General features: G+C 29.7%; 3 protein-coding genes and 1 long non-coding RNA gene across 4 annotated transcripts; 1 reads left to right on the forward strand and 3 right to left on the reverse strand.

The window, feature by feature from the left end:
• The first annotated feature begins 30,873 nt into the window (after window positions 1–30,873).
• LOC147813877 (uncharacterized) lies at window positions 30,874–34,670 on the forward strand. The gene is made up of 2 exons (XM_087160133.1): window positions 30,874–31,936; window positions 32,622–34,670. Exons 1-2 carry the CDS (start codon window positions 31,202–31,204, stop codon window positions 34,668–34,670), a joined length of 2,784 nt encoding a protein of 927 aa, XP_087016259.1. The 5' UTR covers window positions 30,874–31,201.
• A 3,090-nt stretch (window positions 34,671–37,760) lies between these two features.
• LOC147813878 (uncharacterized protein F54H12.2-like) lies at window positions 37,761–39,204 on the reverse strand. The gene is made up of 2 exons (XM_087160134.1): window positions 38,020–39,204; window positions 37,761–37,805 (listed from the first exon to the last, which is right to left on the reverse strand). The coding sequence occupies exons 1-2, from the start codon at window positions 39,202–39,204 to the stop codon at window positions 37,761–37,763; spliced, it is 1,230 nt and encodes a 409-aa protein (XP_087016260.1).
• Window positions 39,205–40,446: 1,242 nt separating this feature from the next.
• Window positions 40,447–40,965, reverse strand: LOC147813879 (uncharacterized). The gene has a single exon (XM_087160135.1). It carries the CDS (start codon window positions 40,963–40,965, stop codon window positions 40,447–40,449), a length of 519 nt encoding a protein of 172 aa, XP_087016261.1.
• A 12,404-nt stretch (window positions 40,966–53,369) lies between these two features.
• Window positions 53,370–53,757, reverse strand: LOC147813880 (uncharacterized). The gene is made up of 2 exons (XR_015432276.1): window positions 53,680–53,757; window positions 53,370–53,580 (listed from the first exon to the last, which is right to left on the reverse strand). It is a non-coding gene; the product is annotated as an uncharacterized LOC147813880 (long non-coding RNA).
• Between the last annotated feature and the right edge of the window lie 13,506 nt (window positions 53,758–67,263).

Raw genomic sequence — 67,263 nt, forward strand, 5'->3', positions numbered from 1 at the left:
ACCTCCGGCAATCTTTTGCTCATCAGGGACTCAGATATGCAGTCTAATTTGAAGCGTAAGGACGCGTCATTCTGTTGGTCCATCCATCATTTTCTCAACGTGGCAGAACTAAAATACAATGAACGAAACGAGGAATACAGTTTATTCTACTAAAGAGAAAACTGTTTCTAGGCCTGATCAGGGATGGAATCATCCATCTTTCATCAGGTGCAATCGAACAGAGAATGTTCATCAAATGAAGGTAGAGAGCCAATCGGATAACGTCTACTTTACCCCATTCGGAGGAAAAAGACTACTTAGCTGATGGTTTTATAGCAGAAATATTTGAAAACAGCCTACAAGGTTGATGTAGAAGATATTTGGGATAAAATTCTAGATGGAATTTTTTTTCTTTCATCATCACGATAGAGCAGTAATGTTTTATTTACTATGTTATGAATGTTTTTTTAAACAGTCTGTTCAATATTTTTGGTCATATAGAACTACGTTGTGAGGATATTATGTGATTAAAATTTAAAATAAGAAAAACATTTGGAACATTTAGAAAATGGAACATTTAAATGCAATGCAATCTTAAAAATAAGGTGTTCTATTATATTTTACAATAAAAAGCAAAAAAATTTTTATTCTCGCTGTAGCGTTTTAATTAGATATAGTTGGCGATTTTAGAAAAATTTGAGATTGATTATTTTACATTATATGAAATATATTATGCAAAATTTTTGCAGCCTTAGCAAGGAGTTAAACTGAAGTTTAATTTAAGCTGAACCATAGTATCAAGAAATTGAGTTAAAATAGTCCGGTAAAATTATTTGGTTAAGCAATGTATTAAGGATCTTCGACGTGTTCTGAAGAATTTAAGGGTTTAAAAATGTTTAAATCAAACAATGATGTGTTGAATTCTAAATTAAATCTACTCCAAACAATTTTAATACTTATCAAAACAGCTAGAATATTTCTTTAATTTTGGGTAAAAAATGCCTTTCTCAAAGCATTAAAAATCTTCACTCAACTTTTGACCCTAATATAGATATTTGGAAGCAAAATATTTTGTATATGCAACCTTATCTGCAACCTTATCTGCAACCTTATTACTGAGTAAGGTTTCTTCTGAAGTTGAACCATAATATCTTATAATTAAGTTTAAAATGGTTTAATGTGCATGATATTATAATTCAAAATTGCAACTTGTTAAGATTTCAGCAAAACTGTATGATTTTGATGTTGAAGCAGTTTCTGATGAACTTGCACGCTTCATCTAGAGTTGTTAATGAAATGGGTAAAATGGGTTTGAAATAAAAATATGCAATAAAAAAATCAGTAAGATGTGGTTATTTGCTGTAATGAACATTATTTTATTCTAATATTTCATAGATTCTTTTTTTCTATTTAACTCTTTATATTTACAATTTTTTACTTCATATTTTCATAGACAAAGCTATAAACTACTCGCAAATATAAATTACTTTGCGAACCTTTTAATTTACACGTATATTATATGTAAATTTCTAAATCAGTAAATGTCTATGATGTATAAATCAGTAAAAATAATAATGCATTTCTTTCCTGCAGTATTACGTTTTTATTGCTTATTTATCATTAACATTACTACTTAATATTTACATTACTATTTATTACTTACATTACTATTTACGTTACTATTTATTATTTATATCACTATTATTTTCTATTATTTTTATTTCTACTTAAAATTTGTCATTTATATTACTATGTACGAGTAGTTAAAAAAAAAACGCTATATAATTCACATTTATTGCAACTTTAATATGGCGTCAAGTTGAATCATATTACCCTGCAAAATGACCTTTACTGAAAAAGATTAGATGATATCATGGTTCAACTAGCAAGGAAGCATGGCTCAATTTACTTCTTTTGAGAAATGTTACATATTCGAAAAATTATATAGTTCATTGTATTATTATGATTTAACGTTAGAATTTGTTATTTATCATTTATATTATTATGTAGTTAAAAAATCTCAGTATAGTCCAAATTTGTTGAAACTTTAATATGGCGTCAAGTTTAACCATATTACTATGCAAAATGATATTTACTGAAAAGGATTACAGGATGTCATGGTTCAACTTGAAAGGACACATGACTCAATTTAACTTCTTTTGAGGAACGTAAGATATTCGAATAATGATATACACCGAAAAGCCATTACATTTTGGCCATCCTCCACCTATAACAATGGGCTCGCCCAGGTTTTCATGGTTTCTCGCCCAGGAACAATGTTTTCATGGGGCACATTAGGACCCATAATCCTCATAGATCAATCCCTGACGTCTGCAATCTACACCCATTCAGGGCAACAGTTTTTCCTGCTGGGGATGGTGTTTAATACCAGGATAATGCACCATGTCATAAAGGTCGAATCGTCATGGATTGGTTCGAGGAACATTCCAGTGACTTTCAAGTCATGTCTTGGCCCCCAAATTCACCTGAAATAATCCAATATAGCATTTGTGGTCCTACTTGGAAAACCAAATCCGTGCTGCCACGTTACCCCCTTGCAATGTGAGAGAATTTCAGGACCAATTGGTGAGCTCTTGGTACCAGATACCGCAGACTACCTATCAGCACCTAGTGGAATCAATGCCACGCCGGTTGCTAGCAGTTTCGAGGGTTAAAGGTGGTCCTACATGTTATTAGCAGGGTGGTCATAATGTAATGGCTCTTCAGTGTAGTTCATTCTAATATTCTGGTAATATTGTAATATTATTGAATCGATATTTTTGATTGTAGTAATCAGCAACTTTTAGATAACTTTAAATTTTAAGAATTTAATTTTTCTCCTATTTCCTATCAGGTTTTAAATATATAGAAGCATAATATATAGAATGCAACATTTGATTTTTAGTATTTTTTTTCTACTTTTGAATACAATAAAATTTTTAATTTTAAAAAGAAAAACAAATATGTGGAAATATTAAAATATATATGTAGTCATTCTTACTGATTACTCAAATCAATGCTTTTAAAATATATATTGATCAATAAATAAATCAGATAAACTAAGTAATAATAATAATAATCGAATTTTTAAAATATTTAATTAATTTTTTGCCATAATTCATGAAAGAAAGGATTCTTCTAAGCAAATTCAGAAGCTTCATTTTCAAGATGCTCAGTCGAAAAAACAATAAAAATAGAAGAAAGAATAGAAGTTCATTAAATGGGTGATATTATTTTTTCAATCAGAAGTTCTTTATAAGCTTTATAAGATCACAATTGAGTTTTTTTTTTGTTGTTTATTTCAGAAAGTGAAGGGATTAAAGAGAAAAGGAAATCTCTAATTATCGAAAAGCTCTTAATACACTCTGAAAACTCTAATAGCTTACAACATCGGAGATATTAAAGAACGAAATTAAGTTCTGGTATTGCAGGGAAGGGGAATCTATTAGATAAACAGTGTCTTGTTTCTCTTTTTCCAAAATAATTAAAATAGCAAGTTCGATTTGAGCTTCCGAAAACTGTTTTCATTAAAGAATACACTTGGGAAAAAGGGACGAGTTGCAAACGGTGTGTTCGGAAAGTTCGAAATGAGTTGAAAAAAATATAAAAAAATAAGTTAATTTGACGATAGTATAAACCGTTTATGAGCTTAACCTTTTTTCAGCATAATACGATATGTTCAGAAAAATGATGGGAATGTTAGAATAAAATAAATAAATGCTTTAATTCATTTTTCAGAGAAAAATGACTTATATATAATTGCTTATTTCATTTTCTTGAAATAAAGACAAATGTACTATTTCATAGGAAAAATCAATTGTAAACATGTTTTCTTGTCAATACGTAGAAAATGTTTTTTTTAGAAGTCATTTAATTTATTAGAAGTTATTATTACGGTTTTTTAAAAACAAATACCAAAAAAATTATTGAATTGAAAAGTTATGGTAATTTTTCCTTCTGAGGTTTGCAATATGAGCATTACACGTCGTACTATAATAATAATAATAATAAATATAAGACGTGAATGCATTTTTGTGCATTTTTTCCTACAAAATGAGGGGATTTTGGTTTTCATTTTAAAATTGTGTATATTCTAGTACAATACTTAATGAATAATATAACGGTGACAAGGTGCTTATTTTGGACAGTAGAATATATCTATATATTCTAAAATAAAACAATAAGCAATAAGCCAATAAAACAATAGCTAATAAATAAGCTAATAAAATAAGCTAATAAAATAAAACAATAAGCAAAAACAATAAGCCAATTAGGTAAAAAGTCTTATAAATGTAATTCTCTTACTTATGAAATAATAATATTGGGTTCCTATTTGAAGGATAAGATTAATTGTTAAGTTTACAATAGCATAAATTCATTTAATCTAGTAAGAAACTAAATTCAATGAAATTCACAATATTGTTTTCTATAAAAATTCTTTTCGAAAATAAAGCTCGTTATTTCTTTTTATTTTTTAAGAATCACAGAAGGCTTTAATAAAGAAGAAATTATTTATGAAAATGTATGCAATTGATTATTATTTTAAAATATGTCCAGATTTGGACTTTTCAGTTATTGAAAAAAATAATTGTATGGGCGAAATTATCAAAATATGGTAAAATTTACAGCGTTATTGAACCTTTGGAAACACTTGAAGGCTCTGTAATTTACCAGAATTTTTTTCTCTCTGTGTGTGTTTTGTATTCTATTATACAACATACAGTAAAAATTATACAGATTTTGATTCTTAGTATTATTATGAAATTATTTCAAACTATTTGTTCAATATTTCATTGTATTAAATTTTTACCGTATTATCGCTCGCTATAAATTAATTGTTTATTAAATGTATAGCTGGGTAAATTAATTGGTAGAAATTAAGAAAAATCACACTTGTACTTAAATTTGTGTCATGTATTATAGTTTACACGTTCCACATCCTTCTCTAGATTAAGATTTAAGATCCTGAAGATATTTTGGAATGGATACCATTAAATTAGAACCAAAATATTTTATTTTGTTTTCAGGAAGCCAAGATTTTACAACATTCTAAATTTTTTTTCTCATAGTTGAATAGTCCACGTTAACTCTTCATAATGCTGCACAAAATTTTATGTTGCAATTGGATCTTGAAAATTCTCCGTCGAAATTATCATCTTATAATTATAGCATTTCACTGTCTGGTTGAGATAGATAAACACCACGATGAATGTTTGCATTAAAATTTCAATTCTGCCTTCTCGTATAGAAATGTATTGCATCTGGAGTTTATTATCTGCCTCAACTAGTATTAAGCTGATAGTTACGTCACACGCATACTAAGCTCAAAACTTTTCATTTTGAAATTGCTTAATTTGAATTTTACAATTCTCTATTCATACTCAGTATTCTTTTAAAATTAAACTATAAAACATCATAATTGTTTCCGATTATTATAAAATCTATTTTATTAGGAGTTCAGGTCAGAAAAAAGTTTGCAGTTATTATTTTGGGGCGAATTTTAGTTCTATGCTTTCTTTGCGTAAAACATTTAATTTTTGCTGTTGAAAGTTTAGCTTCTAACCACAAATTTTAATTTAAACCAAGCATTCAACTTCAGTATAATAATCCGTCGATTTGAAATAATGTTTCCTTAAATTAAAATAATTTTTAATAATAACAAAAATTAATTGAAATAATTATTGAAAAAGGTAACTCAAAATAGACTTATGTTTTATTATAATTTTTTAATTTTGTTTTCGATTATATCATAGATAAACCACAATTATTCCAACGTCTCAAATACATTAATAATAATTTAAAAAAATTACAAACTAATGACATGGTTCAGTGAATAAACATTATCTCACACTGCTAATTATTACAAATATGTAATCTTTAACGTATGTCTTTAATACATATTTTGCTGCGAAATACGGATGTTTATTGTGCTAATTATACACTTAACATTTCTAATTACAGAATAGAATAATGTGATTCTAATGCAATGTTGCCTTAAGAATCTGATGCCGTGGGCATAGTTTTAGCTCTCGAGTCATCGTTTTATCTTTTTGCCCAAAGTAATCGAACATTTTATGAAGTAGCAAACCTCCCAGCGATTAGATGAGAGAACAAATTTACTCTGATCAAACAGGAGAGAAAAACAATTCCAGCTTATTCTTCCACATTGGAAAGACAATGGCAAATATAGATTATACTAATGACAGGTCATTTTTTCCCTTTTGGCGGCGAGTCAAAAGTTTCTGGTTTTTCTTCTTCTTTACCCGTTTCTTCACCTCTTTCATTTGTTGAGCTCTGGAAATCGATCTTCATTAACGCCAGCTTTCAGACAGCCAAGGGAAGAAAGAGACAAGGATTTGGGTGGGGGAAAATGCTCCCTTGCTAATTGTTCAAATCCTGAATGTCCACGCTGCTCTGGTAATTGATTTCGCCATGGGAACATCACTGCGGATGGAGATTTACGCTCACACTCGGCCAATATGTACGGATTTTCGCCCTAAAGCCACAACTTTACGTTGAACGAAAGCTTTTCGCTGCAGTACTTTCATGAATTGGAAGAAACTTCTTTCCATCAAGTATTACTTCTTTCAAGTGCTACTTCCACATTATTGGTTTTATTGACTGTTTGTTATAAAGAATTAAGTCTGTATGTTAGAGTAGCTTATTAGTTATTATTTCAAGTAGAATTTCGAATAATTACGAAGTTTTAAATGTATATTTCTACTTTAAATAATCCATTTATTTATTTCCTTTATAACTGTCGGTGAACAGTCGACTCGATTTCAAGTTTACGACTACCAATGCTCAATTCTTAGTAATTTTGAACCAAAACCAGAAGTCAAGGAAACTCCTGGATTAAGATTTGGGATAAATTGGCTTTTGTGAAGTACATTTTGATGGTACTAACCCATATGGGTGTTACACGGAGAGGAAAACTACAAGAACAATTCATGGTTAGCCAGACAGTAAGGGGACTCTAACCCATAATCCGTCTACCAATAGCAATATTCTACGTCAGCACTGGGGTTGAATAATTCATTTAAACACATACAGGATTTCAAATTCATTGGGATTTCGTTTAATTAAATCATCTATTTTATCTGAGATAGATAAAAACGCATCAACGCTGGTTTTCAATATAGCTTTAATTTGCCCGATACTAATTAAACCTTTTCGTTACTATTTTTCAATATTTTTTTAGAAAAAAAAACAAGGAAAGAACTAAAGGAAAATCAGAAACGGATTTTAAATAAAAGAAGAATAAAAAATATGAACAAGTTGAAATAATTTAAAGTGATGATGAAAAATTAGAAAAATTAATAACAAACATATATAATCTCGTCATAAATTCAGACTATGAAATCCGTAAAAAATAGTGCTTTCTAATTTGTATCATTAAAGCCAAAACAAAATGTATCAATTTAATAGTGAGAGGAGCACCAAAAAATGAGATCATATGATTCACAGCTAAATATATGTTTAATTTTATTTTAAAATACTTTTTGCGCTTGGGCAGTATGTATGTCAAATCTCATATCATGAGTATTTTTTAACGAATTTTTTTGCTTTTAACTAAAAATTGCTTTACGATTTTTAATTATTTGTTTTAATACTTCCACAGTTACAGCAAAAAAAATTAAAAAAAAGATTTTTTTCTTGAATGTGTGAATATTTTCATACATTTTTAAGCTAGGCTTACGAAATTTTATGCATTTATTGCTTATACTAATCGAAGTATTCGATACAAGTTTCTTAGATATATTCCAACATAGTGTATTTTAAATCACTTTTTAAACACCTCAAAGTTATAAAATTACTCACTCAGTATTTTGTCCGACATGAAACAAAAAATGCCAAAAACTGAAGGTGTCTCTTCAATTATTGTATGGTAGTGAATATATACTACATGTTAGTTTCAACACGTAAGCATCATGGTGGAAAAGTTATACATTCGAAGAGTAATGAGTGTAATGCTTTGATTCAAAACCATGACATTATGGTTACGAAATTGGCTGAATCTTTTTTTAAATATATTGCTTGTAAAATTACTATTGTGTCGCTAGTTATTTGTTTTAATTACTCTTTGCTCCTCGTAAAACGGAATATAGAAAACATCTGATGAATTTCTGATAATGTTCTTTTCTCTCTCTAATAGCACAGAGCAAATTTCTTTTAGCGTCATAACTTCCCTAAGAGTCAGTCGCAACATTTGCCCCACCCCATGTTATATATGATGTTTTTAAATTTGTATAACTCCGAAAAATGAACTTGAAATGTGATTTTTAAAAAAAAAAATTGTAGCTTTTTTAGCAAAACTTATTTTATATTTGAAATCTCCACACTTGAATTATGCAAGATTAAGTACTTGTATAAATGCAGTAAAAATGTTTTTACGAATATAATCTAATATTTAGATTTTAAAGTCTCTAGCCTATCCACAATTTATAAAATCATTTTGATCTAAGTTTCTTAATTACTTTACACAGCAAGTTTATGAATTTTTATATCTCCTCAACTAATTTATTTTGAAATATAAATTCTACTTTGTATTACTCATTGAATATGCAAATTTGTAGTAAAAGGATACAACTATTCAAGTAGGGCAAAAGTGTCATATTTGTTTTAGAAATATTGCTTTTAAACTTTTGTCGCTTGATATAAGTTTTTTGTTAAATTGTCACAAACGTTTCTGTTTACTTCCTCAATTGTCTTTTTTTTAAACAATTATAAAGCATTTCCCTATAGCTTTTGAAACACAATTTCGCAACAACTGTAAACATTACAACCATTTAAGACCATCTAGCATAAGGTGAAAAAATTTTCTGTTGTGATCTATTCACTTGGGAGAAACTGATCTGTTAATGAGAAATTTTAAAGCAAAACTTTACAACGAACAATATAATTTGCAATATTCCATTTCTTCGTTTCTATAGAAATACAATTACCTCTAATTTTCCTAGAATATTGCAATAAAAAATGTTCAGTCAGTCCCCGTGGAGATAATGACTTAAAATATTTAAAAAATAGATTTGAAAAATATACGAGTGTCAATTCAAAGCAAAACTAAACTAATGAAAGCAAAACTAAACGTTTATTATGGTAATAATACACTCTGTTTCAAACTTTTGATCGTGTTGAACCATAATATACTTTCAATTTTGGTCAAACTATAAAACGTATTAAGTTGGATTAAATTACATTTTAATTTATAAATATTATGCAGCATATTAATATGCAGTTAAACTTGCAAAACAACACGTTTCATTGAAACTATTTGTTTGCAACAAAATTTGCTTTTGATTATTGTTTAAGCACCATTATTATTTTTTTTAAATTCAACTGATTTTTCTGAGAACATTCACCGGTGAATGTCAACATTCACGTAGTCGCTTGGTGTATGTCCGAAATATTTGCTAAATACCCTTATTTCTGACTCTCACCGGTGAATGTCAACAATCACATAGTCGCTTTGGTGAATGTCTGAAATATTTGTTATATCCAATTTTATAATAATTTATTCGTTAATATTATTATATTTCTTTGATATATTTATATTTATTCTATATTTCAATACTTACTGACGATAGATTAGAAGAAACATCAGTGCTTGGAGTATCGGACAAATATATACCGGGCAATGGCACTTGACCTTAAAAAAACATCAGTGTAGGGTATACCCGGCAAATGTATACCGGGCAGTGGCACTTAACCTTAAAAAAACATCAGTGTAGGGTTAAAATATCGAATACCACAAATAAATTCATATAAAATCGAATGTAATAAATATTTTGGACATTCACCAAAGCATATCTGTGATTGTCGACATACACCGGTGAGTGTGCGAATGTTCACCGATCTTTCACCGACGTATTTGGTGTTTGTCGACATTCACCGGTGAAAGTCAACAACCACCGATTTCGGTCTTTCACCGTGTGATATACATTCCGATTCTCTGGAAGCTGCATTTTGATAGGTTTTCAAGATAAGTGAGGAGTGTATTTTTGAGTAGCCTGAGAGCCTAAGATACTATTACTCTCCGTATCCAAACTATCTATTTTAAGATGCATAAAAATGTACAGATGCGTTTCTAAAAAGTCCCTGCAATGAGCCTAAAAAAGCTCATAATAAAATTTTCAAACTTAAGAAGTAAAGCAACCCTTAATGTCTTATACTTAATCGCTCTACTACTGCACTGACTTATATAGTTATTGAAACCAATCATTCCACGTTCCAGGCAACTGGCCCATTCTCCAAATATTTGAAAACTAGCCGTAACAACAACAGCCGTTTCAACACTAGAGGACCAAACAATTCATGGACTCATCGACAGAAGGTTCCGAGTCACGCCCGAGTTGAGACGCCAAATTTATTCAGATGGTCTGTGAGTTAGCATAAGTTCTGGATCCAAGTCCACATGGTGGTGGTGGGAGTCATCATCAAATGGACTGACCAAAACCATCCAAATCACGTAAGAAGGAACTGACCACACAGCAAACGCACACCTCGATACATTGGACTAGTATACAGCTGGAAAGCAAACAATAACTAAAAAAATTACGAAGAAAAAGAAAAAAAAAGCTCAATCTACTAGGTTTGTATTTATTAACAATGGTTAGTATAAACATTTAGATTTAATTTCAATACATTGAATTGGAAAAATATCGTAGAATTGGTTTAAATGTATATTTACAGATAATTTGGTTGAAATATAGAAAAAATTTGGATAACTGGTTCACTATCAGCTCCGTTGAAATGTTAAATTAAAAGCCTAATTTCCGTAATAAAGTTTTCTTAACATCTTGACCCGAAGTTTGAGTCTCTTCTTGGACAGGTGTAACTTAGTGCACTGAGAGCAATTCGACGCCTCGCTCTGAAGTTTTCGCACCCAAGTTAAAAATCGGGTAGATGCATTTATTCTTGCATTCTTGTAGCCTTCTCAACGATGCCCTGACTTTGCGCAATTCACACAGACCTCTTAGTTTCTGCAGATTTTAGTCAGTGCCCTTACCAGGCCTAGGCCTAATACATATATATATATATATATATATATATATATATATATATATATATATATATATATATATATATATATATATATATATATATATATATATATATATATATATATATATATATATATATACAGTACCGGTCAAAAGTTTAGACATATTCTTGGTCTCCCTGATCGTTGGCGGCTCTTATTTTGGTCAGTTTCTTTGTTCCTTCTGCAAAGTTCTGACAACAGTGGTGAAGGAAATATTAGTTTCTGAGTCACTTTGTCTACTTCAATAGCCTTATCCTTGAAGTGCAATACGAGGGTTGCTATTTATATTTCTGGCCTAATAATGAAAAAACAAATATGTAGGATCGAAATTGGTTTTATTATTTTTCAAAATATTCTCCATGATGATCAATACACTTTTGCATGCGTTTGAACCAATTTTCAAAGCACTTTTTCCAGTCCGATTGAGGTAACTCCAAAACATGCGTTTTGAATGCATCAACTGCTTCTTCGGGGGTCGAAAATCGTTGTCCACGTGATTTATTTTTGATGTGTGGGAATAAGAAGAAGTCATTGGGTACCAAATCAGGAATGTACGGCGGATGACCCAACAGTTCGATCTTTCGCTCCAGCTTTTTTCGAATTTCTCCGATGACTTCTGGCAAACAAATGGTCGTGTACCATTCAGAATTGACCGTTCTGCGTTGCTCTAATGCCACTGCTGCTACATGACCGTTAATGTCGAAGAAACAGGCAATCATTTGTTTCGATGTGCTTCTTCCTCGAACAACTTTTGTTGGTTTTGCCTCGTCTTGGAAGACCCATACAGTTGATTGCTGTTTTGTTTCCGCCTCATATGCATAGATGCATGATTCTTCACCTGTGTAGATGTTATACACAACCTTTGATGTACCTTGAACGTATTTTTCCAACATTTCTTTGCACCAATCGACACGAGCCTTTTTTTGAGCGTTTGTCAGATTATGCGGGATCCAACGCGAACAAATTTTTTTTACGCTCAAATGTTCATGCAATATTTTATTGATGCTAGTCATACTAATATCCGAAGACGCCTCTATCTCACGGTATGTCACATGATGATCTAGCTTTATCAGTTCACGCACAGCATCGATATTTTCTGGCCCAACAACGGATTTTGGACGTCCTGCACGAGATTCGTCCTGGATCGAACATCGACCACGATTAAATTCGTTATACCAATTTTTTACAGTGCTGTGGGATAGCAGTAGTTGGATAAAGAGAGTACGGCGACCGGGATCCGGGGGATCCGAGGGGATCCCGCGGGTGTACTCTTGAAGGGGGTTGGGGTGATCCATCAAATGTGACAGCTACTATAGTTGAGGGTGTTTTTTTTTCATAAATTATTTTTTTTAATCTTCATTTTGTAATTAAATCTTTTTAATTGATTTTTATTAACTATGAATATTAATTTAATTATAAATTTATTTTTAACCGAATTATGGAAAAAAAGAAAATGATTCATGGGAAAAAAGCGCAATGACATACACATGCAAGATCATGTTTAAACACGATAACGCAAAAACTGATCATGTTAATGACTCATAAAATGATGAAATGCGAAGCGCTTCAAGCTTACTCATTTCACCACTAGGGGCTCTGATGCAGATCTGTGATCAACCAATCAGAAAAGCCGGTATATAGTCTCAGCTACTATAGTTGAGGGTGTTTTTTTTTTTAATCTTTATTTTTTTATTAATTTTTTTTTAATTATTGCTTTTAATCTTTATTTTTTAATTACTGTTTTCTGAGTTAATATTTTTTTTTTCTAATACGAGTGATATTTGAAAAATGACATAAAATGAAACCCGATGTCATACTATCAGGATTGAACATGAATCATTTAATAATCAGTCTGTAAGATAAAACTTGAAAGCAAGATAAGACATGTTTCCGTAGGGTGATGTCATTTCTTCGATTCAATCAAAACAGGAATGCGTGACGTCATACAACCAGGATTCAACATGAATATGAAGTACGCGTCTTCAAGATAAGGCATGCATCACTTCTGTGTGGTCTAGAAAGATGATGCATATTGAAATGTTTCGCTCACTTCTTGTTCGGTCTTGTTTCATTAGATCATTCTAGAATGTTCCATGGGGGTGGAGTCAGAAAATCATGCCGTCATTTTCTGCCTATCAGAATAAATTTTACAGAACTAAAATGATGATATCATTTTTAACCAATCAGAACAAGCATTACATAGCCGTTCGCAATGCATTCTGGGTAGTCGACTACAGTTTAAAATCAGATGCGTTTGCCCAGAGATCTTATTCTGATTGTAGGATTACCTCTCTCAGGGCGCTTTTCTAAACTTAGTTTGTTCTCTCTTTGTTATTACGTTAGATTTTTTTTTTGTTGAATTTTTATTTGTCATCGTTGTTAAAGTTTTTGTTAGTTGTTTAACTTTTTATTTAAAAGTTTTGCTAGTTGTTACGGAGAAGTTTATAGTTGTTTGACTTTTTATTTAAAAGTTTCGTTAGTAGTTTATTTTATTATTACTTGTAAATTTATCAAGTTTTAAAATGAGTCAAGAATTTAGTGCTTCTTTGTCTGTGAACGATGAAGTGCTTGCCATGTGTGATTTTGGAGACATAACTGGTAAAGATTTGGATAACATGTTGAGACAAGATCAAGCGGATGAAGGTAAAGTTCCATGCCCTGAATGTACGAAAAGCTTTACCACCCGGCGAAATATGCTGCGACATCAACGTTCCATGCACGGCGATAAACACCTCCAATGCCCGGACTGCTCAAAGACCTTCGCCAGGACGGATAAACTGAAATGCCACCTCAATGCTCACAAACGCAAAGCTGCTACCACCCCATTGCCTACTTCCAAGCAACCTCGGCTTGACATCCTTGCTGCTGCATCTACTTCTCGCTTGGATACCAGTCCTATTCAACAGACTGCTGGTCCAACTACCTCTTACGCTGTTGCCACTTCGGTCTCCGATCCTCTCTCAGCTTTCGAAGGGAGAGTGAAAAATATTCACCTTCCCAATGACGACCACATCAAGGACTTGCGGACATTTCTCGAGCTAAAACGAGAAGACTTTGTCCGCATCGTATCCTTCCACCTCGTTGACTATGAACTGAAAGTGAACTGCCGACTCCTGTGTCGTTACCGGAAAGTAACTCCTAACGGTATAGTCAGCGAAGTCAAGAACTTTAAGACCAAAAATGTGGTCATCTTGACTGCCACCGATCTAAATGAAGTCTATGGAGCAAAGGTGGACAAAATACTAGCGGAAGCAGATGATTTTGAAGGCAAGGATTCCGGATGGGTCCTCGAGGAAATCGTCAACTTGGAGATATGGATAAACAAGTACAGCCCACTACGTGGCTCTTCTTACATCGAGCTCCCACCTTCTATCAAGAGGAAGCAAGCCATCATTAACGTGGAGAACAAAGACAATCGCTGTTTCATGTGGGCTGTACTCTATGCTCTCCATCCCATTCAGGATCACCAACAACGTGCTTCTCGATGTCATCATTATGAAGCTTACATCCCCACTCTCGATTTCACTGGAATTGAGTTTCCTGTGAAACTTCAGGATATCTACAAATTCGAGAAGCTAAATAAGTAGTATATGGGGGGGGGGGCTAGAGGACACTTTTGCCCTTCCCTATATACTACTATTGATTTCCTATTTTTTATATTAAAAAAAATTAAAATATGCCTATATTTTACATTTTTTATGAAATATTTAACAAAATCAGCATATTTAAAAATTCTTATTTTTATATTAATAATTTTTATTTTATTAATAATCCTGTACCTTATTGAAAATATCGTTTTTTATTTTACATGTAATTCATAATCGTAATATTTATTTTTACCTTTAAAATCAAAAATATATTTTCCACTATTAATTTTTCTTATAGCTTTATCAGATAATTCACCATGACATTTCGAGAGATAAAAATCTTTCTCATCATTGTCTACTTCTAATCTAGCTATAATAGAGTCACCGTATTTTGTATTTATTTTTCTCAGTGATATTAAATTATATTTACCTATCTCGAGTTCATTTAATTTGTATGTTTCAGGAAATCGTTTGAGGTCATTAAATTCTTCCATTTATTTAGAAACATTTTTTGTAATATAATTTCTGTAATACATACACTTGTATAACGAACATTTTACTACCTATAAATGGAAAGTATTGAAAAAGAGAAAAATAAAAAGTTGTTAGAGCAATTAAAAAATGATCTAAGATTAGTTAAACTACAATCAGAAATTAGGAAAAATAATGAAATAAAATTAGAAGAAGATATAGGAATACAAAAATCATTGGCCGATTTCCACGAACCTGTACTTCATCAAATGGAAAAACTAGAAACTTCTAGACAACAAAACTTGATAGGTATAAAAGATGCTGTTGATAATTTATCTTTCACTATGAATGAGACCTATAGATCTTTACCTCAGATAGAGAATCAGTCAGAGGAAGATTATACTGAAGATGTAGGAAGTATGTTTTTAAAAATAGATATAGACAAAAATTTAGATAAAGAATTACTAGAAGAATTAGAATTTGAATTACCTTCAATAATGTGGAATAAAACTGATGAAGATATTGAAGAAGTTATTAAAAGGGCAAAAGCAAAAAGAGATCAATTTAAAAGAGAGAAAGGAAATGAAACCAAAAATAGAAATTTAACAAACAACAAAGATGAGTATCAGAAAAGGATTGATAATGCTGATTATAAAATGAATATGATGAAAAGATATTTAGAAGCTTTATCAGCCATTAAACAAGGTAGACATTACACAGGAAAAGGTTTAGAAGATAAACTGAATATCTTAGTTGATTTGACAGATAAAATTTGTAAAGGTTCTAAAAGTAAAAAATTATATAATAAAACTGTAGATTTGTTGGATTTACTTTTAAGAGAGGGAACTATGACAAACGATCAGGTAAAGGAATACTATGGAAAATTTCTTAGTATATAAATGAGTAATTATATTGTAAAAAAAGTATACTTGAGCGACAGTCAGATTTCTAAATTGAAATCAGCTTATAAAAATGGTGAAGAACTTAGTTTACAAATAGATAAAAGTAAAACACCCAATTTTGATTTACATTTAACAGCTACACAAATTAACCAAATTGATAAAGGTAAAAGAATTAAAATATCAAAGACTCAACTGAAAAAGAATGGAGGGTTTTTACCATTTTTAGTACCTTTACTTTCTACTTTAGCATTAGGAGCAGCTAGTGGAGCAGCTGGTTGGGGTACTAAAAAAGTATTGGACAAAATTTCTGGATCAGGTAAAAAAAAAAAACCTTGTGGAAAGGGAGTCTATCAGCCATGGGAATATCCAACAAAATGATTGAAAACAATATGAAAAATGAAAAAGGATTTAGAGGTATATTTACTATAGATATGTTACCTAAAAAGATAAGAAAATTTGAAAACGGAATTATAAATTTAGATGTATCTACAGGTCCTGGAACTCATTGGGTTTGTTATTATAATGATCCAAAATATAATTTTGTTGAATATTTTGATCCTTTTGGAGAATATAAATATAACAATAGAATAATAAAAAATGATTTTCTTCCTCAAAACATACTAAGTTATTTAAATACTTCTGGAAAAGAAATTAGATATAACGATAGTTTTTTACAAAGTCCGAGTTCTGTAAGATGTGGTTTCTATTGTATGAAATATATAACTGAAAGAAATAAAAATAAATCTCCTATTGAAGTTTTATATTCATTTACTCAAGAACCTAGTAAATTAAATGAAAAAATTGTTCTTTATAAATGAAGTATATTATATTAGATTCGAAAAACGTAGATAAATCTGAAGATTTCACCATTGAGTATTCGAGACCTTTTCATTTTACAGAGATAGCTCTTCAATCTTTTTCAATGTATATTTCATGGAATAATATTACGGAGAAAAACAATAAATTTTCATATTTTGATGGAGTCAAATGGACAGATTTCATTATTCCTCATGGTCATTACAATATAAGAGGTTTGAATCGTTATATGGTAAAATATTTTGGAAATGATTCACCTATATTATTTGGAATAATAGAAGAAAGACAAAGGTTTAGTATTAAACTCGAGAAGAATTATAAAATTGATTTATCTAAAAGTGAATTGTACAAAATTTTAGGCTTTGAACCTAAAATATATGAAGAGGAAGAGCAAGAAGGTAAATTTATTGCGGATATAGCTAATGGTAATGATAATATTTATATTCACTGTGATATAGTGGATGGTGCTTATATAAATCAGTTTCAATCTCAAGTTATTTATTCTTTTACATCATCAAATCCTCCTGGAAGTTTATATGCTAAAGAATTTGATAAACTAATATTTTTTCCGGTTAAATCTGATTCTATTAATCGAATTAGAATGAGAATTACAAATCATAGAGGTGAACTAATTGATTTAAATAAACAAGAAGTACAGTACAAATTTATTGCTAAATAAATGAATAAACAAAGATTGTACAGAAAGAGTAAAAAAATACAAGGAAGAGGCTTCTTTTCAGACCTTATAAGTCCTATTGTAGAAGATAAATCTAAGGAATTTGTGAGAGAAAAATTGAATGAAATATTTTCTAAAAATAAAAAACATGGTACTGGATTGAAATTTTTTATTCCTAAATAAATGGATAAAATTTACGATTTGAAAGACACTAGTTATTATTATAATAACGACGTTGAAAGTTTTGAATATAGAGAATTAAAAAGTGAAAATAGAAATAATATTCATGAAAATGCTACATATAATTTCTTTATCAATGATACAAATGCTAATATTTTATATTCTGCGGGATATCTACAACAAGAATTAAAAATTGTAAAAGGAGATGGAGGTGTAATAAGTAATGAAAATGTTACTCTAGTGAATGGAGGAGGTCTCATTAATTCAAACAGGTTGATTATAGGAAATACTGAAGTTGAATCCACTATAAATTATAAAGCCATTATGAATCAAGTATTAGGGATGATACACTTCACCCCTGATTATTCAACATCGGAAGCTACTAACATGTTCTTTTATGTAGATACAACTGATTCGGTAGATAGAAACAATTTCAAATATAATGGAAATCTGATAGATACTACCAAAATAACTGATTTTTTTAAAAACCTTAAACTAAATGAAAGTTTTAATGAAGGATTTTCAAAAAGATGTAAATTTACTAAAAATAGTCAAACAGTAAAAATATGGATTCCTTTAAAGTATATATTTGATTTCTTTAACGAATATAAAAAAGTAATGACAGGTTTCCAAGTTAAAATAGAAATTCAGAGAAATGATAGTAAAAATATGTTATATACAGATATTCAAAATCCAGATTTTAAGGTTCTTGTTGAAGATTTATCACTTTGGTTACCTTATGTTAGATTTAAAAATTCCGCATCTGTAAAATTCAATGAATTAAAATTATCAAATACTCCTATAGAAATAAATTGGGATCATTATAACATTATCAAATCAAATGTATTTTATAAAAATTCCAGTGGGTCTTATTCTATTCCTGCTACATCTGATGAAGTTTTGAGTTTATATGTCATTCCTCAATATGATGAAAGAAATGAAAACATGAATCAAAATAATATGATGTTTGATCACTTGGATATGATAGAATGTTGGTTAATGATTAATAACATTAAAGTTCCTACAGTAAGTTATATGATGGACTTTAATAAAAATGATTATAATCGATTATATTATGCTCTTTTAGAATCAGGAATGAATAATATAAATTCTGAAACAGGTTGTATGATAAACTATTCAAATTTCAGTAAGTATCCTATAATTTGTTTCAACATGGCAAACCATGAAAATTATACAAACTTCAGTAATTTAATGATTGAATTCAATTGGAGGTTGAGAAATAATACTACTAAAAATTATGTTTTTTACTTTATTTTGAAAGAAAGAAACAAATGCTCCTTGAATATGTCAACTCAGGATGTAAAAATGATTAAAACTCTGAAAACATAAAGGATTTTTTCTATTTTAATAAATGGCTGCTTATTATCCACTTTACGACAATGAAATAAAAGAAGGACCTTTAGGACCACCAGGTGTAGGATTTAAATTAACGAATGATGGTAATTATGATATGGAAAGTAAACTATTAAAAAATGTTTTACATCCTCAGGAAGATAATGATTCTTCAACTAAAAAATATGTAGATGATTTAAAAAATAAGTGTTTGATTCGTAATAACGGTTATTTTAATGCTAAAAATAAATGTATTAGAAATATAGCTACTCCTCTAGAGGACAATGATGCTTCAACTAAAAAATATGTCGATGAATTAAAAGACAAAAGTTTAATACATGATGAAAATAATTTTGATGCTAAAAATAAAATCATATCAAATGTAAAAGAACCTGAAAAAGAAGGCGATGTGGTTACCAAAAAACATCTTGATTATTATTGTATACTGTGGGATAAAATTAATAGAAGTTATTATGCTCACAACGAAAGAATATCGAGTGTAAAATGGCCCATAAATGATACTGACGTTGCTAATAAATATTACGTTGATAATAAAACTTTTTGCGCTACCACAGATAGACTTGTTCAGTTTACAGGTGTGGGTTACAAGACTTTTGAATTCAACGAAACTACTTCAAAACTTTTAGATTCAAACTTAAAATTATCACAAAACATGTATATGAAAATTACAATTTTTTTAGCCTGTGACAAAATGAATGAAAAGCCTAAAATACGTTTAGAAAAAGTGAAAGAAGTACTTCTTGATAAAGAGATAAATGTTAATGAAGATTCAATAACTATGTTTGCGTATGGAAAGTTAAATGAAGTTTTAACATTATCAGTGCTAACAGGAGGAGGCTGTAAATTAAAGCCTTATTTACATATTGAAAAGATAAATTTTTCTTCTTAATAAATGGCCAATGAAATTAATTGGAACGACTTTTCTAGAAAGAAACTTACAGAAGATGTAATTATAAGTTTAGCCGATTATTTAAATTGGGAATATGTGTTTCAATTTTCTGAATTATCTGAAGTTTTAATCGAACGATATGTACAGCCAAATGATTGGTATATTATTTCTCAATATCAAAAACTCAATGAACCTTTTATTGAAAAACATGCCTCTGATGTAGATTGGGAAAAAATATGTAGATACCAAACCTTATCTATCCGTTTTATTGAGAGACATTTAGATAAAGTGACTTGGTATGAAATATCAAGATTCCAAAAATTGGATTTAAGATTTATAGAAAATTATTCTGACCGTTTAAATATGAATGTTGTATCTAGATATCAAAAATTATCAATGAACCTTATAAGAAAATTTCAAGATTATGTAAATTGGGATTATATTATACAGTATCAAGATATTGATAAAGACTTTGTAATAGAATTTGTTTCTAAAATAGATTTCTGTCTTTTAATAAAAAATAAAAGTAATATATTACCAGAAGAATTTTATAATTCAAACAAAGAAAAGATAGTTTGTATACTTCTTGCTGAAATTTGTCATAATACACGAGTACCGCTATATGAACCATTAAAAGAATAAATTATTTAAAAAAAAATATTTTTATTTTAATAATAGTTTTTACTCGTAGTAGATTATTTTTTACTCGTAGTAGATTATTTTTTAATTAATAAATGTATTCTAAAATTGTAATTAAAGACTATAATGAACCAGATGAATTTAAAGATCCAAATCAACATCCTCTATTGCCTATACATCCCTTTAGATTAATCATAAATGGTTCTTCCAACAGTGGAAAATCGAACTTATTAATCAATTTAATTTATGACTATTTACACTTTGATAGACTTTACATGTGTACAAAAGACATATTTGAATCTAAGTATGAAAAATTACAAGAAAAATACATTCAATTTACAGATGTAGAATTAGAAGATATTCAAAATTGTAAAGGCTTAAAGAATAAAAAAGAAGTTTTGAAAGAATATAAAAAATTTAAAAAAGATCAAGTTTTGTTTTCTTCCAAACTAGATGATTTTATTACCGTAGATGACTTGGATCCTTCCTATATGAATTTAGTTGTATTTGATGATTGTATATGTGAAAAAGATCAACAATCTATAGAAGAATTTTTTATACGAGGAAGAAAGAAAAATACATCCCTTATCTATATAAGTCAGTACTATTATAAAATACCTATAACCATCAGAAGTAACAGCAATTATTTTATATTTTTCGATATGAAACAAAAAGAAATTAAACAAATAATACGAGAAATAGATGGTCAATTAACAAAAGAAGAATTTAATAAAATGTATAAGAACTGTATCAAAAAACCATATGATTTTTTAGTTTTAGACTTAGTCAATCCTAATATGAGGTACCGAAATAAAGAATTTGTGTATATATAAATGGAAGAATATTTAGAGAAAAGAATTTTTATTCACAGAAAAAGTTATAATTACTATCAAAAGATTAGTATCGCACTATCTATGAGTAAGTTTTTATTTAGCGCATCTGGCTTATCTGGTTTTATTTTAATCCCTTTATCAGCTTTGAGTTTAGGAGCTGGTGTTATTGAAGTGGTTGACAGATCTTTAAATATATCCGAAAGAAAAGAAGAGTATAAATATACTTACAAATTTTATAAACAACTACTGAATTTGTTTAAAGCTAATACATTAACTGAAGAAGAAATTCATAAAAAAGAGGCTGATTTTATTCAAAGTTTGAAATATTTTCCTTTAGAGAAATACGTTAAAAAAACTCAATTGAATGGCTACAAATATATATAATTTTTTATTGCCTATAAATGACGTGTAAAAGTAATATATTCAAAGTTGGAAAATTAAGTAAAGACGGAAAGTTCAAATTTTGTTGTAAAGAATGTGGTCAAAAAGGATCTGGCTTTATCAATTCAACAATTAATAATTTACCCTTTGAAATGCATTTACCAGGACATCAATTTACAGGACCTGGAACACAATTGTTACATGGAAAGAAAAGATTAAACGATGATTTAACATATAAAGAATGGAGTAAGCCCATTAACAGAGTAGATGAAATTGCATATAAACATGATGTGTGTTACCTTAAAAATAAAGATACTAAAACTAGAAATGATGTATGTGATAAAAATATGATAGAAGAGTTAAATACAATTCCAAATCCTACAATCAGGGAAAGGCTAGATAGAGCAGTTGTTAAACCTATTATCAAAGCCAAAAGAACATTCGGTATGGGTATGATTTATTGTTTAAAATGTAAAAATTTTACTAATACTAAAGATGTTTATGAAGAAACTTCTAAAAATGGAAGATTGACGAGGAAAGGTATATGTGAAGTTTGTGGATCTAAAAAAAGTACTTTTTTAAAGAAAACGGGGTCATAAAAACAGTTTATTATGATCCCGAAAAAGGTTATTGTGGTATCAATGAATTAAAAAGAAAAACAGGTTTATCTCAAAAACAAATTACAGATTTTTTACATGAACAAGATGTTTATACTAGACATAAACCAATTATTCGTAAATTTAGAAGAAGGAGATGTTACGTTTCACATATTGATGATCAATGGCAAGCCGATTTATTATTTATAAAACCATTTAGTAAATATAATAGTGGAGTTAATTATATTTTAACAGTTATTGATATGTTTAGTAAATATGCTTGGGTTATTCCAATAAAAAGAAAAACAGGCGAAGAAGTATCAAATGCTTTCAAGTTAATATTTAAAGAACGAATTCCAGAGAAACTACAAACGGATAAAGGTACGGAATTTATTAATAAAGATACTCAAAAATTATTCAAAGATAATAATATTCAATGGTTTACTACTGAAAATGTTGAAATAAAATGTTCTATTGTTGAAAGATTTAATCAAACAATTAATGGAAAAATAAGAAAATATATGGCAGCAAATAATACAAATAAATACTTAGAAGTACTAGATAAATTAGTTTATAATTATAATAATTCTTATCATCGATCTATTAAAATGACACCCTCACAAGCCAGTCGAACAGAAAATGAAAGTATCGTATACAATAATTTATTTTCTAATAAAGAAATAAAGAAACCAAAGTTTAAAATAGGCGATAAAGTTAGAATTTCAAAATATAAAGAAACATTTACCAGAGGTTATCATCCTACATTTACAGAAGAAATTTTTATAATATCTGAAATATTGAAAACAGATCCTATAACTTATAGAGTGAAAGATTTAAATGGTGAAGAAATTAAAGGAACTTATTATGAAAAAGAATTAGTAAAATATAATAAGAAAAATGAAACATATAAGATTGAAAAAGTAATAAGAAGGAAAGGAAATAAATTATTAGTGAAATGGGTTGGTTACCCTGAAGAATTTAATAGTTGGATAGATGAAAAAAATATTATTCTAATTTAGGAATCAATTGAATTATATCATTTTTAAATCTTTCCATATCATAATCTTTTAATTTTAAATGATTAAATTTAGTTTCTATATAAGAAATATTTTCTTTTATTCTGTTAAATAAATTAATAGCATTCGGATTATATTGAATTTCATGAGCTATTTTTAAATTAGGATATCTAAGTTTTAAATCTCGTATAGTTTTATTATATAAACCTCTTTGACATCTAATAACATAATAATGATAATCAGAATCATTTTTATTCTTTTCTATTATTGTAAACATGTTTAATTTTCTAGGTTGAGATGTTTTAGGTGTTACGTCTTCTTTATATTTTTCATTTTTTATTTTTAAGTCATTCATTTTAATTTTTATTATATCTAATTTCTTTTGACGTTTATCATTATCATTTTTATATTTTTCATAAAATTTATTAGCATAATAATTAATTACAACATCGTTTACTTTTTTAGAAAATTCAGGTGAAATCCAACAAGCTATATTTGTAATTAAATCCTTAGAAACATAAGTCCCATTATATTTTAATTCAGTTGCATTTCTACCTTTAATTTCATAAAATAATGAATTTTCTAGAGGGCCCGAATTCGGGCCTTCTAGGAATTTAGTTAAATATAAAATTAACTCTTTAGATTCTTTATTTTCTAACCACTTTTTAAATCTTTTACCTCCTGATTTACATAACTTAGAAGCATTGAAATATCCAGTATTTTTATCTATTATTAATTTAAAATCTCCAAACAATCCATAATAATAACTATCTTTAATTTGCTCATAACAAACATCTTTTAAAGAAGCCATTTTATTACGAAACATTTTTATAAATGCTTTTATTTCAAATCAGTCGAGCAACAAATGATTCATCGAAATGACGTCGTTTCCTTCTAGAAGTTTCTACACGTTTCGATATCATTTTACTTCCGTGTTCGTTCATTTGAGTTCAAATCGTCGAGGGAGTAGGTTATTATATTTAAGATTTAAGTTAAGTAGATTATTCTTTTCTTTTTTTTTGTATTTTCAAAGTATTTTTTCCTGCACGTTTTTTTAATTCTTATTGTATTTTATTATTCTGAAAATGAATTACTTATAGTTTTATTAAACGAATTACTTAAATATTTCTTATTTTAAATTTTCTTATACTAATTATTCTTATTTTAAATTTTCTTATACTAATTATTCTTATTTTAAATTTTCTTATACTAATTATTCTTATTTTAAATTTTCTTATACTAATTATTCTTATTTTAAATTTTCTTATACTAATTATTCTTATTTTAAATTTTCTTATTTAACGTAAAGTTTCTGACTTATTTAAAGTAAAAAATTATATTATTATTTATTTATTATTATTATTTTATTTATTATTATTATTTATTTTTTATTATTATTTTAGACTTTACTTTATTTATTATTATTATTTTAGATAACTAAAAATAATAAGACTTTATTTTCTAAGTTTATTAATTTAAAGATTCGATCTGTTGAATTAACTTTGTAAAATTCCTTTAGTCTTAATTGTTTTAAAAAAGATTCGGAAAAGCTGATGTCTTGCGAAATGTTTCCTCATAAAAAGAAAGATTGGATGGAATGAGATAAATAAAGATGTGTTAGCCATTTAGTGAAGGTATTTTTTATACATTGTATATATCCATTCTTTATTATTTCACATAAAATATATTCTATATTTTTAAAATCATAATTATTATATTCTATAATTTTGAAATCAATATTATTATCAATTAAAAATTTCTTATAATTTTTCTTTAGTTGTGTAAAATTTTAATGAGTAATACTTCTACACCTAAAATTTCATAATTATATATATAATTTAATATATTATTGTACTTTTTAAATTATTAAAATTCATACTAATTAAGAATGGATATATAAATATATGTATACCCTTATTTCCTGTTTGAAAGCCACTTCGGCGGCTTTTGAAAAGGAAATGATGTCATAAGATAACTTCCTGTTCAGAAGCCACCGCAGTGGCTTTTCAAAGGGAAGTAATGATTGCGTAATAAAGTCCTCTTGGTGGTTATGACGTAAGAGAGCTATCTATATGGCTCTCATAGGAATTGTGCAATAAAAGCCATCTCAGTGGCTGTGATTGCTCAATAGAAAGAAAGAACACATATTTAAATATTTTTTTAAATAAATGGAAAATGTTTATACAGAGATATTTAAACAAATTAAGAATAAAAAAATAAGTTACGATTCAGAAGAAGACGTATATTTTTATGACACGAAAGATTTTGATATTTTTTTAAAACAGAGATATAATTCGAGAATTACTTTTTTTAAAAAGTTAAAAAGAAAATTGAACTTGGTTTTTACAGTTGAAGCAGATGAAATGTTTTTAAAATTTTTAGATTATATGTATTTTAAAAAGAGTTTAAATTATAAATATTTTATGAAAAAGATATGTGATTATTATAATATTCCTAATAATATTAAGTTAGGTAGTCCGAAAAAACAAAACATTTATGATGAAATTTGGAATTCGTTTCTTAAAGAGACAGAAAAGTATTTATAAAAACTCCATTTAATAAATGGAAGATAAATTTTGTTGCGATTGTAAGACTTTGAAATCAGCTGACGAATTTTACAAATATAAAAAATATTTATTTAAAAGATGTATAGATTGTGATCTTAAAAGAAAATATATATATTATGAATGCGATTGTGGTAAAAATTATACTTATTCGCATAAACAAAGACATTTTAGAAGTAATTTTCATATAAAACGTATGAACTCCTTTTTATAAAAGTATTTATAAATTTTCTTCCTTATAAATGAGTAACATGACAAAGGAGTTCAAACACTTGAGTAATGTACTCTCAACTTTCAGTATTAAAAAACTAAGAGAATTGATAACTAAACTTAAAATTCCTGTCCTGACTGATAAGAGATTAAAATCAAATATTATTGAATCAGTAGTTTCTTATATCAAAAGTACAGGAAATTATAAATCTGTTTTATCAGATTATTTAGGATTGGATGTTTCTTATTATATGGAAAACAAAACTAAACTATTTAATAAATATCCTAAGTATAGAAATGAATTAAAAAAAGTTTTTGATTCTTATAATTTAAAATATAAAGATGGTAAATTTATACCTAAAGAAGAAAAAAATATAATAACTGAAACTAATTTAAATGCTTTGTATAGGCCTCAAAAAATAAAAGATAAGGTAAAAGTAGAGGTAAATCTTAAAAATTTCTTTAAACCAGATTATAAAATTATTGAATTCAGAGGTCAATATATTGAAAAATATAAAGTTTATAGAAAACAATATAGAGTGGCAGGATCTAAAATTTTACCTGAACAATATTATAATATTTTAAGAAATATATTTAAAAGGGCTATTGGAAATATTACAGGAAAAGTAGATGTAATTATACATAATCCTAAATTAAATGTACCTTTTCATGATAAAATGATGTCAACTAAAACTGCTTTTAATGAATACATTGATAAATTATCCAACCAAATTGAATATAAAGAACTCGATATAACAGAGTGTATATTTGATTTTAATGTCATCGAATTACCTCATGGTGGTAGACACAAGGCTTTAAAAATGTATTCTGAAACAGATCCAGCAAAAAAGAAAAGTATTTGTCAAATAAAAAATGATGATAATATATGTTTGGCTAGATCAATTGTAACAGCTTTAGCTATCCAAAATCCTGAACTGTTAAGTGATAAATTATGTACTGAAAAATTATCAAGTAATGAAATAATTTATATTAAAAAAGGTCGTGTTTTACAAAAAACATTAGCTATAAAATTACATGATGTATGTAAAATTCCTTTAGAAGTGTGTAGTTTAGAAGAAGTTAAAATATTTGAAAAATGTTTAGACATTCAGATCAATATAGTTTGTAGAGAAAATGGTAATGAAATTATATATAATGGTGATTATAAATCAACATGTATTTTTATATATAAGAATAGAAATCATTTCGATGTCATTACATCAATGACAGGATTTTTAGGTAAGAATAATTATTGTAATTATTGTAAAGTGGGTTATAAACGTTCAAATCAACATAAATGCCCTTTAAAATGTGATAGGTGTTTTGTTGAAGAATCTAATTGTGAAGGAGAGGAAATATTTTGTAAAAAATGTAATCGGAAATTCTTAGGAGAAAATTGTTTTGATAATCATAACAAGAAAAATTCAGAAGGTTTTACTGTTTGCAAATTACTATGGAAATGTCTAAAATGTAAAAGAAATATTAATAGAAATGAAAGGAAAACAGAAGAACATATATGTGGTGAATATCGTTGTAATAATTGTTGGGAGTGGGTCACTAAAGGTCATGAGTGTTTCATGAAAAATGAAAACAGTAAAGGAGGTGTATGTAAAGATAATTGTGTAAAAAATAAAAGTATTAAATTAGATTGGTGTAAGAAATGTAAAACAGGAAAATACTTATTTTTTGATGTTGAAACCAAGCAAGATACAGGAATTCATGAAGTGAATCTAGTTATATGTCATGATTTTCATGGAAACGAAACAGAATTTAAAAATGAAAACGATTTTTGTGAATGGTTATTTTGCGAGGAACACGAAGGATATACAGTTATAGCTCATTATGGAAAAGGATTTGATTTTCAATTTTTAGCTAAATATTGTTTCAAAAAGCATATTAAAGTATTTACAATTTACCAAGGAAATAAACTAACATATATGAATGCTGATGGTTACTATACAAGATTTATTGATTCTATTAATTTTACAATGTGTGCACTCAAGAAATTTCCAAAAACATTCAATTTAAATGAACTGGCCAAGGGTTATTTTCCTCATTTATTCAACAAACAAAAGAATCAAAATTATATTGGTAAATATCCAGATAAATATTACTATGGATATAATTATATGGTTGATGAAGACAGGAAAAAATTTGATAAATGGTATGATTCCATTAAACATGAAACTTTTGATTTCCAAAAGGAATTTATAAAATACTGTAGATCTGATGTAGATATTTTAAGAAAAGGTTGTTTAGAATTAAGAAGATTATTCTTAGTAACTGTGAATATAGATCCGTTTAAATATGTAACTTTAGCTGGTCTATGTATGGCCATTTACAGAGATAAATTCTTGAAAGAAAACACAATAGCTATTGATGAAATTGTCATTCAAAAAGATCAGTACAGTAAAAAATCAATAGCTTGGTTAGATTACATATCAAAAAAGGAAAATATTAATATACGCCATGCTTTGAATGGAGGAGAGAAAAAATTACAATTAGGTGAAAAATGTTATAAGGTAGATGGATTTTATAAAAATACAGTATTTCAATTTAATGGATGTTTCTGGCATGGATGTACCAAATGTTTCACTAGAACAAAAGTAAACACTGTTAATCAATTGCTCATGGAAGATTTATATAAAAAAACTAAGAAGATCAATAAAAATATAATTGAAGCAGGTTATGAATTGGTAAATATCTGGGAGTGTGATTTTGATAATAATAAGGATATGAAAAATTACATGAAAAAAGAATGGAAGAGAGATTTTATAGAACCTTTGAATCCTAGAGATGCTTTTTATGGTGGAAGATGTGAACCTACCAAATTAAAATATGAAATTAAAAGTAATGAAAAAGGCAGATATATTGACGTATGTTCTTTATATCCTACTGTAAATTATTTTGATAACTATCCAGAAGGTCATCCAATCAAAATATTTAATCCTAAAAAATACGATGAAAATTGGTATGGATTAATAAAATGTAAAGTACTTCCACCTAGAAAATTATATCATCCAGTATTACCTTATAAAGAAGAAAAATTAATATTTTCATTATGTAGAACTTGTTCTGAAACAATAAAATGTAATCATTTCAAAACCACTTTAGAAAAGAAAAAATGTAAGCAGTGTTATGAGATAAGAAATTCTGAGTGTAAACACACTGATAACGAAAGATGTCTAATAGGAACGTGGACTACCGATGAGATCAGATTAGCTGTTAAAAAAGGATATAAAATATTGAATATATATGAGGTTTGGCATTTTGAAAATAAAACAAATGAATTGTTTAAAGAATATGTTAAAACGTTTTTAAAGATTAAACTAGAAACATGCGATAAATGGAAAAACAATTTCAAAAATGAAGAAGAATACAGACAAATAGTTAAAGAAAAATTAGATATAGAATTAGATAAAATTGAAGAAAATCCAGGTTTGAGATTCATAGCTAAAATATGTTTAAATTCTTTATGGGGTAAGTTTGGTCAAAGAAATAACATGAAACAAACTGAATATGTGATGGAAATTGAAGATTTTTATAGAATTATTCTAAATGATACTATTAAAGATTTGAATATGAATTTTTTGAATGACGATTGTGTGGAAATGAGTTATAAAATGAAAGATATATTTGAAAAAAATAACTTCAATACTAATATATATATAGCTGCTTTTACAACTAGTTCTGCCAGAATTAGATTATATGAAATGTTAGATAAATTAGGAGATAAAGTACTTTATTATGATACAGATAGTATAGTATATATAGACGACGGAACCAATAAAATTGAAACAGGATGTATGTTAGGAGAATGGACTGATGAATTGGGAAATGATAAATATATTACATCTTGGATAGCTGGAGCCTCTAAAGATTATGGGTATAAATTAAATGATAAATCTGTACATGGAAAAGTAAAAGGATTTAAAATGTCTTATCAGAGTGAAACCATATTAGACTTTGATAATAGGACTAAAATAATAACAGGTGAAACAGATTGTTTGGATGTAGAAATCAATCAGTTTAAAATCGAAAAAGATAGGAATATTTCAAGTATTAAAACAAATAAACGTTATACCTTTGGATACGATAAACGTAGACTTTTAGATAATTATGATACTGTACCTTTTGGCTTTTAAAAAAATGTTTCTTAATAAATGGATAAGATTACAGTCATCCTAAACATTCAGGGATTTATTTTTCCCAGTCGTAAGATTGTAAGAGAGATAGGATGGGTTCATTTAAATTTACCAATCGGTGAATATATTGGCGTATTTACACCTAATTGTGAATTGAATGATCAAGAATTGAAGATTGTACGTAAATGTACTTCAGAAGTACACGGATTAAGATTTAATAGAAATAAGAATAGTTTATGGATAAATCATCAAGACGTAAAAGATTATATAAATAACCTATATCAACTATATGGTGGTACATTTGCTTATAAAGGAGGTATTTTAGAAAAAGAGATATTAGATGAATTGAATATACCATCTATTGACATTGATGTACCTAAATGTACTAAAATTTTAGGACCTGGATGTTCGTTATACAAGTGTATGTATTATAGAAATTATATTACAAAAAATGTTTCTAAATAAATGGAAGAATTTAATGACCTTAAACGATTTCCTGAAACATACAAATTAAATGAACTCGAGATAGGTAAATATAATTTAATATCATTGAGAAAAATAAATACAAAATACGGTGACTCTATTATAGCTAGATTAGAAGTAGACAATGATGAGAAAGATTTTTATCTCTCGAAATGTCATGGTGAATTATCTGATAAAGCTATAAGAAAAATTAATAGTGGAAAATATATTTTTGATTTTAAAGGTAAAAATAAATATTACGATTATGAATTGCATGTAAAATAAAAAACGATATTTTCAATAAGGTTTTAATAAAATAAAAATTATTAATATAAAAATAAGAATTTTTAAATATACTGATATTTCATATAAAAATGTAAAATATTGGTCTATTTTAAATTTTTTTAATATTAAAAATAGGAAATCAATAGTAGTATATGGAAAGGGCAAAAGTGTCCTCTAGCCCCCCCCCCATATACTACTTAAATAACATTTCCATCAATGTGTACGGGATAACTGAGGAGAATAAAATATATCCTCGATTGATTACGGAGGCAGAGCAAACTCGTCATGTCGACCTGATCTACCTCACCAATACTTCATTCTCTCACTATGCTTGGATTAAAGATCTGTCTCGGCTTCTCTCCAAGCAGTATTCGAAACACAATGGAAAGCAACTCATCTGCCGCCGCTGTTTACAATTTTTTCAAACAGAACCAGTGCTCCAGCGTCATAAACTCAGCTGCAGCCAGCACGAAGCTGTCCGCGTACAGATGCCCGAGGATAAATGGTTATCATTTAAAAATATCAAGCATACACATCCAGTCCCATTCGTCATCTATGCCGACTTCGAGTGTCTCACCAGGCCTTTAGACACCTGCCAACCCAACTCCAAAGGTTCTTACAGTGAGGCATATCAAAAACACGAGCCCATCAGCTTCTGCTACTACATAGCCTCGACGACGGGTCCATACAAGGAACCTTTTATCTATCGGGGTCCTAATGCCGAGAAAGTTTTTATGGAAAGAATGAAATTGGAGGCTGAAGATATTCACCGCATCTACAAGCATCCTCTACCTATGGACCCATTGACCGAAGAGCAACAGCGAGTTTTCGATACTGCTACAAATTGCTATATGTGTAAAGAAAAGTTCTCCACGAATAATTACAAGGTAAGTGTTTTTTTTTTTTATTTTTTACTCGCATTAATTCTTAAAATATTATATTAAATATTATCATAAATATATCATTATTTTTTAATATTTTCCTTACGAAAAATTTGATTAAAATAAAAGTTTAGAAGTTAAATCATTTGTTTTTAAATGTCTTACAAAAAATTTAATCTTTTTAGAAAAAAAAAATTATTAGTAGTATTAGAATATCTTAATATCAAAGAGTTATATTTACTGTATAAATCAATTATTTTTAAAAGTATATTTCCTTTTTTATACACTTTGTTCGAAAACATTTTTACTGAGTATTAAAATATCGTAACATGAGAGTGCTATATTTAGTTTTTAAAATATTATGTTAACTTAAAAATTATCTAATGAAGAAATTAACTTAGTATCAATACTAGAATTGTTTATTTAATTAAATAAAAATTCACAATTTTGAAGCATTTTTTTAAACATTTCAGTGATTTTTCCTGAATTGAGCTTCTAAGTTTCGATTACTCATTCTAAATATTTCATATCCTATTTACAATAAAAGTATAAATGTTTTTACTCTTAAACGTGGAGTTTAAAGACTAACAAAAATTAACATATAAATTTTAACTCATATGGGAAAAACCTTTTATTTAGTTATAAAACTGCTAGTTATTTCTTTTTCTAATGTTGTTTATTCTTTTTTTAGGTGAGAGACCATGACCATCAAACCAAACAACTTCGCGGTATATCCTGCAATACATGCAACTTGAAGGCAAGGACACCTAACTTCATCCCGGTGATTTTTCACAACTTGTCCGGGTACGACAGTCATCTCTTCATTAAGGAATTAGACGGAGACGATGGGGATATTACTGTCATACCAGAGAACACGGAGAAGTACATCTCCTTCTCAAAGCAAGTGGGAAACCGACTTAGTCTTCGATTTTTGGACTCTTTCCGATTCATGGCCAGCAGCCTGGACAAACTCGCCCAGAACTTATCGGAAGACCAGTTCAGACTCATCCGGAGATATTTTCAACCGTCTCAAGTGCCTCTACTACTGCGAAAGGGGGTGTACCCCTATGACTACATCAGCCATCCGGCTAAGTTCAATGAGACTTCATTACCTCCTCAAGATGCCTTTTATAATCGCCTGAATGAGATCGGCATCACTACAACTGACTACGAGCATGCTCAAAGAGTGTGGAATGCTTTTGAGCTGAACACTCTCGGAGAGTATGCTGACTTGTACGTTAAGTCAGATGTGTTGCTGCTTGCGGACATCTTTGAAAATTTCAGAGATGTCTGCATGAAGACTTATGGGCTGGACCCCGCTTGGTATTACACGGCACCAGGACTGTCATGGGACGCTATGCTGAAGAAGACTGAAGTCCAACTGGAGCTGTTAGTGGATTATGATATGCATCTGTTTGTGGAGAGTGGTATCCGTGGTGGGATCTCTCAGTGCTCTCACCGACACGCGAGAGCCAACAATCCTTATATGGGGGAGGATTACAATAAAGCTCTACCATCAAATTATCTCCTGTATCTAGACGCCAATAATTTGTATGGCTGGGCTCAATCTCAGTACCTTCCTCTTAAGGATTTTCAATGGATTGATCCTGCTACGGATGTGTTGGGGACTCCACTCGACAGCTCAGTTGGATACATCCTAGAAGTTGACTTAGCATATCCGACCTCCATCCATGATGCTCACGTGGATCTACCACTCGCGCCTGAGACTGCCATACCACCTGGTTGTAAAGAAAAGAGGCTCCTGACCACCTTGAACAACAAAGAGAGGTACGTGCTGTATTACCGGAATCTTCAACTCTATATCCAGCACGGTCTTAAACTCACCAGAGTTCACAGGATCCTCCAATTTACACAGTCTCCATGGTTAAAATCATACATCGATTTAAATACCACCCTCCGAACAGCTGCAACCAACGATTTCGAAAAGAATTTCTTCAAGTTGATGAACAACGCAGTGTTCGGAAAAACCATGGAGAACATCAGGCGTAGAGTGGATGTGAAACTTTGTGGAAATGCGAAAAAGGCGGAAAAACTCATCGCCCGATCAAACTTCCAGGATCGCACCATTTTTTCTGAAGATCTCGTAGCATTCCACATGAGGCGGACAACCCTAACCTTTAACAAGCCAATTGCCATCGGAATGGTTATACTCGATGTTTCCAAAACATTAATGTATGATTTCCACTTCTCCAAGATGTTACCAAGATATGGAGGACTTCTTAAACTTCTGTACACCGATACCGACAGCTTCATCTATAACATCACCACTCCAGATGTGTATGCGGACATGAGGGAAAACTTGGAGCTCTACGACACTTCAGACTATCCTACAAACAATGTCTACGGCTTCCCCTTGATAAACAAGAAGGTTCTTGGAAAGATGAAAGATGAAACCAAGGGGGAGATTATGACGGAATTTGTTGGCCTGAGGTCTAAAATGTATGCATATACAGTCGGTGCCCAGGTGACAAAGAAACTGAAAGGAGTTAAGAAGACAGCCATTGATCGGAAAATTGATTTCGAGGATTATAGGCAGTGTCTATTTGAACACCGGGAGCTCATAACTTCGATGAATCTCATACGTTCAAAGAGTCACGAAGTCTTCTCGATTACTTCCAATAAGTTGGCACTGTCTCCTCACGATCAGAAAAGACACGTCTTGGAAGACAGAATCAGCACCGTTCCATTTGGACATTATTCATTGCAGAATAGCTCATAATAAAAAATGGAATTAAAAAATAGAAATTAAAAAAAAAGATAAAATAAATGGAATAAGTAAGACCAGAAAAAACTATAAATAGCCTTGAAAAAATTATATAATTCATTCATCATGAACGTTTTGAAGTTGAAGCATCCCTTTACAGCCGTCCTGGCAGGTCCAACTGGTAGTGGCAAAAGCTATTTCATCAAGAAAGTGATTGAAAACAAAATGTTACAGCCTTTCCCAAAATCTATAGTGTGGTGTTATGGTATTTATCAAAAACTGTACGATGAGATGCCTAATGTTATTTTTTATGAAGGAATTCCATCTGATTTGAATCAATATTCAAATGCATTAATTGTGATTGATGATCTCATGAGTGAATTGGGAAATGATCCACAATTAACAAAACTATTTACAAAGTTTTCCCACCATAAATCTTTAAGTATCATCTTTGTGGTCCAGAACATTTTTCATAAAGGAAAGGAAATGAGAGAAATATCTCTAAATGCCCATTATCTTGTATTATTCAAGAATCGAAGAGACGAATCGCAAATTACACATTTAGGACGTCAATTGTACCCTCGAAAAGTTAAATTTTTTCAAGAATGCTATGCAGATGCCACATCGAAACCTTTTGGATATTTACTCATAGACTTGAAATGTGATACAGATGAATCCTTGCGCATGCGCTCTGGAATGTTTCCTGGAGATATTTATTATGTCTACCAGCCTCGTTAACTTCATTTCGACTGCGAATTCTTAGCCAATAAGATGTCTGCCGTGGTAATTGATTTTGAAGGTTTTCCACTCCCATCAGGAAGCTACATCATCAAAGAACTCGCATTTCAAGCCGTAGAAGGTAGTTCTATCTCGGGACTATGCACCTTCCAACCACCGTACCCTTTCGAAGAACTATCAGCTCGTCAGAAAATGCAATATTCTTGGATAACAAGACATATTCATCGAATCGACTGGAATCAAGGACTGGAGCCTTACACCAAACTTCGTACCATTCTAACATTTTTGTTTGATATGTTTTCACACATCTATGTAAAAGGACTAGAGAAAAAAAAGTTTTTGGAATTTCTATCTGGAAGAGTGTGTTACGATTTAGAAGATCTTGGCTGCCCTAAAATAGATGATTTAATGCCATCCATTTCTTCCTGCCCAGCACATTCACCTGACTTTAAACATTGTGCCGTCGTCAAAGCAAAAACATTTGCTCGTTTTCTCAAAGAAGAGTTATAAAAAGCTTCCACATCTGAGAAAAGAAATCATTTGAAATCGAGATGTCTGCGTGTGATGTACGAACTTTAGAGCTCATAAAACTGATCTCGAAATCTAAACATTGCAAATCACTTATAAAAAAGTGTTCAAAGCGTGAGATTAAAACCCTGTGCGAGTGTGTTTTGAATGCTCTTTGTGGTAATATACCACTTACAAAAACTCAAAAAAGTCGTTTATCTCCTCACAAAGAAAGTTTAAGAAAACTTGCGGACAAGAAAACACCATTATACAAGAAGAAAAAAATTCTTATTCAAAAAGGAGAGGGATTCCTATCCATTTTACTGCCTGCAGCTATTTCTGTCATCAGTTCTTTAATTCATGGAGTATAGTAAGAAATTTGTGCTAGTTCCGGAAGATAGAATACAAGTAGCAGAACATCTATCTGAACTGGATCAACTAATGAAAAATATTCTTCAGAATAAAAAGTTATCAGATGAAGAAAAAGTGACTTTGTATTTACAAGTGTTGCAAAAATATACACATTTTTCAATTCAGAAGCCTAATATAGAAGAATTTGAGTCACGTCAAACAGAAATTCCAACAACAGAACCAGCGAAAGAAGAACCCATACAAATAAAAAATGAAACAGAAGATCTGGGAGAAAGAATCCTTAGTGTAGTTCCAGCTCGATGGCAGGATAAAGCAACAGAAATGTTAAAGTTTTTGAAAGATCAAAAATCTCTCCTTTGGAATAATAAAGGTGAAATCATTTATAAAGATGTAACTGTTCCTGGAAGTAACATTGTAAATCTCCTCAATGACTTTTTAAGAAATCGGAAATCAGCCCCAGAAGGAAGACATGTATTTTTAAGTGCTTTGAGTGATGTTAAATTACCAAAACATTTGGATGTAAATAAAAAATTGTATAAAGAAAATAAAATTGTAAAAAAACGTGTAATGTATGCTCGCAGAAATGCATGGTTAAAACTTTGAAATAAATGCTATTTTATGTATTCAAATTTTCTTCTTTATTGATACTTTTTTCTTTCAGGTGTAAATATTTTAACTTACTAAAATTTACGGAAAAAGTTAAAAATAATAAATGTTTTTTTTTTTTTTTTAAAGTAATAAATGTTTGGAAGAAAAAAAAGTGTTAGAAATTTTTTTTTCTCTAATGCATTAAAAAATTTGGAAAAGAAACGAAAAAGTTTTTTCTTGCGTAGAAAAATAATTTTTCGCCAATAAAAAAAAAATTGTTTTAAAATAAACTTTACAAAATATTTTTATTCTAGAGTGAAAAAATTTTAAAAATAAAATTTGGAAAAATAATTTTTCTTAAGTAGAAAAATTTTTAGAAAAGTAATTTCTAAAAACAAAAAAAAAAATTGGAAAAAAAATTTTAAAAAGAAAATTTCCGAAAAAAAATTATGTAAAAAAAAAAAATATAAAATTAAATTTATAAAAAAAAATTGTGCAGAAACATTTTAAAAATAAAAACTTCGTTAAAGTTTTCTCATTTAAATAAAATTCCGAAATATAAAATTTTCTAGAAATTTTCATAAAAGAAACAAGAAAGACACAAATTATTTAGTTTAATTTCTTTTTATTTTTTAAAAACAAATCTTAAACCATATCGTTTCTTTACAAATTGAAACATCAGAAAATCATTGATATACAATCGATTTAAAATATAATACATAGAATAATCTTGACATCGCTTGAATAAAAAGTAAATACAATATTGTCCGCATACATTGGACGTAGGTGATTGAAAAACTTTGGAATTCCATTGTACATTTGAATAGGAAGAGGTATTCATATTATAAAATTCGGGAGGTCTTCCATAGGAGTCATAAAATTCTAATTCCTTTTTATCATTCACGAATAATGCAAGCCAGTGAGATCCTGGTCGGGATGAGTCATCTGCATTCATGATAGCACATGTATTTTCTTGTAGATTAGGAATCGTATCTCTTAAAAATACTCCTTGAAAGTAAGGTGATGTTATCTTCTCTCGAGATAAAATGTGAAATAATTGTAATCCATCCATTCTTTAATTTCCGAAATCGTACAAAATATTTCTTGACTTGTTAATTTCTATTAAATTTTCAAATTCGGCAAAAATGATTACACACACAGTCTGCTCTAATGATTTGCTGAATTTCAGTTCTAATCGTAAGTTGCTGTGTTTGATTAGATTTAAATGCTCTCCAGAACATAAATCGGGGGAGAGATCAAATCCAAATAAAGTATTTCCTTTCACGTATTCTTCTCTCGAAATAAATATTCCTTTATCTTGGCCCATTCGTTCCGTACCCACAAATAGAGTTTGATAGGCACGAATGTATTGATTTTTTGCAAAATCTAGTTCCAATGGATTATGAGGTACAGGTTGTCCATCTACATACACTCCAATAAAATTTAAATCAAAGTGTTTAAAATCATAGGGAGATTTCGAAAATGTTCCATGAAAAGCTTCATTATCTACACAACCTATTATAACTTTTTTCGGCATAGAACCTGAAAATACGTTATCTTGGATAAAAGACATACTTCCCTTAGGAATCGAATACACTTTGCATTGCACTCGATTAATGGGGTATTTTGCACTTGTTTTCTCGAGTGCTTTAGCATGACCAAGTATCACTCCTGGATTCACACGAACTTTTCGGATAAACAAAGACACATGATCTAATACTACTTTAAATCCGTCAGATCCTTGTAAGCAAAATTCTGGCTTACTTCGTATCAATTTTATTTTTACATCCACCAAATTGAGTAACAGACGTTCTTGGTGAAATAAATCGGAATGTATACATCCAATCATATCCACAGTAGCACTTTCTTTGATAAAAGCAGTTCTTTTCTTTAAGCCATCATCAGAATCTTTGTAAAATAATTCAGCTGTTAATTGAGAAGTTTTGCTATCGTATCCATGGTTGAGGAGAGTTTCTATGTAGGCTCGATAAGGATAAGTATTACTTGAATTGGATACAATACGATCATTCAGTGAAATATCAACTTGAGAAAATAACGAATGAAGAAATAAATTCACAGGTCCAATAGTATCATCTTTAGTGATGAGAGTATTATCACTTTTTACAATTTTCGCTTTCACATACAATTGAGTTTGGCTGAGATCTATGTAATCTTCAGCACTTCCTGAAACGTGAAACTCTACAGGTGCATTATCAAACACATTAGAAAGAGGATGAAACTGTATCCACTGACCATCTTGAATAACAGTTTGAGTACTAGGTAAGTTAAACAACTCCAATTCAGATTTCACACATTCGGGAGAATCTTTCAATAAAAATGCCATTATGGATCAAAAATATCACGTCCACTCACTTTGCGAGCTTTTGATGAAATGATTCTTTTCTGCTTCTTACGCTTCCTTTTATACTGTCCTTTTCCCACCATCGATTGTACTTTATCAATAGCTTTTCGAGCTAAATTTTTTCCACTCTCTTTCGCTCTTGTTTTTACAGCTTCTTCCAAATTTTCGCCAGATAATACATCAGATGCAACACGGGTTCCAGTTTTTAAAACTTCTTTTCCAATAGTTTTACCGCCTTTTACTAAAAAGGGTAGTGCTGCTCTAAATAATCGACGAAATATACCGCCAAGTCCATAGCCTTTTTGGAAATTAATACCTTTATAATAGGACAAACCCGAGCCAATTTGACTCGCATAATGTTCTTCAAATTTTTTAGCGCAACAAACGTACGGTACACTCATCTTGACGTCTTCTCTTCAAATGAATGTTTGAAAAACGCATCGTACTATTTATAGTATTTGCTTCATGCGGAAATGTAAAACTATGATCACTTTACCACTTTCAAAAGGTACGAAATCACCTGAATTCAATCTGAGCTCCATTTGAATAGTTTGAAAGGAGCTCCTCATCAAAGGTAAGTATTGAGGTCTATCATAATACTGACTGATTGTTTCACCATCATGTCCTTTTATTCGAACCATCCGCAGTAAAGGTGCTTGTGTATCTCCGACAATTTGGGGTGAAATAAGATCTGTGTACACATAGAAAACTGAAAAATTAGACCACGCGTCAGCCACAAATTCGCTTTTCTGGTTACCCGAAATCACTGCATCGCGTCGAAATCCTAACAATTCACCTAGCTTTTCTAAATAAAGACTGCAACCTTGAACGACGTTAATTTTTACTCGTTTCGTAGCTTTATTGTAACTTATTGTAAACCGGCTAGGATTTTTAGGTAAAGCAAGTTGTATAGCTGATACAATATCGAACATTGATTCATAACACCCCACATCAATTGTTTGCTTAACAGTCGATACGATATTACCATTACTTATCTTGTATTGAAAATAATTGTTACTTTCATTTACGTTCAGCCAAGAATGGGGATAGATGATTTCAGATAGGCCTACTTCCCATTCACCGTTTAGATTAACTGGTATCGGTAACTGCGTCTTAAAATGAGAGATTTTGTTGTTAGGAAAAAACTGCATGGAGCTATCAGAAGGTAACGTCACGTAGAAAGACATTTTCGAGAATGAGCCTTCAGAGGTTAAGTTTCACTATTTATACTTTTTGAATATCACTCACCCAGGCATTGAACTTTTCAGGATAGCCTAAAAATTTCACGAAATATTCGGTGCTTCTTCCCTTCCTTCTCTTTTTGATCACTTTTTCTACCGGATAGAAGCCAGAGTCTACTACCTTTTGCAATTCTTCTTTATAAAAAGTACCTTTGATCTCTTCACCTTGTAAGTCTTTTAATCTATAAACAACAGGAATTCGTGGAATAATTTCATGAATAGTGAATATTTCCCGACTCCAGTTGTGTTCGTATCCTTTTTCAAAATGACCTTTCAGTCTGCTGATTCGTACTGTATCTCCTACTTTAAAAACAGGTGGATTGCGTTTTAATGTCTTCAAATCTCCATACAAATTTTCCAAGACCTCACTGGTATTGCTTTTATTAACGGAAGCTGGTTCCATTTTAATACTGCTATGTCGAGTGTGATTGTAACTCCATATTAATTGATCAATCACATCGATGTAATTCTTAGTATTGAATTCTGTGAAATATTTCCACATTTTTGTTTTCAATGTTCAATTAAATCTTTCCACAATACTTGATTTCGTAGAATTATTTGTTGTAAAAAATTTAATCTGCATGCTTTTCAAATAATGTTGAACTGTTTTATTTTTGAACTCTGTTCCATCATCCGATTGAAGTAATTCAGGCTTTCGTTCCTTAAAAATAGATTCTAAGGCTACTTTTACATTTTTTCCCGTTTTATCTTTTAGCGGTATGGCCCAAGCATACTTTGCGAAAACGTCAATGCACGTTAATAAGTATTTATACCCTTTATTGAATTTAGAAAGAGATTGCATGTCGACTAAATCGACTTGAAATTGCCTGTTCATATCACTCATCAAAACACGATTCCGTTGAAATTTGCGTCTAACAGGTTTATGCAGTGTATAAGAATCTTTAAAAGAGAGCCACTTCTTAACGGTATTTGCATTCTCTTTTCCTTTGAGCGCACGATGTATTGCATCCGCACCCCCAAAACTAGCTGGATGTTTGGGATCTTTATAAAAGGATTCCATGTTAACAGTATGAAATGCAAAGTATAAATGAAGAATATGATTAGGGTTGGTTCTATTTATAGTTTGTGAAAAGTAATGCATGAATCACAGAGATATAAAGGAAAATAATAACATATTAATCTGTACTAGTACCAAAATCATTTCGTGCGGTTTGAAGTATTTCAACAAGATCAATTGATTCTAGGAAATGAGCAGTTACAAAGTTTAATAAATTATTTTGTGTGACAGGATGAAGCGTTGTTTTTAACAGTATTAAAAACAATTTTAACAATGTCATTGTAAACGAAACATTTCAATGTACTTCGCCTTTCTAGACCGTCCAGGAGTAATGCATGCCTTATCTTGCAGACGCGTACTTCATATTCATGTTAAATCCTGATTGTATGACATCATCCTGTTTTGATTGAATCGAAGAAATGACATCACTCCACCCTACATGTCTTATCTTGCAAAATTGCTTTCAAGTTTTATCTTGCAAGATTCCTTTCATGTTTCATCTTACAGACTGATTATTACCTGATTCATGTTCAATCCTGATAGTATGACATCGGGTTTCATTTTATGTCATTTTTCAAATATCACTCATATTAGAAAAAAAAAATATTAACTCAGAAAACAGTAATTAAAAAATAAAGATTAAAAACAATAATTAAAAAAAATTAATTAAAAAATAAAGATTAAAAAAAATAATTACAAAAATAAACACCATCAACTATAGTAGCTGTCACATTTGATGGATCACCCCAACCCCCTTCAAGAGTACACCCGCGGGATCCCCTCGGATCCCCCGGATCCCGGTCGCCGTACCCTTATGAAAAAATCGAGGTATAAATGAGGTATAAACGAGGTATATTTTAAAGGTATAAAGGAGGTTGTTGTTTAAATACGTCGTAAAGGTTGAAAAGGGTGCAAATGAATACCTCAAAATCAACCTCAAATATACCTTAAATATACCTCCAGAGGTATATATGTTTCAGCCTGAAGTATATTTTTTTACACTTGTGGAAGTATTTATTCAACAACCTAAGGTGTGTCATTTTACACTTCAGGTTATTATAAATCAACCTCAGGTGTATTTTGTTCGACTTCAGGTAATTATTTTTCAACCTCAGGTATCTAATTTTATGCTTGTAGAGGTAGATATTTTTCAACCTATGGTGTGTCATTTTACACTTCAGCTTATTACAAATCTACCTCAGGTGTATTTTGTTCGACATCAGGTAATTGTTTTTCAACCTCAAGTATATAATTTTATGCTTGTAGAGGTAAATATTTATCAACCTGTGGTGTGTCGTTTTACACTTCTGGTTGTTATAAATCAACCTCAAATGTATTTTGTTCTACCTCAGGTAATTATTCTTCAACCTCAGGTATATAATTTTATGCTTGTAGAGGTATATATTTTTCAACCTAAGGTGGGCCATTTCACACTTCTGGTTGTTATAAATCAACCTGAAGTGTATTTTCAACAATTGGAAAGGTTATTTTTAATTAGCGCCATGTGTTCCACGTTCTACCTTAAGTTATTATTTCGTAACTTCAAGTATATATTTTTGTATTTTTAGAAGTATTAATTTATCAACCAAAGATGGTTTTTTTAGCACTTACGAAGGTGAGGTGTTATACGGACCACCTAGTTTATTAATTTTTAGACTCACTATATAAAAAATATAATATATATATATATAAAGATATTATTTATATTATATGAAGAATAATGTACATTACATTTTTTTTCACTAGTAGAGATCATTTATCAACCTGAAATTTTTAATATTAAACCTTCGGCAGTAATTGCTTCTTTTGTTAAGCTATAAAAGAAAGTTTCAAATGCATAATTCTTCTATAATTTTAATAGATTGATTTAAATCATCTTAAAATAACACTTATCCAAATTCTACAGTTAGTAAAAATTATTTATGGGAACTCATACTCGTATTTTTAGAAGATAGTTGTCTAAGTGAATTTTTGAATTGACTTGAATTTTTAAAGCTATACAACTACAAATTTAAATAATTAGTCAGCTGAAATTCAAAGTACTTTTATTTAAAACTAAAATTTCACTTTTTTTACAAACCAACAAAATTATTTTAAATACTGTTTCCGTCTACATGTTGAAACTTGTAATTATTGGAACCTAAAAGGAAAAAAAATATAAATTAGTAAGAAAGTCATATTTACAATAATAGTGGAAGGTCTTAAAATATTAGAAAGTATTTTTTTTATCATTTAAAGTAACTGGATGAAATTAATTTTCCTTTTCAGATAAATATCTTCTGCCATTTCTGATCAATCCTCGTAGCTAAAAAGCATGACATGTATCACAGCCACAAAATAAAATACACTGAAGACAGTATTACCGTTAACAACATTTACAGAAATTCAAATATACAGGGTGTTTATAAAGTCTCGGACCCATTTTGATGTTTAATAACTCATAAAATAATAAAGATAGATTAAAATTAATAACATAAATGGTTAGATAGACTCAAAAACTTTCATGAACCTTGTCAATGAACTTCCACGTGTGCCCCCTTCGTCGCACGGAGAATATCAAGTCGATAGTCAATTTCACGCCAGGTAGCGGCAAGCATGTCCGCATCCACAGAGGCTATTGCGGTTGTAATTCTGGCTTTTAGGCCATCAATGTTCGACACGATCCTCCTGTAAACATTGTCCTTTATAAATCCCCAAAGAAAAAAGTTCAGCGGCGTTATATCAGGTGATCTGGATGGCCAAGGAATTGGACCTCTTCGCCCAATCCATCTTCCTGTAAAATGGTCATTCAAAGAACTACGAACGATGATACCCCAATGATGATGATGAGGTGGTGCACCATCTTGTTGCAAAAAGACATGTGGCTGAAGCTCTTCTTGTTGTGGATATACAAATGTTTCCAACATGTCTAAGTATACGACAGATGAGACCGTCTTTTCTGTAAAAAAGAAAGCTACCTGGAGTAAAAATTGACTATCGACTTGATATTCTCCGTGCGACGAAGGAGGCAAACGTGGAAGTTCATTGACAAGGGTCATGAAACTTTTTGAGTCTGTCTAAGCAATTATGTTATTAATTTTTATCTATCTTTATTATTTAATGAGTTATTAAACATCAAAATGGGTCCGGGACTTTATAAACACCCTGTATAATTCCAATCTTATTATGCAATCTCAACACTTTTTATTTTTCTATACATCTGTAACATTATGGTACTTGTAGGTTTAATAATTAGATTTTCTTTTTTCTTTTCCTTTTAAAAATCTTTAAACTCAATAAACCTAGTCTATATTTTTAAACTTTTTGGCAGACTTCATGAAACTAATAGCTTTTTTTTAAATTTTTGACGTTAATTCTGAAAAGGACCTACGTTCTTGTCAATCGCATCATAGTTTCTTAAGAAATAGTTTTTTTAATATTTTTTAATCTATGTAATCAAGAATCAACAATCGTTTAATAAATTGAAATTTTAAAGTTATGTACCAATTTTTATTCTCTTTTTACACTCAATCGAATAGAACAAATTACAAGCTGATAAGGAGCATTTATTTTAAAGTTGTGAGTAATTTTATGTGAGGAAAATGTCTAAGAGAAAATGATTTGAAATAATACTTTTAAAAAAAGTTGAGTATAATATCTCCTATATAACTTATATTACCGAGCAGAATAAAACTAATAGTTGGTTGTTACAAACACTTGTTTAAATATAAATACACATCCCATAGGATGAAATTCAAAACAATGCATATTACTTTCAACCATAAATGTTTTTATTTGCAATTGATTTTATTAAATTCAGGATCAAAATTGCATACTATACTGACTTATTTCTAAAAAATTTAAGATTTCCGAAATTCGCACATTTTTGAAGTAGTGAACCATAAACAGCTGCATGAAAATGCTCATAACCTTGAAACAAATTGCCAAATCGAATATCGAATATCTGGCAAACTATTGTTATCAACAATTACATAAATTCTGTAGTTTATTATGGGAGATTACTTCTTCTTTTTGGTATGAATTCAGAATTATTTCCTAGGGGAAGGCTGAGCAGCTTGCTAGTCTCTTCTTCTGCGTCGCTGCGCATGTGCTATTTACAACCTAGGTCATCTCAGCATATCAGGGAACTGTGGATAAGCTCTGTATATATATATATATATATATATATATATATATATAAATAAACTTTGTATATATATAGACAATATAAACTTTGCAACAAATATCCAAACTATAAGCATACAGCTATAGTAGAATTTCAAAGCAAAATTGCTATTTTAAAAATCTTTCAATTTTCAATGACTTATTCATAAGAAAAATTATGAAATTTTTTTTTCAATTAATCAGCGTGCATACTGCTACTTTAAAACATATACATTTAAGCAAAATAAAAAGAATAGTTCTATTTGAATAAATTACAAACAATAAAATATACTGTGCATAACCTGCTGTAACGATTCACCAGTAACGTTACCCTAAACAGCGACGAAAAATATTTCGGTTATTCTCTCTTATTGCTAAGCCTACAACGATAGTCTCTAAGAACTCATACTTAAATTGCTTAAGATCAGGAAGCGTGGTTAAAACAAAAATAATAAAATTTAAGTTTGAAAATTGAAACACATTTGATTAAAAGTGATCAAACTAAATTAATAAATGTCAAGCACACTTACCGAATTTCAAATAGACTTTCGATTGTCAACACACACGCCATTTACCGGTTCGCATGGAACTCTGGGAAGTGAGCTAGTTAATATGAAATGTACTTTAAACAACCTTAAAACAAGCTTAGGTATAAATAAAATGACTTCATACACCTCAATAAATACCTCACTCTCTTTAGTTGAAATAAAGTATATTTTTTTATACCTCATAAATACCTCACTATCGTTAGTAGAAAGAGGGTATATTTTTTTATGCCTCGCAAATACCTCACTCTCGTTAGTTGAAATAAGGTTGATTTTTTATACCTCATAAATACCTCTTTTGTTACAAGTGTAAAAAAAACAACCTTGTATACCTTAAAAATCCCCTTATCAGTCTGGATGATTTGAAGTTAATTTAAAACAACCTCAAAATAAGCTTAGGTATAAATAAAATGACTTTATATACCTCAATAAATACCTCACTCTCGTTAGTTGAAATAAGGTAAAAAATTTTATACCTCAAAAATACCTCTTTTGTTACAAGTGTAAGAAAATAAACCTGGTATACCTTAAAAATCACCTTATCAGTCTGGATGATTTGAAGTGAATTTTAAACAACCTCAAAACAAGCTGAAGTATATGTAAATCAACCTCGTACGCCTTTACAAGGTATAATTTTTATTGCTGTTTTCTCTGCAACCTTAAATATACCTCAAATATACCTCAAAACAACCTTAATACCTCAAAAATACCTCAAATCAACCTTAAATATACCTTAAATTTTCGTAAGGGTACTCTCTTTATCCAACTACTGATAGCGCTTTATCGCTGAATAAAGAATTAAGTTCATCGAAGCACTCTTGCCTTGACAATCCACGTCGAAAGTTATGAAAAATAATAGCACGAAAATGTTCACGATTCAATTCCATTTTTTGAAATAGAAGAACATTTAATTTACTGTCAACAACACAAATGAAACTGTAATGGTAAATCGTCTGCTGAATTTATGTTTAAAAACATCAAACTTTCCATTAAAATCGTCTGCGGTCGCCTAGCAACACTTACTGTTGCCAAGGCCAGAAATATAAATAGCAACCCTCGTAATAGCTGCATGTGTTTCGACACTTATTTCTGGTTTTTGACCCACATTTCTGTAATAAATTGTATTAAAAAAATTAACTTTGGCTCTTAATATGTTCTAGTTATTCTGGTAAATTAAGGCTATTATATCAATATTTTAAATGTGTTATGTACATGATCTTAACTTTGACTCTTGGAATTTTTTTAGGTTGACTCCATAATGTACAAAATCTATCTATATTATATAAAACGCTAATACGTAGGTATCAATAAAACCGAAGATATTCCTTTTGTCGCGTTGGCAACAGTTTTCATTTTTAATTGATAGGCTTCGGCTCGCAAGAGCACGTAGTGAGCATCATATGGCTAATCTATATTATATAAAACGCTAATACGTTTTAATTGATAGGCTTCGGCGCGCAAGAGCACGTAGTGAGCATATCATATGTCTAATCGGGTGAATTCTCACCGAATTATCAAAAAAATTCTCCCAAATATATCATTATCGAAGCCGATGCATTACATCCGGCGTTCAGTACTATTTCTTATTGTTTTACAACACATGGTTTTAGCCCTCTGGTGGGAAAGACTTTAAAACAAAACTTACAAAAGTTACTTTTCTCAACAACTGAAATTTAGAATAGTGTGATTAAGAAAAATATGTGAACTGTTTGCAATTTCAAATTAATATTGAAATGCACAGGTTTAGAATTTTCTACAGTTAAAGTTTCCGGAACTTCAGTGTTCAAAAAAGTATACAAAAGCTAGACGTTAAGAACGTATCCAATGCGCGAGCAAAGCGAGCATCGGATTGCGAAGCAATCCGAAATGAACTGCGAAAGCAGTTCCGGGGGTTGGCGAGCACCAGTGAGCAGGGGGCGAAGCCTCCTAGTATTAAAATAAAATGTTTCACCGCGGACCACAAATCCCAATCATTCAAAAGGAACAAAATTAGCTGAGTTATGAGTACTAAATACATATCATAAATAGGGGAGAGGGGGGCACATGTGAACAAATTTTTTTATTTCTTCATTTTTCAAAAAATATCATCAATTTCTCACAGTAAAGAAGTCCATATGTTTGAATAGTCTTTTCTTTGTCTTATGGAATTTTTTGAGATTTTTCAATAAAATATTTCTTTACTTCATGATATTTTAGAAAAATGACTTCAATTGTTCACATGTGCCCCAACTGGGGGCACAAGTGAACATGCCTGGAGCACATATGAACAAGATTAAAAACGCAAAGAAATTATCATATTTCAAAGAAAAATTTATTTAATATTACAGATATAGATACGCATTATACTGAAGGAGTTGTAGCTTACTATATGAATTTAAATTGTACAATAGTACTGTCAATAAGAAAATAATTTTTCAGCTGTACAATAATTTTTCCGCTGTTGGGTTTTTTGCAACTTCATGTTCCTCAGAAGTTGTAATGGGCCTTTTTCTTTCTTCTCTAATACTCTTTCATGCTTTTTTTCTTCATTTTTTCTATCTTTTCATTTGTAGCTTTTGCAATTCTATCTTTCTCAGGTGTATCAGTTAATATGCGTGATGCGCGATCAACGATTTAATAAAAAAAAATTTAAAGAAAAAATCAATAAATTAATTATGGAAAATTAAATAATAATAATTTTAAATGCATACATATTTTTTAAACTTATAATATCATGAGGATAATAATCGTAATACTATGTAGGGGCACGTGTGAACTGTTCACATCTGCCCCAGATGTTTTGTTCACAAGTGCCCCATCATCCTTCTTAAACCTAACTTGAAAAATAAAGAATTTTTAATTGTGTAAAAAATAATAATAATTGTCATAAACTTACCTGAATGTTCATATAATGGTCTGCAATAGTTAATTTTAGTTTATTAGTTGATTTATACTATGCTTTCACTTGAAGAAGCGAGTGGTTATAATATATACAACACCAGCTAATACAAAGAAATTGTCAGAATAGAGCAACAAAATGTCTCATTGTTCTGAAAGTTTTGCAGAGAGGTAGGACTAGTACTACCATCAATTGAAAATTTTTCAAGATTTTTTTTTTCAAATCATATTGGTGAAACATACCATGTTCACATGTGCCACCTGTTCACATGTGCCCCCCTCTCCCCTACATATATTTGGATAAGGCTGACATAGAGTTTAAAATAACTTGTCTCTAGTTACATTAAAAATAGTCAGGTGCAACCATCTTCTCGTAAAATAAGAAATAATAGAAATCCAGGCACACGAGATTGTTATATTTAAACCTCTTTTAGTGCCTTACTTTTGAACGCTCTATCCCGGAAATATCATGGACAAGAGAAGTAAGAGACGAAGGATCATCCTGCAATTTTGACGGAGGAGAGTGGGAATTGTTAAAGAGCTTCGGGTCTATGGTTAGAATCCAGTGGTTGTTCTGCGTGATCTTATCTGAACTCTTAATAATTAAATTAGCTACCGAAAGAACACAACATAGTTCGATTTTTCAACCTCTTCCCTCACGTAGAATAAAACGACTTCTGGAGCTCTAAGCTTTGGCTTCAAAACCATGTAGTCCTCTTTCAGATCATGCTCTTCCAACGCTATGCTGAGGGTATCAATATCTCTTTCAAGGCAGTTTCTTACTGTTGACTGCAAAATCTTAATTCCAGTTCAATGTTTGGAGGTATTTATTTTTGTAGTGATATCGGCAATAGTTTGGTTTGGTGCCTTACATTCCTCTTTAGGGTAAAATGGTATTGATTTGTCTTCGGTGTTTCGAGAAAAAACAAAGGAGGAGAATCATGAAAGGAGTGTTCCCGATTTTGGATGATGGACTTATTGCTGTAACGTTTATTTTCGTAATTTTCTTCCATTCTGTTTCTAGCTGATGTTAAAGTCTTGGTTTATCTGAGTATTATGCCTATCAGCTACTTCACCCTTCCGTTAATGCTCTTTCCGTTTGCTTAGCTCGTTTGTTTTCAAGAATTCGCTGCATGCTCAAGAAATGAGCACCTGGGGAGACAAAAAGTCAGATAACTAAATACACACTTGGCTTCCAAGGAAAACTTTTCTTATTTTTCATCATTGTCTTCAGAAAAGGTTGTCATTATTTATAAACCCAACTTCTGAAAAAGAAAAAAAAAACACAAGACGATTCACGCATGGAATATATAAAAAATAAAATAGTATCTCGGATTTCGCACTGGAGATAGACTCTGGGCCTTGTTTTCCATGAGTATTGAAAATCGAAATACTTCAGAAGCTCTTAACTCCAAGGAACGTAATTGTACTCAATACATAAAACAATAACAACCAAAATATTTTTTTCTCGTCTGCTACCAGGTATTTATGGAAGTAAAAAAAGGAATATATATATATATATATATATATATATATATATATATATATAGTAGAAAATAATATTTCGTTTAATTGATCAGTTATTAAACAATCAAGTACGTACGTTCTAACTATAAAATCATGATGTTTTAAAACTTAACTAACAGTGAATATGGAAAAATAAAATAAAAATGTTTCCATTGGTTTTGGAGTGGATCAAATAGCAATAGTATTTGGATTCTGTACTATATCATAACAAAACCTTAACTGTATCATAACTTCCTAATTATGTACTTTATTATAACTGTTCTATATTAAAATTGTTCTATATAAGTACCGACAAAATCCATACTGTGGTATAAAGTATTCAGTGCCCAGCGATCACTTCAACTTAGATAAGTTAAAAGCGAAATGATAAAAGAAATTGCATGTTATTTTTCATTAAATGTTCTTCTTAAATTCTGTTCAAATCATTTATTGCTTGTTGTCACCTTTGTGGAATATAAATATGAACTATTTAAATGTGGCGGAATATTACTCATCGCATTTTATAAAAGGTTCGTTTGCTGTGAATATAACATTTCTTTTATAGTTATTAAATTCAATTTTTCTCGAATTTTAAATTTAAGACTAATTAAGTTTATTTAAAGTATTATTTGATACAGAAATTCTTCTTTTAATCAAGTATTTTAATAGTACATTAAGCTCAAAATCATAAAGACATTTTAAGAAGAGAAAATATAATATAAGAGTTGTCTGAATTACTAACCTTTTTTTTCCGCAGATACGTTATACAGTTACATGACTAGCAATTAATATCATTCCTTTTATCCAAAATTTATTAATCAAGTTCCATAAGCTTAAATTGTTTTATTTTCCTCAACTGAAATAATTTTTATTACTGAAAAACATGGTTGTAAAAGGAAAACTTAACTAACTCTTTAGTAAGACATAATATGTTTTTATTATCACCTAAACTGTATTCCTATCCTATTTTCTAGGTGAAGCTATTATATTTCAGCTGAAAGAAGCCTAACACAACAAAACCTGATTGCTTCCATGTAAAGAGAAGTAGTAAAACTTACTTCAAATTAAAGGTGAAAATGTAAAAATAGAACTATTTCCAGCAATATATACGGGGCAATCCATACAAAATTTACAGCCATGATGCAAAAATGATATAATTTATTTTTTAATTGTTCTTTATTGAAAATGAATCGACACGTATTTTTGCGTTTTTGTTTAAATTGCACATTTTTGACTATACGAATTTTTGAAAATTTCGCTTTTTTGCTCGCACGACTTTGCAAGTAATTTTTTAATGTATTGCCATCCAACAACAAAAATATTTAAATACACTTTCTTGAAGTTATTTTTCTCACATTTTAAGAAAATCAACCTTAAAATATAAAAATTTTTGTTTTAACATAAAAAAATTCATTTTTTTGAAGAAAACAATATTTTTTTCAATTTGGACTTTCTTGATTTTTTTTATATTTCGACAGTGTGAAGTATAATCAATAATGATATTAATTCCAAATTTTTGGAATGGTAAGACTTGTTCGAAAGATATAAACAAAACAGTGACGACGCTCACGCAGCGTTCTAGTTTAGTATGTAGCGGATGAGTTCGAGAACAGTCGAGCAATATTCTACATACATACGCGGAGTGCGCGCCGTCACTGTTTTGTTTATATCTTTCGAACAAAGTGTCTTACCATTCCAAAAATTTGGAATTAATATCATTATTGATTATACTTTACACTGTCGAAATATAAAAAAAATCAAGAAAGTCCAAATTGCAAAAAATATTGTTTTTTTTCAAAAAAATTAATTTTTTTATGTTAAAAACAAAAATTTTTATATTTCAATGCTGATTTTCTTAAAATGTGAGAAAAATCACTTCAAGAAAGTGTATTTAAATATATTTGTTGTTGGATGGCAATACATTAAAAAATTACTTGCAAAGTCGTGCGAGCAAAAAAGCGAAATTTTAAAAAATTCGTATAGTCAAAAATATGCAATTTAAGCAAAAACGCAAAAATACGTGTCGATTTATTTTCAATGAAGAACAATTAAAAAAATAAATTATATCAATTTTGTATCATGGGTCTAAATTTTGTATGGATTGCCCCATATATATATTCCGAGTCATTTTAATAAAATAAACTAATTGCTAAGAATTTCAAAATTAAAAAAAATCTGTATTTTTTTTTTTTGAATAAAACATGTGTGAAATTAATGTGGAGTGACAAAAAAAGAGGTGTAGATCAATCATATGAAAAGGCACACACAAATTAAGGCAAATATTAAGAAACAAATACGTGAAATTGTCGCATTAGTGAAGCGTTAATTAAAGTGAAGTTAATTAAATACAGTGCCGTATCGCACATCAAATTTGCTGAAAAAGAATTCTTTCTTATCTACGTCTTTTATTTAACTTAGATTCATTACTTGTTTACATATTTTATTGTAACCGTGACATATTTTTGTTTTGTGCCTAGTAACTTCGATGCATAACTGATTTGTTTATGTTCCACATGACTTCGAGCCTGACTTTGCGTTAAGTAAGAAATATATAATTAAAGAATCGAATTCTTTGTGAACTAATCTTAGAGAAGTATACAGAATGTGTCATTTAAGGGAATTGATACTTGACGGGCTAGGTTAACTCGAAACAGAATGGAAAGAACAGTTACTAATTTAAACAAATGCCACGCTTCAATAACCCATCAGGATCGAGATACCCAAGCTACGTCACTTGCAGGTATCCAATTGAGCACTTCTTAATTTAGTTGTAACAATTTGTTTAAGGGGAATTTTTAAAAAAAAATAGTGCGTGGAGTCCCTCCGCGTGGAAGAAGTTAAACTTCGCAACCTGCGACGTTAATTGTAGAAGAATCACCAGTCGTAGAAGGATCACTAGTTCTATTCAACGACTCTTTTTCCTGCTCCGCTCGCTTCCGTGCTCTGTAATCACGGTAATATTGTGCATTTTTCCCTCGTGGAGCTCTTGAACCAGTGGAAGTGCTTGTGGTTGCCTCATCGTCTCGCCCTGGAAAATGTATTTGTATTAATAATGTATGTGAATGCGTCATAATGTAATTTCAGAAGAGAAAACCAAACAATCAATTGATATTCACAAGAGACGTACCTTGACATAACCTTAAATCCGTCGCATTGTCCGTGGGATTGTTTTCACTCATTTTTTACAATTGTTATCCACTTAATTTGAAAATGAAAAATACTACCCTATTAAAATATATGTGTATCAAAACAAACTAAAAAAATATTTATAGAAAAACAATACTTTTATTATTTTTATGTTTGAGAACCAAAATAATATGGAAATAAATGAGGGAAAACTAGATACTACCACGTGATATTCCGGCCAATAAAAATGTAGCGTCAAACATTTAACGCAACCTTGTTGGAAATCGCATAAGAAGTATAACTTCAAAAACAAAAACCTTGTACATTTAAAAAAATAATAGATTAAAAATTTAATTTCAAAAAGTCAGTAGCTTGAAGCGTAAATTAAATTTCAGATTTGAAATCCCAATTGCAAGATCAAGTATTTGTATAAATGCAACAAAAAATTTCTTCCCCTGTGTTATTTTTAATTTGCTTCATGCTCGATACTATAATATTTGGGGCACAGAAAATGTTTCCTAACTTCTGATTGTATAAATCTCTGAGCATTCCTGCTCCAATACAAAAATATTTCATTAACAGCGTCAAATTACTCTGCCATTAACGTTAAAGGAAAGTATTGATTGAAGTAAAAGTAGTTTATTTTTTTAAAGGAAAAGAGATGGGAATAACATCATAACGTGCAATTATGTATGGAGAAAGGAAATTTTCTTTCTGGATCGAGCAATGATTTCTACGTAAAAATCGATGAAACACCACAAATCAACGTGTCTGAACAAGCTTTGTTGTTTTGAACGATAACTATAATCTCTATGAAAGCAAATGGTAGAATTTTCTTTAGAAAAAGGCAAAATTTCATCTATCTTTAAAATAAATACAACATTCCGTGGCAGTTAAAAAATGAGAAGCATTATTTCTCCAAATGGCATCGGTTAGATCATGAGTTGGATGCCATATGTTATTACTTTTAACAAAATGTGATTTTCATTTTATTTTCAAGAAAAAAATCATATTACTTAAGCCTATTTTTCAATTTTTAATTTATTAACCTTGCCAAAACGCATTGCTTGCTGACTTATAAAATGACAAGATACCTTTAGGAATGGTTTCCAAATTTCGATTTTCTACTCTTTTTCTTTAATTTTTATTTTCTTTTAGGAAAAAGTTAGCTATAATATTAAAAGAAAAAATCAATAAAAACAATCAATAAGATCAGTTTTCAAGATCAATCACATGACGGATTTATACAAACCATGCTTGTATCTCATAAAAATCACAAACACTGGGAAAAAAAGTTCGGTGAAAATAACCAGATTATGGTAAAATTTACCGTGTGTCTGGCTACATGGTAACGAAAATGCTAAAATGCTTGGTAATTTTTACCGAAACATTTTGGTTGTGATTTTGGTAAAAATAATAATAAAATATGTTTTTATAATATGTATTATAATTTGGTAATTGTGGCAAAATTTGATAATGTTTTCATGATGCCTGAGCGGGGGGCATAAAATCCATTTACTCGGTACCATTTAATTTTCAGTTTTATATTTTTTACTAATTGTGCTGTGGTAAAAACTACAATTCTAAAACCCAGAATTTCCGGTAAACCGTTACCATATGAACAGAAAAATTATAAAATGGAAGGTTTAAATACCACATATTTTTGCTTCATTAACCAGTATTATGTTTTTCACCAGAAATATCATTGCCATATAGTGCAGTATTTTTACCAGAATTTTTCCCCCGAAAACGGTAATATTCTTCAAATCACCATGGAAAATAGACGTCGAGGAAAAACTGAGAGTGAGACAATTTATACGAGCATGGAATGGGCACAAAGAATATCATGAATAAATACGCTAGTTATAAATTTTACAGTCATACCCCGAAGGAATAAGAGAATCTTTAGGGAACATTAAATGAGACGAGAACATTTTTCTTTTCTTTTTTTGTTTTGTTTTGTTGAAAAGCAGCCTATTTGGTGTAAAGAATAATGGTGTTCCGACATGTGCAGTTACAAACGAAGTCTATAAATAATTATTTAAATAACGCAATTTCTGACTCGTTGGAGGTCCCACCTTAACTATACATTATTATAAAGTACAATTATTCAACAAAATTGTTTCGGTTTTATACGTCAATTTATGTATGTGCATGCAAACTATGCGGGCGTATACGATTGGATGTAAAAGCGTATCCAAAAAGAATTTTGGGTATGGCTAAACGATGTTTTTTTAACAATATTTTCGTTCACAAGGTTTTTTAGAGTTTTTATTTTACTAAAAGAATGGACTTTTTTCTGAAATTGCAAATTGTATGATTGTATGATGTGTTGTAGTATAAAGCTCCTTGAATTCTTTCTTGTTTTAATTATAAGAAGACTATTTTCCAAAGGTACTCTTCGACGTTCAGTTATAAACAAAGTTTAAAAGCAATTTATATAGCAAATATATTTGTCCCGCTGGCGTAAGCGTCACAATTAGTTAAATTATGATAAAGTGTATTTATTGAATGAAATTGTAAAATTTTTATCTCTCTCTCTGTATATATATATATATATATATATATATATATATATATATATATATATATATATATATATATATATATATATATATATATATATATATATATATATATATATATATATATATATATATATATATATATATATATATATATATATATATATATATATATATATATATACATATATATATATATATCTTAGAGTTATACTTTATGAAACGACTGATAAAAGAGTATTTTTCTGAAGTTTCAAACTATATGATACTTTGAATTTTACTATAACGTTCTTTGATTTCTTACTTGTAACAGTTATAATAAGACTTTTTTCTTATATTAAACCTATCACAAGAGTAAAATAAATTTATTGAATTTTCAATCATCAATCACTGAATCATATTGAACTTTTAATCACCAAGAGAAACGAATCTGAAGCTTGAATGAATTATTTTAAGCATGCACTTTTCATCTACAACACAGGAAGCGGGGGGAGTTGGAGACAAATTGCTTAAAGTCTGTGAATTTGATTATTCTTTAATATGACACTGAAAAGTGAATCGCAATGCTTTTGTGCTCAGAGAACCCGTTTTCTGCTGAACACTAGTCATCCATTTCGAATCTTTCCTTGAAACGTTATTGCTATTCCTTCCGATCGCAACAGTGGTATTCTCGTTTGGAAATCTGTCATTGGTTGTTGTCAAATACTTTTTCTTTCAAATTCTCTTCAGACCTTAAGAAAAAAAAATTTTGCTTCCTAAATAAGAATTTGTTTCGGTCATCCGGATTGATTTTAGATTTTTGATAAGTACAGATATGTAAATTCCTAATTTATGCTTTGTTATTTCGGAGAGAGTTTTTAAAAATTAATGACTAGTTATGAGTCGTAATTTCGTTAATGATTCGTAATTTTTTGAGAATTTAATAAACTATATGAAAACTGAATAAACTGAACATATTATACAAGCTATTCACATATTGTTTTGGTTAATAATAGTGTATAATTAATTACTGAATGATGAAGAAACTCATCCAGTTTCAAAACTTAGAATGAAATAAAAACGTTCATATTTTTGGAAGAAGGATGTCTCCTTGTGTGACATTATTTGTGCTATTTTTCATTGTTTAGTTTTAACCATGGCTCAAAGTTAACCCTTATTTCACTTAACATGGTAACAAGTAATAACTATATATCTATACATATGTATGTGTGTGTGTATGTATGTTAAATTTTAATTTTTTTAATATGAATGAAAAGAAAATATTATGCCTTAACATTATCAATTTCTTAATTCTGTTAATTAAAGTTATTTATAATTTAATAATTTTCATTATTATTATTGGAGAAATTTCAAATGTCGTTTGAATTTAAATAGCATAAATTTATAAATTCTTTTTTCTCAAAAAATTATGTTATTCTTTTTATTTTTATTGCTTTAGATAATTTAAAATGTCATACATACATATTTAATGAATGTCCAGACACTTAGCCACTTATCACTGTCACCATTCTTTCAAAACCTCTGTGATTTTGAAGCACTGCAAATCTTTAAAAAATGAAGTTGCACCGAAAAAGTAACTAGCGTAAAATTTACATAAAACTCTTCATAATTTTGAAAAATTAATTAAAATTATTAAATTTAGTACTTAATTTGTACTTGGGGAAAGAAATTATATTAATTATAACTTCTATTTGTATTTTCAAAGGCCTAGTTAAAAAATCTTATTTTCAAAAATTGGAAGTCAAAATAGAAAAAATAATATAAAATTAAATAAAATAAATAAGTAGAAGTCCTATCAATATTCACTAGTCCGTTAGGTTGACTTTCTTTATCAAATCTCCTAACCTGCTCAAATAAAATATATTGAGTTTGCGGCTAAACGTTAGGCAAGTTGCAAGAAACCCTGGATCAAATTACTGTAAAAAGTACCGGGGCTCAAGTGCTGGTACTTTTTACCGAACACTCCATTTTAGCAGGAACATGTTACGGTACAAAGGATCTGCTATACCGTAATCTTTACAGTAATAATTTCTGCAAAATTACTTAATCACTCTAATTAAAAAAAATTGTCGTAAAAATTTATGGAATAACTTTTTACGGGAAAACGGATTTTACTATAAAATGGAGTTCTCGCATTATGCACCAAAAGTGCTGGTACTTTATACCATAATTTAATTCGAAATTTTTAAAGTGCAAAACCTTATCACCGTATACTTCCATATAGGATAAATTGGAGTATTATGATTCTAATATTTGATGTTCTGAGAAACTTTTTTCTTCTCTAAGTTATAATTATAATTCAATGGTTTAATAATAATTTATAAAAGAAATCACTTTATCTTGGGTTTGATGTTCAATTAACCTTAAGTGAATCGGAAAAAAATTCTCCAGTTTCCATTGCATTTTAAAATGTAAGTACGTATAGACGGCAGAGCTAATTTTTTACTTTTTTTAAAGTGATAAGTCATTTGCAAGTGAACTGACAGCACACATCAGCTTAAAAATGAGCAAGCAAAAATAAAAAGATCTAAACATATCTTCCAATATTATTCCAGACAGTTACACCGACCTGAAAAAAAGTTTCTAAACCTAATTTGGATTGTAGAAAGTTCAGTGTCAAATACTTCGTCGCCTCTGTTGATGGATATAAATGACATTGATCAGGCAACTGCCAATGCCTTTGCTATTCACCCTTCGCAAACTTTACGCTGTTTGTGACACTTTAATCCTTTTTGTTCGTCACGTGGGTGATTTATGCGTGCTTTAAAGAACGTGTCTCCACGGAAATGTTCTTAAGTATCCTTAAAGTCTCTCATGGCACAAAAGAGGATTTTCTGCTCTGACATTTAACTTCGATATAGATTAATGACAAAGTATAGGGTGAATGTTGTTTTGCAAACGCCAAAAAGTTGAGTAGCAACTTGGGAAAAGAGATCAACCAAATGGTCTACAATTTTATTTTAAAGTTGTTGATTATTCATATTTAGTCATTGAATGCTTCAGACACCGCCAAGTATTAGTGTTAATGCTTATACATTTCAGGGGGATTGGTACTCTAATAAAGATTGATGTTTGCCACAAAGAAGAATTTCATCTTCTCCGAAATATGATTTACTTTATTTTTAATTATGGCGAAGTTTTTTGTTTGTCTAAAGAAAATTTTTAAAATTAGCATATGAATTTAAGATTCATGGAACTTGAAGTATTGTGCAATAGCTGTTCGGGTACAGTGAAAAAGATCATAAGATAAACTAATGCGTGATTTGAAAAGTAGTCATTTGAGACTTGCTCCATTATAGTGTTATAGTTTTCAAACAGTAACTGTAACCACTGATTTGAGATAGCTGGGATAGTTTTTACTGTCTCAACTCTATGATCTAACTACACAGGCAACACAAATGCTATCCGTAACTCAGGACGTCTCTCAAAGATGTTACTATCATTGGGCTGGTTCCCTCGTAGAGCCATGTACATTATTTTGTAGAAATTGATAGCAGGTGCTCCCATTTAATTGATTAGCATACTTCATATAGTTTGAAAATCTTCATCTTGATCATGAGTAAATTTACATTTCAAATAAATTTTCCATGCTAAACAAAAAGTTGTGTACCTAGTTTCGATATTTCTCTAATGAAAACGTATGAAGTAATCAGTATTTCATTAATATTAGTATTATTAGTATGGTGCTATTAGTATTTCAATTGTTACTAATAATATTCAAAGGTACACGAAAACAGCGACCTTCAGCTAACTTAACAATGCTTGCATACTTTGTTAAAATCGAACTTACAATTAGATACATTGAATGTTATATTTACACGCATATTGATGATGCCAGCCAGAATTTCTTTGAATGGGCAACTGGCCCAATGATAGATGCCATATCGATTTTAATGTTTTGCAACTCTTACGATTTGTACTAGAAAGTACAGTAGTATCTAATTCATTGAAACATATTAAGAGGAACAAAATTTATTACTAAATAGTGATCCAACTTATTTCTTCTAGAGGGACAATGTACAATGCGCACCTTAATATATTTTGATATACTCTCAATGGACTTCAATTACAGTTTCAAATCAGCATTTGTTTTACGTGTTAGGCTCATAATTGTTTTAAGCAGTTTAATTTGTATTAAGGTGATCCTGTATTAAAGATTAAAATCGATATGAAATTAATATATATATATATATATATATATATATATATATATATATATATATATATATATATATATATATATATATATATATATATATATATATATATATATATATATATATATATATATATATATATATATATATATATATATATATATATATATATATATATATATATATATATATATATATATATATATATAAGTCGACTAAATAAGTCAAAAAACTATTCCCCTATGCACTATAAGTTATATTTCTCTGTTTTAAACTTTTTATTTATTTTAGATATTTATTTAATTTTTATTTCTTGAAATTCAATAGGTCATTATAAAGCTGAACCAACTGGCTGTATATACTATGAACTAATAAGTAGACAAAAAAGATTTAACTTCTCTGAGATTATTGCAAACTATCTCAAGTAAATCAGGCAGATTCAGTTTTAAATTATATATTATCTTATTAATATAAAAGTTTATGGGTTCTCGGAATTAAGCCTAAAAACTCTGGTCAATAAAAAGATACTGGAGGCATTTCCAATATATCTGGCACATTGGAAATAGGAGGTGGCTGTTTGCAAAAAGCCGAATTATTCAATTAGCTTACGACATATCTATTAGTTTTATGCGATAAATGCATTACTTATCGTTGGATATCGAGTGTAAGTTTACTTTTACATTTTGAAAAAGTTTTGCACTAGCATCAATCATATTGGATTCTTTAGACGTTTAAATTTAGCTTTGGTTGAGAATTAATCTTAAAGGAAAATTTATGAAGCTGTTAAGATAAATTATCCATTTTAAAGTAAACACTGCTAATGAAAGCATTCCTTTACTTCTATTATAGAGGTGCCACAGAATTTGCAAACAAGGCGTAAACAAGTTTTAACTTCTCAATGGTGATCGATAAACATTCTGACTTTGACAGGGATGAATGGTATATCTTTAAAATTTCTGATGATCTAGATATAATAACTTTTCTTTTTACATGTATTAAGTAACTTACATTTGAAATAATTCATATCTTTGAAGGATTTTTAATTGTACAAAAACTTTTATATTTAAATTATCTGAATCAAAATAACCGAAGAATAATAATTGAAACTTTAATCAAGAAACAAATTTTATTTTTATTACACTATTAAAAGGAATCTGAAGTTTAATAAACTGGATGTAAAATATCCTTCAATTTTCATATGGGGATATTTCCGTCTAATATAATGTAGAAAATACTACATTCTAAAAATATGTAAGTGCTTTTCAAAAGTAATTCTAAAGAAAAAAAAATGGTGAAGGAAAAAAAATGCAGAAATGAAAAAATTATAAAAATAAATTTCTATATATCCGGTTTAAGAAAAAAAAAGCACATTAAGACAGTTTAGAGGGTTTGACAGCAATTAAGTTAAAAACTCCATGAAACTTTTAAACGAAATCATTGATATTAGCAACAAAATATGAGTTTCTGTAGTTTCTCCAGACTTCATATCTAATCAGCTAATGAAGTTGAACATGGAAATCATTACTTTAGCCTGAATAAAAAATCATTATTAATTTAACACACTCTATTAAATAACTGAGTTTTCTGATCATTCATTGGTGAAAGAAGCGCTCCAGTCTCGGACTTAAATGTCTGCGTTGCGCATTACGTGTGGTCAAGTGCCAAGTGAAATACGAGAGTGCCAGAATGTTAGGATAAAGATATTTTACTGTTTAAACCCAGAAGGTTTGAAATGTTTTAGGAACAAATAGTCGTTCTGTGCTGTAAACCAGAAAATAAAAAATGCTAAAACCCTTTGTAAGCATTCTGGAGTTAGATATTAATTTCGGGTATGACCACCTTTTAGGGAGATGCAAGTTTCCAAACGTCGTGTTCTGCTTTGCGCAAAAGTATTCAACAGCTATTGGAGCAATTTGCTTATCCCTCTAACAGTGCTCGTATTAGTCGTTGTCCTTGTATATTGCAGGGCATTGTCGACAGACAGCATCCCTTCCCAAAGCATCCCACACAGTTTCAATGGATTTCAGATTCTACCAGAACATGCAGACCATATGAAAGTGTTGAATATACCCTTTCTGTACACACTGCTCTACAGCAACAATTCAATGACATCATGCGATATCGTCCATAAAACAAATTTATCACCACCAGTTCCATGGATCAAAAAAGCAGAATAGCATTGATGCAACGTTGGCAGTCATAAGTCCCAGTTGGAAGCTCAGAGAGTGGTGTACGACCATTTATAAGAATGCCAGGTTAAACCATGACATTACATGTGGGAAATCGGTAACTTTCCTGCATGTTTGCTAGACTGTACGTGGTACCAATTTCACACCAGATCATTTGTTGTCGATAATCAGACAGGAGACTGAATCTACTGTCATCTGAGATATAGTATACGCAAGTCCAGTCCTCTTCGCTCCAATTGCGATGAAGACACCATTGCAACCGAAAGCTACGGTAACTTCTGGTGACAATGGTATGCATATAACAGCTCGGCGAGAGTATAGCTCTCCTACTTGAAAGCTTCAGGCTACAATTTTTCGGAAGATTCGCTTACTAGTAGCAGCATGAAACTGATATACTACCTGTACTTTACCGGTTCCTTTTTGTCGATAGCTTTATTTTCCTGTCGTCTGAAGGCGTGATACATAGAGCCCGACTTTCCCCGTGACATCTGCTACTCATTCCGGTTGCTTGAAATGATTTTCAAAACCTTGAAACAACACTGTGGCTGTCGTAGAACTCTTTGGGAACATCTGCTATTGTTCGGACTTTATTGATCTTACCGATTGTATAGCCACGCGTAAATCATCTAAATAACGTCCGTAAGATATACCAAAAGTTCGCCAACTGATTGTTTTCCGTTAAACAATGAGTTTGAACAACATCGCTTAATAAGTGTCAAATTCTTTGTATCTCTTATTAGCTCTGTCATGTGACAAGCCAGTTCGACAACTCAAAATTTGCGTATTCAGAACACGTACTATTGTATCTCGCAGATATGTCAATTTGCACATTTTCCTACCTTCAATTTCGTGGTTGCTATCTTTGCTATTATCATCCGTGCTTAGCGGTTGTCCAGCAGTGTAGCTTATCTCATCAATGTCAAAGGAAAAGTCTCCCATTTTAAATGCTATGCAACGCGTTCACGACACGTTCTAGTAGACACGTTCACATGAAATGCTCATGCCCTCTCATTCAATCACATGATAATTTCAGTCACCTATTATTTTAAAGTTAGATAGACTTCTTTAGCCGAGAAATATAATATACATATAGAGGTCATGAAGTAATGTGCATCGAAATTTCCAAGGGTCCATTTACAACCCTTCAACTTCATGTTTTCAATCGAAAAAAAATTATTCCTTCGATATGGGTATAGTGTGATAATGGTATGCATAGATTTCTCATTATCATGTTCAACACGGTAGCCCAGTGTGGCCCAGGCCTTCGGCAGAATATTCTTCTAGACAACCTATTTAATAACCTAGACTACCAGTCTCTTATCCAATTCAATCTAAATTATGCGAATTGACCAGAAAAATGCAATGTACAATAGTATCCAGAAAATATAAGATTACTAAGAATATAAGACAGAATTTAAAATCGAACGTTACTCCCTGACTGATCTTTGACATAAAGGCCAAAAGTTTTGTTTTAAGATGAAATCTTCGCTTAAAGCGGTAGAAATTGTATCTAAAAATCAAACAAACCACTTAAAGTACAATAATTAGTCAGTTGGTGTTAATTTAAATTAGAAATTAAGACAACAAATGTATTTTCTCTAAAACTAGCGTAACTTAGATAAGAATCTGACGCAGTTTGATTCTTATTGCAAACTTATAGGCATGGTAAAAATAATAATAAATTAAATAGTGATGAACTGTTTCTTATGTTACTTTTAACTCCTGCATAGTACCCGATATTTTTAGAACTAATAATATGAAACAAAATCTCTTTGCGCAAATTTATGTACCTTATTTAGATATGAAAAACTATAATTTATTACATTTTTTTAATAAATGTTATTTATAGTTTTTTTGTTTGCTTTATTGCATGATCAATTCCAAAAGATTTTGCTGATTTCTTGCTTTTTTTATTATATTAAAATTATAATTGCCCCCCCCCTCTCCAGAAGATGAAATGGTAATAAACAAAATAAAATATGTGTCATGTCTATCAGTAATATTGCTCAATTATTTAAGATAATTAGCTAATATTATTAAAGACTGGGGTTTGATACAAGTATTGGCGTAAGCCTTCTCTGTTTTAGATTAGCTTGTCTGGGAAGTAGAAATGGTCAGTTCATAATGATGACCACTACATTGTGGGGCCTTAATTTAAGTGACCTTCTCTACCATAATTACCCTTTGCGAAAATACTTTGTACTTTACCTCATAAAAATACAATCATAAAAATACAATCATTGATCATTTTATTTTATTTTCAATTATTTAAAATAAGTAGAGAAGTTAAAATATAAATTTTGATTAAAATATAATGTTTCGATTCATGGAATAGTAAAATATAAGACTGAAATGTGTTTAAATTAATTGTTGTAACAATTTTCAAAATAATTTATTACTTTATAAATATAATTTGTAAAGATTTACGAATCCATTCGGAGAAAGTTAATTTATTAAAATACTTCTTTTGCAGAAAAAAAATCCAAATGTAAGTAAGTGTATGTATTGCGCATAAAATGGGCAAATGTTCCATTTAGGGAAAAAGATTAGTTTATTATTCCTGATAATCTTAAAAAGCAAATCTATCATCGACAAATGACAGTTTGGGAAATCAGTGATTCAAATCAATGAACAGAAAATCCTTTTTAGAAAATGAGAATTGAAATGAAAAAAAAAGAATAACAATAAGGTTCTTTTGAAGGCGAGAAAAATTGTCAAATGCTAGAGAGTCAAGGGACATTTAATCATGTTGTATTAACATTTCATTAAAAACAAAATTTCCAATCTTTCTAGTTTTTCTTAGACAATTGGATATTTGTTTTAAAATTCATGATAAAATCAAGAGTATCTTTTTAATACATGAGTGTTGTTTTTCTGTTAAAACAGATTTTGAACACCATTCATTACTTTAAATGAAAAAAAAGGATAACTGAAATGCGTTTTTCAATCATCAACATTAATTAAAAATTTTGTAAGTTAGACTATGTCATTATTAGTATAATTATTATCAAATTCTCATTTTACGCTTTTAAATTTGCAAATCTTGGAAAAATGGAAAGATAATTCATTTGTTTTTAAAAAGCCCTGGAGTGTTTTTTGCTACGCTTATTTTAAATAAATCAACATTTTAAGTACAATATATTTTGAAACAGTTTTTGACAGCCTATATTTAATTGAATTATAATAATAAAGAGCAAATAAAAACAGAACGCCTTTTATGTGTTATCAAACTTACGATACAGGGTAATTATTTTCTTATTCTTTCTATTTTATTATTACATTTTTTTTATCTTGAATACTTTATTCTTAACTTACATTCGATATGCATATTCATTTATAATCAACTGCGTTCCAAAATAAGCATTGCCAAAAACAGTTATGGCAGTATGAGGTATGTAAGTAATATATACAAATATCATTCGAAACGCAATATTGCCCGGATGGAACTGGAGTGTTCAAACCGAAGTATTTATTCATCTAACAATTGAATCTCTTATATATTGCAATATATAACCAACAGTCTAACGATGAGTATATCCAAGATAGAGTTTGGCTCTACAGCTATCGAATACGTATTTAACGTTGTATTTGTGCTTACACAGAAAAATATTGTTTTGTTTTAAATTTCAATCTAAATATTATATAGTCGAAATACAAAACACTCATGTAGCAGTAGTTTCATAGTTTTACAAAAGGAGAAAAAATTTATATATAAAATATATATATAAGAATAAAGAAGGTCATGAATTAAAATTTTTAAATGTGAGGAAAATAATAAACTTTTTTTAACTACAAAAAACTAGAAAACGAAACAACGAATAAAAGTACACTGTTTGTCTGCTCTAACGATTATATCCGTAAAGTAGTGCATTCTAAAATTGCATTAATATAGCCGAAGCAAAATATATCAACACAAAGATAAGAGAATCACCAAAAAAAGATGATGAAACTATCGAAGAGTAAGACGTAGCAAGAAAGTAATACAATACAAGCAATAACACAACAACAAATAACATAATAGCAAATACAGAAAAAAAAATTCAAGAAAAATAGAAAACAAAACGCAAATGGGAATTCATAAAACGTGGAACGAGAACAGACGCATATGTTCATTGTGAACGTATATGTCTATGAACGTCTTGAACGTATATCTATGAGCGTCTATGTATCATCTTTCAAAAATGATTTAAAACTAATTCTTTTCGTTGTTTTTTCCTGGATTTTTTTAATGAATTTTAATTAAAAATTACCTCAATTACCTGCTTAGAATTGTCAGCAGACGCATAAATATGTAAGGGTCCTAATTTCAATTCTCTCTATTTAAAAAAAATTCTATGGTTTCTTAACTATTAGGTATACAGATGTGGGTGTTACTTCATTCGATTCAGTGCCTAAATTGCAAGGAATGTCTAAATTACAAGGAACGAGCTTTGCCTCCTCTCACTTAGTGAATTCCAAACAGAGACTCAAGCCTATCTCAATGGAAAGTGGTAAATTTGCGATAATCATATTGGGTTTAAGCCACTTTTTCGAAGCAATAGACAGTTTTTCCGTAACTTGCTTAGTCTTCAATTATTTACATACGAACCTTAAACTTTCAAGCCATATATATAAAAGTTGAAACAATGACCATTTGTGAATCTGTGAATTGATTTAGCTTCTAGTACATGTAAGGCTTCTTTTCCATTAAATTTCTTTCTATCTAGTTTTGGTG

The sequence above is a fragment of the Parasteatoda tepidariorum genome, chromosome 3 (assembly GCF_982258835.1).
Source record: "Parasteatoda tepidariorum strain Cologne lab strain chromosome 3, Ptep-v5.0, whole genome shotgun sequence".
Taxonomy (NCBI): Eukaryota; Metazoa; Arthropoda; class Arachnida; order Araneae; family Theridiidae; genus Parasteatoda; species Parasteatoda tepidariorum.

Bases quoted from the DNA above. Each gene is read 5' to 3' on its own strand.
- LOC147813877 (XM_087160133.1), top strand. From the start codon at position 31,202: ATGGAAAGGGCAAAAGTGTCCTCTAGCCCCCCCCCCATATACTACTTA. The intron at 31,937-32,621 runs GTAAGTGTTTTT...TTCTTTTTTTAG, and splicing joins TCTCCACGAATAATTACAAG to GTGAGAGACCATGACCATCA.
- LOC147813878 (XM_087160134.1), bottom strand. From the start codon at position 39,204: ATGGCATTTTTATTGAAAGATTCTCCCGAATGTGTGAAATCTGAATTG. The intron at 37,806-38,019 runs GTGTGTGTAATC...TCATGAATGCAG, and splicing joins GCAAATCATTAGAGCAGACT to ATGACTCATCCCGACCAGGA.
- LOC147813879 (XM_087160135.1), bottom strand. From the start codon at position 40,965: ATGTGGAAATATTTCACAGAATTCAATACTAAGAATTACATCGATGTG.